General features: G+C 37.7%; 1 protein-coding gene across 5 annotated transcripts; it reads right to left on the bottom strand.

The window, feature by feature from the left end:
• Positions 1-45,511: 45,511 nt before the first annotated feature.
• Positions 45,512-70,539, bottom strand: ptp4a2.S (protein tyrosine phosphatase type IVA, member 2 S homeolog). 5 transcript variants are annotated; one of them, XM_018248041.2, is made up of 6 exons: positions 70,385-70,539; positions 53,316-53,960; positions 51,865-51,957; positions 51,406-51,536; positions 47,800-47,874; positions 45,512-47,440 (listed from the first exon to the last, which is right to left on the bottom strand). In XM_018248041.2, the coding sequence occupies exons 2-6, from the start codon at positions 53,409-53,411 to the stop codon at positions 47,332-47,334; spliced, it is 504 nt and encodes a 167-aa protein (XP_018103530.1). In that variant the 5' UTR covers positions 53,412-53,960; positions 70,385-70,539; the 3' UTR covers positions 45,512-47,331.
• Positions 70,540-72,089: the final 1,550 nt, after the last annotated feature.

Below are 72,089 nucleotides of genomic sequence, written 5' to 3'. Positions count from 1 at the left end.
CACCTCTTAGTTGCAAAAGTGAAAAATGTAATCTATTAGGTCAGACAGCCTACTTGCTGGCAGTTAGGTAACCCTATAGGTGGCCATACACTGGAAGATTAAAGCTTTATTAGATTCATTCAGAACGCTTGCTTTGCTCCTCTCAGTTTAAGACCTGGTGGCATCTGAGTAGCTGAGGCCAAAGGCGGCTGCTACAGGCGGAAGATGGAGCCGTGACCGGGATATTAGCACTTGTTTTGAATTTGGGGAGCCGTAGGTGACAGAAACTACAGGATTGTATACACAGAGTGGTTGTCTATGGTATATTCTCTACATAGAGTAGGGTTCTTAGTGGGGTCCCAACAAGGGTCTGTATTGGGGGTCATTTTTATTTAGCGTGTTCATTAATGATTGGGGGTGTTTAAGTAATGTAATCAGTGTTTGCAGATGGCACAAAACTATGCATTCATTCCATCTAGAATGCAGCATCCTTGCAGCAGGATCTTTAGAAACTGGCAATCTGAGTGGCTAAGTGGCAGATGGGATTCAATGTTGATAAATGTGAGTTCATGCACCTGGGATGTAAAAATATGCAATCCACATATACCCTTAAAGGGGACCTGTCACCCTAAGAAATAATTCAAAATTCTTTTCTGTTGTGCTAGTGAAGCAAAATAAACTTATACGCTATATAAATTATAGTTTTTTTCAGTATTTGGTTTTAGAATCACAACAAGCAGGCAGGCACATTTTGTGTACATTGTTATTAAGACAAGCTAGCATCATCCCAAAATATTGTTTATGCACCAGAATGGGGCACCTGATGCTCACACCCAAGCACAGGCTACACAAAGAGGAAGGGGAAGCTTAAGTTGGCACAGACATCTAAGTAGTGCAGAATGGGAAGTGAATGATTGCATGCCCCACCTCTATGGGTAGGCACAGAGGTGGGGCAGGCAATATATGATTGACAGCTTACATTTTTAAATACTTTCATAGCAGGTTTGGGTTTTCATTAAAAAAAAGATTTTGGGTTTCACACTTAATTTCAAAACGACTTTTATTAAGCAGCTTCTTATGTCTGGGAGACAGGTCCCCTTTAATGGGACTGTACTAGGCAAATAATAATGAAGGACCTTGGCAGGGGCGATCCTGGCCCCTCCGCCGCCTGAGGCAGCAGCAGTTGTTGCCGCCCCCTCCTCACCCGTGCGCTTACCTTTTTGATCCAGAAGAGATCCAGGGGGGTCCTCAAGGGCGGCAGAGAGGGCCAGGACGCTAACGCCGAGAGCCTAACTGCACTCTCTGCGCTAGAAGAGCCGAATTTACGGTTTTGAAAACTCGCCCCTGGTACCTAGTGGGGCGCTGCAGCCTGAGGCGAGAGCCTCAACTCGCCTCATTGGCAAAGCGCCCCTGGACCTTGGAGTCGTATATAAACTTGGCTGTAGCAAGCAATGCCAGCCAGTAACTGCAAGGGCAAACAAGGTTGTAAGCTATTGTATTAAAAGGAGAATAAGTTTAAGGGAAGAGAGGGTCATTCCACTTTTTAAGGACCCATTCTAGGATATGCCTAGGAGTTTTGGTCTCCAGTTCTCAAACAGGATATTATTAAATTAGAGAAAGTTCAAAGGAGGGGGTATGATAACTATGTGTATATATGTAAACTCTCTAATACTTAATTTACCTGCAGGTCCTTTCAGCAGACATGAGAACATTTATTCCAGCTGTTAGTACAAAACTGATCTAGCAACTATTTCAGTTGCCATCTTGGAGTCAGGAAGGAACTCCCCTCCCTCCATGAAGGGGGAAGCTTCAGTGGGGGTTTGTTTTTTTTTTGCCTTCCTCGGGATAAACTAGATGTTAGGCAGGTTTTATATAGACAAAAAAAGCTTGAACTTGATGGGCTTGTGTCTTTTTTCAACCTAAGTTGAAGCTATTTTACTTTCTAATTTAAGAGATTGGAAGATGATGATAGCAAAGTCCATCGGACAAAGGGACTGGTGAGCTCACAAGAGGTAAAATGAATGCAAAGATTTGGGTTAGTTTTATCTGCAGTTCTATTGATCATTGATCAGTGCTGAAAAGTAACCCATAGAACTGCAATGCTGAATTTTGGGGCTGCAGTTTTACAATATTTGAGGTTCTGAATATTCTCTTTTCCTGGCATATTTTTCCTGGTTACCAAAGAAGGCTTAAGATTCTCATCTGTGGCACATAGAACAATCCACAGATGAAATATGCTTTCAAAAATAGTCCCTCTTCCCTTTTGATTTCTATTTCTGTCCATTAACATACTGGTTACCTAGTACTACAAAAGATCCTGATGATGAATGGGAGAAATTTGCACATAGACAGGACTGGACATGCCTTTAATAATGCACATGTAAAACAGGGGCACCTGGGAATGTTGCTGAGTGGTATTGACATTATGCCATTCTAAATACAGAGCAAAGCTGAGAATGAAAGGAGGTGTGGGGTTGAATGCAGGCAGAACAAGTCAGACTTAGTCAAATAGTCAATCGATTATCGGGTTCTGTTTTTCTATGTTTTATATTTCAAAAGTTCAGAGCTCTGTGTATCTCCTTTTTTCTGACTCTTTAAAGTAAGATGTTGTGCATACCATTGCTATTCCCTTTAAATTGTATTCCTAAAGATCTAAGCTGACTTTGGCTTTGCAAAATCCTTTGAGAGAACATAAGTCCCGCTTCCCTGCCCCTCCTGTATACATGAATTAGTACTGCACAAATCAGAGGCTGCTCCTTCTCCGGGGATATCACAGCAATAACCAAATGCCTTCTCTACTATTCACACTTCTTACACTGCTCCCATCTTCCAGAGACAGATATTTCCACTCTTATATATCCACGGATGCAATGATTTAAATATTTATGGAAACTCCTCCCTGGAGTGGGCAAGACTGTGAAGTAAAAATTTAGCTGCCTAACCTCATGCTGCCTATCACTGTGATTTTTCAGGACACCAATATAAAATAATCTACGTATAGCCTAAATATGTAAGATCACTGTAGACGATAGGTTGCATGTCAATATGTTAACTAGACATTTTGTTTATACTGTCCTTTCTTAGACAAAAATGTCTTCTTCAATTGCAATTCACTGCTAAATCCAACTGAAGAGGAATTGAAAAGATTATCTGCTCAAACTGACCCAGGAGAAGGTTATCATAGAATCCACTTTCCCATCTAGCTTTGCACTTAAAGTACTGCAATAGAGCATTCTCATGGAAAAATGTAATCTAACAGTTCAGGCATCTTCAGGTTACAGTTTAACCAATATAGTTCCTTCACTATCTTTTAAACAACCATGTAAGTCAGCTGTTCGTCATATGATTGTAAATACTTACCATACTATTAATCCTATTGTTTTAACTGTTTATTCTCTAGCCCTTATATTTTGTTGTTATACTCCCATATTCTATACTTTTTTGTAAGCACTGTAAAATTTGCTGATGCTATATCAATAGATAATGATGATGATGATGATGACAGGCTACTGTAAAAAGTGGCAATGCCAGGTCTCCTGCACATGACCAGAAACAGTTTAGAAATGTGCAAAAGAGAAGGAGATGGAGCGGACATAAGAGGTGTGTTGGAAAAAAAGATACGCAAGAAGCTTAAAGGGCTGTTTTAAATTAACAGGACTTGTTCTGAACACACTCTTTGCCTGTTGGTTTAATCATAAATCATAGTTTTTGTTGTTTATTAGTTAAACTGGGAAAATAGAGAAACTGGAGTAACCTCAATGTTTGGTCCTTGTAGATAGATAATTAGATTACTAGTATACAATCCCAACACTTTACTCTTTGTTGTGACTGCTTTGTTAGCTAAAGTCCCTTATTCAGAGGGGGGATTTCTGAGCCCTGGTAATCTAATTAACTTCTTAGCAAGGACCAAACATGGAGTAACTTCAGTTTCCCTGTTTGCCTTTTTTAACTGCGGCAAAATCTACTGAGGGGCAGTTTCTTGTTAGATTGTAAATCATACAGCAACATTTTGCCAGCTGTGACTCTGAAGAACAGTCGCCTAGTGACCAACATATTTCACACTAAGGGGCAACCTGCATTTTACTAATTAATGTGCAGGAATATATTGAATATACTGATGGCTGATGGAGATTTCTCAGGCACTTTATACAGTATCTAGCAAACAAAAATCTCTACTTTGATATAGCCTAACTTGACCGGATAGAGGTAGTTAAAAGAGGGTATTTACTAGGAATGCACTGAATCCCACATTTGGTTCCGATTCAGCCAAATCCAAGCTATTCTTAGCAAGATCTGGATTTGGTTTTTCTCCCTGCATCTCTGCATTTCTGGCGCTGTGTAATAGTGATGTACAGCTGGCCCGATACCAGACCCATACATCACTACTGCGTAAGGGTTTAGATTTGGTATGGTATTGGCAAATGCACAAACTTTAATTCTGGGATTCATCCAAAGAATAAAATACAGCATTTGATACATGTCTAAATACTTGCACTGAGAGCCTTGCAGTTTTTTTTATGTAGCATAAAACAAAGGGCATGATATTGTATAATATTTTCACTGTATTCCACTGGGCAAGGACTCCCTCTTCTCTTAGCCCCGTCTACTGATATTTGCAGGCATGTCATTCTTAATGGCAACTATGAAATAGTTATTTCTGTATGAAACTCGCTACAACACATGTTCTCTGTGCAGCTGAGAGGTAATGCTGTCTAAAGTCTGTGGCAGGTATACTTCATTTTTCTTTCACTCGTATAAGGTTAACTAGGTTTAGTTTAAAAAAAAAAACAATATGGACGAAAATGTAGGGGAAATTATTTTTATTGCTTTTTTTAAATATTTTAATATTTTTTGTCTCTAACCTCTAACTCAGTTTTTCTGCATTCTTCCTAAAGCTTTCTTCATTTACCTGTTCCCTACTCCTATACTCATATGTTATACAATTTCATGTAACCTTTTGTTGCTTCCTCCCCTTCCCTTGCACTGAAAAGTTATTTTGATATTGCGGTCAGTAACCTGAACACTGGCCAAAAAGAAAGTGCAGCAAAGAGTGCCCCTACTAAGACAACAACTGAAATACACACATTTTATATGGAAACATGCTGCCCTCAGCTGGCCACCAACCAAAATGTTATTTCCTTTGTACCTTCATAATCATTTAAGCCATGGCTTTTTCATTTAATTTGCAATTTACTCTTCTATAGAGCAATAGTATATATATATACATATATATATACATATATATATATATATATATATATATATATATATATATATATATATATATATATATATATATATATATGTATATATGTATATATATATATGTATATATGTGTATATATATATATATAATATATATATATATATATATATATATATATATATATATATATATATATATATATATATATATATATATATATATATATATATATATATATATATATATATATATACTTTGAGAAAGGCCTTGGATAGGGCCGAAACGTCAGATTGAAGTTCTGTTAATAAATGATTATTTTATCTTATAAGTCCTGAGAGTGCGTAAAGTATGACATATATATATAGTCAAGGCTTAAATGATTATGAAGATACAAAGGAAATACAATCTACCTATATGACCAAACACTGTGTTCAAATTGTACACTGGTCCCTTTCCTTTAAACTTTTATCTTCTTGAAATATCAAACTCATTGTGCCAGGGGAACCTCTTCACACCCAGTCTCACTATATTTACCTACTTCTATTGTGCTTCTTATTCTCATACTGCTGTATGTTTTTATGGAAAATGTGGTTGGTTGATCAATCAGTCTGCACTGCACTGCATTAAATAACTGAATCGAATGCCCTGTGTGGTGCCAGAGAATTTATTATCCACTAAGATGGAGACATGCAGGGCCATACTGTGGGGCAGGTTGTGAAACCATACTTGCCCACCATATGTCCTTGTAAAGGGAACAAAACAAACAAACGTTCTTAGAATCTATGTGGGATCAGATTCTGATCAGACCTTAGGAAATTTGTTATGACATCAGGTCATTTAAAGTATCCACAATAGTGTCCAAGCTGGTCACAGATTCACTTTGTGGAAGGATTCAGTAGAAAGGACACAAGTCTGTGACACAATTATACCACCAAAATGACTGAATGAATGCATAAATTATTTTTAGAAGTATGCACATGGGTTATACATAAATGGGAGTGGGAAAACTATAAAAATGCAATGGTATGCAACATTACTGATATTGATTTGCATTCAGATCAGTTATATACTCTGCTAGGTATTCATTCATTTTGTGACAAACTTAACTATATGCTTTAAAGCCTCTAGAGATGCCTGCAAGCTTTGTGCTGCCCTACATCCAATTATCAGCACCTCCAGGTTAAATGTATAGACTTTTCTGTACTATATATATGCTGTGAGCCTGGTATTGTCATTGCTCAGAAACAAAAGATATGCTCTGTGTACAAAAATATTATATGTTAATAAATAGTTATGGGAGAATAAATTCGCCAGGAGTGAATTTGCATTGAATTTCTGCCTTTCGCGAAACTGCAGCGAAAATTCGCAAATTCAAAAAAATTTGGGTGTGCAACAGAATAGTCGCCCATATATACATTGACGCGCATCAAAATTATTCGGACACCCATTGACTTTAACACATTGGCTCAAAATAGACGCTTGTATAACAATTGTATCGGGCCTCGAAACTGACGCATGTCAAAATAATTTTGACGCCCCTTGACTTCAATTTTTTTGCCATTTCGCAAATTTCCCAGGAAATTCGTAAATTTCCCAGGAAATTCGTAAATTTCCCAGGAAATTCGCAAATTTTCTAACGAAGCAAAATGGGACAAAATCGTCCATGACTATTAATAAACAAACAAATTTGCCAAGCCAGCCCAATGCAGTTATACTAAAAAATTGGACTGGCATAAGTATAAAGTTAAAAAAAGTTAAAAGTATACAGTTAGTTAAAAAAAGCACAGTATTAGGCTGAGCATTTTGTCACTACCCCCTTAGATCATATCAAGGTTGCATCCTTAGGAAAAACATTACTGCATCAGCAATAGCCTTCAGATTGTTTAGGGCACAATATGCCAAAGGAATTTACCTTCAGAGTGGACTTTGAAGACTATGTAGGAAAACAAATAGGCACTCTTTCGAAATATCAATCTAACTGACCTTCAGGTTGGGCCTTCCCAGGCCAGCTTCTGTAGCCTCCAAAGGCAACAGCCCAGTTGGTATAATATTTGAAGATCCAGAGGCAGAACTACCATAAAAAGAGTGGGTGCGACTGCACCAGGATCTTTCGGCGGTTTGCGTGCTTGCGAATACGCCACAATGTCTGCTTCCTCCAAATACTTTGGTTACTGTGAAGATCTGAATATTTTGCATGTTGTTGATTCTAAATTTGTATCTTCAGGAATAAAGCAAAGTCTTTAGGAATGAAGCAGTCTTCTCATAAAAAGAGTTTCTTCAGTGGCTTCGCCAATCATATTTCATTTTCCTATTAGGCATATTTGCTACAAGTTGTATAGGTGTCATTCATTCTTCTGCTTTGATCTTTTGTTGAAATTCCTGCTTGTTTAACTTGGAAAACAATAAAAACATTTTCAATCTAAAAAGAGTTTCTATGTATTTTTCTATGCAGCATTATTGGGGTATCTTCATCAAAGGGTTTCCAGCAGCTGTTGTTTTCACCTCCTATGTTGCTTGCCCCCATCGTGTTAGGAGGTTCCTAAACTCAGGGTCTGACCCATCAGGTACTCAAAGTAGTCTGATCAGAGGGATGAAGCCTAAGAGTGAGATTTTCATGCTGATTTACTGTTTTGGATGTCACTTAACTGTTGGTTGACTACTATAGGAATGTTTAAAACTTGGTATGATCTACTGTAAGCACAGAGGGCTTGTACATAAACAGTGACTGCTTCAAACTGTAAACAGGAGGTTCTTTTTATCTCTAGTATCCATAGAGCACATTTGGTAACATGGGCCAAAACTCAACTGCTATGGTGTACCACTGGACTATTCAACACGGTACATGTCTTATTGCTGGTTGATTGGTATGGGTTAACCAACTTGTGATATGTAGCGCCTATATTAATAAATGAACCCTCATATGTCTATATGACAGTGGTTAGTATTATTTCCTCATACCACTTGTTGATTAAGATATGACTGCAGTCAATATGATGTGAACTTGTGGGCTCTGCACGTTTGTTATAGATTGTTCCAATAAGCCAAGAAAATACTGATACTTTAACTGGCTTCTGATTCACTTGACTTCACTTAAGTAGGAAGTTAGAATACATGTTTTTGAGTCATAGGCTGATCTGAATAGTGAACCAGAGCCAACCTCTTAAAGTGCTGTGTAATATGTCTATACAACTTTGTACAACTTTCCATTTGCAGCTGTGATATATCTTCCACAAAGTAGTATCAAGCAGCAGATGGCCAGAGTAAAGGGGAATAAATAATGGAAATGAGCACTTACAATAACTGGGAGTGGCTATTTTCATTACCAGATAACGTATTGCATAAGGGCTCTTAAACATGGGTGTTTTTTTATGCGTTTGGTATGCATTTAATACATATTTGAGACTTGAGGTTTGAGCTCACGTAAATGTATTTGCTAACTGATTCCAGTATATTCTGCCTGGCTATACGTTCGTAGATGTGTTTTCTTCAATTTGTGTTTGATTCGACACAGCACGCTGCATTTTCTTGTACTTGACGCACGTTCAGAGGCCAGTAGAATAGAGAGTTGCATTTGGAACTTACAAAAACGCACTAACTGTATAATATAAAGCACAGGGATGGTGGCACAGCTAAAATGCATGTAACTGCGACCAGGAGTTTAAAGAAAAGGCCATTATATTGGTATTGAAAAACGGCTGACATTCTTTAATTGAGATAAATAATAGTCATATAGTGATAAAATAAAGATCATTCATGTGCATTCCCTTTCTTTAAGAGCCACTTAATGAGGTTAAATGTTGTCCCATTAGTAGCAACATAATTCTGTCTTTTTAATGTTACCTCCTCCACCCCCCATTAAAAATAAGCTCCAAAGCCACAAGTACTTTAAATATTACAGTTGCTATAGGCAGTGTGAACGTGAGAGATCGAAATGACTTGTCTTGTTTTCCTCCTCAAACATTTTCAGCAATGCGCCGGCAACCCAAGGGATTATGTGAAGGGCTGTTTTACAATGCTAGCTGCCTGCCTATTCCGCTTGCATCAGATAATTAAAGAGAATTATTTATTAAAATTTCAAGGCTAAAAAACAGATAAATATCTGAGAACAAAATCAGCATGGATGTTATTTGCGATAATGTTTTTTTTAGTCTTCTCTATCCATGCAGAATTAGCAAGTATGGTCTTGGGTTTGTTAGCAAGTCTGCACAGGTAGCTGAAAATGATTTTCTAAGGAATAGAACACAATGATCTAACTCTAACATTGTATTCCTGTGTGATGGTTTTACTAGCTACAGACACATTGATGGGGAAAGGATTGCTTGTTTGAATCTGCAAATGGGAAATATATTGCTTTGTATTTTCCATTTAAATTGAGATGCAATTTACAGTGATATCGAACAGAACATTTTATAACCGTGCTGTAGTACAGGTTTAGCTCTGCACAAAATACCAACTCTGTTCTACAGGGATTGAATTCGGAATATGAAAGTCCTAAAATATAGGAATGTTCAACCCTGAGGCGAGAGGAGATGGGGAAAACAATAAATGAGAAGTTATGCAAAATACAGAAGTGTTTTTCAGGGAAAATAATGTGCTTCATTAGATTCCTACAGTGTAGCTGGCGAATGATGAAAAGAATCAGCACATGCTCTAAAACTTGACTTTACATGTGTATGTAATGATTGTGAATAAAGACGAAGGCAGCAAAGAATAAAATGACAGCATAAGATGTGCAGAAATTTCTTAGCTTGTCTCAATCAAAACTCCTTTCCTCCGTTACTAGCCTTTCTGGAGAACATGACATGAAATCATGTAACAAACTCCCCTGACCTATACTTTCACAGAATGCATGACCTTTATAAAATATTTTGCTCACCTCTAATTTTAGGTATATACCCAAAGGGGCACTAACCCTGTCCCTTTGGTCCTATTCTAGTGGAGTACCCATCAGCAAAGTATCATAATGCCTCTTAACAGATAGTGGAGCTCAAGCTCCTCATATAGCTGAACTTTCCATGACACTCTATGATCCACAGTATCCACACTAGCTGGCCTGGCTATTAAGGATGTTGAATTGGCTCTCAACTGGGAACTTTATCTGAGGTATACTGCCTCAAGACCTTGGCCTCATAAAGTTTCTCCAGGGTCTCCTCCTTTCATTATAATTCTATAGGACAGTTCCCAATTCTTACTATCCTCTAAGTACCTGACATAGAAATTACAATAGAATAAACATAACCTTAAAGAGGAGTAAAGCTTAACCAAGTGGTAGGCTAGAAATGCTTCACATAATGTTTTGTGGTTCTGTAGAAGCAAACTTCAAAACACTGCGGGAATGAGGGTAGGTTGGCTTTAACAGTGTGTGGCCCCATGCAAACCAGTTCAGGTGCTTAGCAAAACTATAATAAAGCGACTCTTAAAACTTCACCTTTAATAGTAACTTAAAAAAACAATAGTTAATTGGGCAATGCCCACACAGCGAAATAATTACAAACCCACTGCCATTTACAAATATGTGCAGTGCAGGACTTTTAGCCTTAAAAAACAAAGATTTAAAAAGCACATTTAGATGGTAAGTGGGGCTGTTGCGAAACCGCTGAGTGCTTGCGGCTTAACAGAAACAAGTTAAAGATTGTAAGCGTAAAAAGTATTCCGCTCCCCCTCCTTTTCTATTGCCCCGTTCCCCGGGGGTCAGTTCTGCCTACCTACGTTGGGAACTGGTGTGAGATAAGTCCCCCACTGTCCACATATGCTGCCCTATGCGTTTCGCCAACTAAGTGGCTTCTTCAGGGGCATAGGTGCGATGCATAAGTGCTATGCACAAAAGAACGTTTTTTTTCAAGAAGGTGAATTTTTTCTCTACAATAGGATAAAGTTTCACCATTTATCCAACAATTATAATGCAGTAACACTTACCAGCTGTTTTATAAACAGCTTTCTAAAGCCTTCAAAAGAGAAGATCAAGTAGTGATATCTTACCTGTGTTTCAGCATAAAAAAAAGTTACTGGAAAAAGTTTGTATATAAACAGATATTAAACAAAACTCTGTGCAAGGGTAAAGAAATCAATTTGTCTGTGACCCGGTGTCAAACAGCAGAAGCATTAATTCAGAGAAGGGGGAGAGAGAAGCTGCCACTGAGTGAGCATCAGATCATACAAAGGCTGGTTCAGTGAGGACAGGGATAAAACCAGCTTCTATTTACAGAACAGGAGGTCAGCGGAGAGCCTACAATCTCCTAGATATTACTAACCATTCTCCACTACCTGATGCCACTTATAGTTTCCTTCCCCACTGGTTTTGGCTGCTTTCTTGAACCATATTATTTTTCTTTCCTTATACAAACATCAGGGGTCCCTCGAGTTTCACCTTCCCTCCTCCCATTTCTGCGACTGCAGACATTTTAGCTGTGTGGCATAAGGTGTAAGGCTATTTCTCAGAAACTATAACAACAAACAAGTAGATTAAAACCATCTCTTAATGGCAGTGATTCCTACCCCTAGCATTCGAAAGCAAACCCGATTCTCAAACACAATTACAGATGCAAGAGGATGTTCTAGGAAGAACAGTCCCCAACAGTATTATTTCATTATCAGACACAAAAGGATCATCATGCAATGTTTGATTATATTTGAATTAAATATAAGAATGTGGACATGGTGCATTTAATATGTTTAAAGCTATAGGGAATATCCCTTTAGAAATGTGTGAATCAGGGGTAGACAGAAGAGGTACAAGCCTAGGGCGCAATGGGGGGGGGGCTGGCATTTACTTTTTCTTTTGCCTACCCCATCTCTGAGACCTTGTTCCCTCACTGCCTGCATATAATATATTATTGTCCCCCAGCATGCTGTTACCATATATGTGTTTCCCGCTGTACCCCCCGAAGGGGGATGAGAAAGCTGGCCAGGTTGCCCAGGGTTCCTAGCCAGATAGGCCCAGAACTGGTATGAATCATGATTAGTAGGTATACAAGCATTCGGGATTGTTTTTGGAGGAGACTCTTGCATTGAGTAGGCCACTTGACCTGAGAAACTGGGGTAAAGTTCCTATACTTTTTAAATATTTCTAGACTACCTCTACCTTTTTGAGAACATTTTAATGCTCTGAGTGGCTACATGGTTTATCTAGCCCCCATCCATTTTAAATGGGCTGTTCACCTTCCAAATACTTTTTTTCAGTGGAGTTGTTTATTGCTTATTTTCCAAAAGGAAATTTAAAAAATAAAAAGTTTAATGTTCCTGTCTCTTTTGTTTCAGTCTGGCAGTTTAGTAATACAGGTGCACATTCTGAACTGTTACAATTTGCTACATTAGTTGATACATTTCTTAGCAGCATCTGTGGAATATTAGCAACTATTGTATCAATTCTAACATCTGCCTTTAATGAAACCTAGGGATTCTGCTCAGCAGCGCCACATTTCCATAGCCAACTGTCCAATATAAAGGTAAATATTCAAACTCTTCTCTTTAATCCCATTCACTGCCCTGTCCCTACTTACTTCCCATTTGTCCTCTGGCCCCTTTTATACCTCTACTTACTGTCCAGTAGGAAGCAGGGCCAGATGGAATACGCCCGCAGGTACTAAGACCATCTATTTCTGATTTTCTTAGACTCACTTTAATTTGGTATTGTACCTTTGGATTAGCAGAGAGCTGATGTAATTACTATATTTAAAAAGGGATTACGATCTCAGCCTGGCAGTTATAGGCCAGTAAATTTCACATCAATGGAGGGCAAATTATTTAAGAGTTTGCATTCAAAATTTTGTCCTGGTGAATAGTAAATGCTGGACAGGGGGGGAGGCAGTAGATGTGAGGAAATACAACTTATTTATATAGGCTTATAGATCATATTACAAGCTGATCCAGAGACTGGTCCGATTGCCATCTTGGAGTCAGGAAGGATGTTTTTGCCATCAACTAGCAGTTAGGCAGAGTTTTAAATACTTTAGACTTAAATGAACAGTAACACCAAAAAATTTAAGTATTTTAAAGGATTGACAATATCATGTACGTTTGCCCTGCACTGATACAATAGTTGTGTTTGCTTCAGAAACACAACTATAGTTTATATAAACAAGCTGCTGTGTAGCCATGGGGGCAGCCATTCAAGCACAGGATACACAGCAGATAACAGATACATTCCGAAGAATCCCATTTTATAGTACAGAGCTTATCTGTTATCTGCTGTGTATCCTGTACCTTATCTCCTTTTTTAGCTTTGAATGATGGTTGCCTCGTGGCTACACGGCAGCTATTTATATAAACTATAGTAGAGGTTCTGAAGCAAATGTACCAGTTGTACCAGTACAGGGCAACAGTACATTATATTTTCATTATTTTAAAATACTTTCATTTTTTGATGTCACTGTTCCTTTAAAAGGTTGAACATGATGGACGTGTTTCTTTTTTCAACCAGATATGTTAAGTGAATCAAGCAAGATTTACCAGACACCTGTGTTGTTTAATGCAATACAAATTTTTTTGCTGCAATTACACAATATAACCCTGGGCATACATGCAGCACTCTGGGTAAAAAAAAACAAAATGACCAGTGCCAATATAGTAAATAAACACATTTAATATAAATCCATGTTGATGGCAAATATGCCTAGTGAATTTTATGTTGAATTTGCTATCCTTATGTCATGCTGCTCCGAATTAAATAAAATTACTTATTAGGAAACCCCAATAATTCTCAATAATAGACACCATTACCTGTATTTGCAGATAAATAATTTAGGGAAATGTCTAAGACAAGAATCTATGATAAAATGATTACTGTCTAACCACAGTGAGTTAAAGAGAAAAAAACTGATGCAATCGTCAAAGACATAGATAAGTAATGGGAAATGTGTCATATGATCAGAGAGATCTTCCATTCTATCAGAGAGATAAGAATGTCTCTTGTGAGTCTTGGCCATTAAAGGAGAGTTAAACCCTAAACATAATTATGGACAGAAATGCTGTTTCCCCCGTATTTGGCCAATTAAAGTGGTCCTTTGTTTCACCCAGGCAGCTATGTCCCTTTTCCTGGGTCCATTGTAGTTCAATGTATGCCCAGTAGGTGGCACAGGTTTAAACATTTAAAAGGAAGAGCACACATGCTCAGGGCTCTCTCTTCCTGGCGTTGAGGTGGGTACAGGAGTGGGTCTGAGTGGTGACAGACCCTGGCTACGGATAGTTTATTTAGCAGCAGAAGTTTATGTAATATAAGATAAGGGAGAATCTGCGCTCAGCCCAACAGCAGTTTAGAAGTGAATGCTTCAATCCTCTTGCATAGATGTACCGTTCATCCAGAAGCATCAATCTTTTAGAGAGTAAGAGGAGAGCACTCAAAACGCAGAATTAACTGCTTATAATTATTTATTTCAAACTGTCTCACAGTTTGAAATAAATAATTATAAGCAGTTAATTCTGCGTTTTGAGATTCTCCCTTATAAAAGTTTGAAGTTTATGAAATAGTCGCTCTAGGAGTGAAAGTTAGAGGCAGGGTAATTTAGTGGGCAGCTTTCTGGCTTCAGCAAGGAGAGTAGTTGGGGTTAACACCCTTGCGGTGACCAAGTCACCAGACAGGGACACAAGTGGGTGAGCTCAGGAGCAGGAAAAGTGCCAAGAAGCAATATACCCCATAGGATCTCTAGTGCTGGGGAAAATCACCAAGACAGGCTGCGCTACACCCCTGAGAGGGATCTACTCGCAATATCTTAAAAAGTGTGAAGGTTTTCCACTGTGTGCTGTGAGTGTACTTGAAGATTTATATTGCCTGATTGCTGTGAACAGATCCACTGCTATTTGTTCAGTAAACAAGTTATTTGTTTGAAGCAACCCACTGGATAAGCTTTTACTTCCATCCTGGGTGGTTTGTGCACGAGGAGACACACATGATTCACCTGAGGATAAGGTGCTTAAAAGAGCACATAAGGTACAGGGAGTTGCTGGGAGTAGCCTGGATACACACAGGGCTGGATTTACATAGTGGGCACACCGCTGCCATTCATCACCCCTGTCCCTTCCCCTTCATTTGTGCGCATACGCAAATTTTCATCATCAGGTCGGAGCACTGGGGATTGCCACACAGAATATTTCAAAAACTATTGTATCTCATGAGCAGCACTAGAGCTTCCAAACCAATGTGGGTGTGGTTGGACAGCATGCCACCCCTTTCCACAAATCTGGTGTGTAGCCCACTCTTGAGTGTGCTTTAGAAGTGTGGATCATAGTGTGTAGACAGGACTATGTTGCTTTTGTTAGGCCACTACTGGGTACTACTGCATTGTGTTTTTGTGAAATACAGTATTTATTGGCCCAAAGGAGGCAGTTGCCTAAGGCTGTTACATCCAAGGTAGAGTGTGTCAGTCTTAATTTGTATGTGAAGATATAATTTGGGAGGAATTCTCAAATGTATCTATAACAGTATATTTTAGTTTCCACTAAAAATATTTGTTAACAGAGTTCCACGTGTGACCATTTTATTACGCTGTAAATTTGTATTTATTTTGTAATGCTACTTAAGTAAATCTATTGGAAGCTCTCATTTACTTATGCACCATGAATAATTGATACATGCAGAATAAATATTGTATGCATAGTGCTTATAAGCCAAGCAAAACAAATCACTTAGTTCTCTAATGATTCAATTATTTTATTAAAGAGGAACTTAATCCTGAATATTAGAGGAATGATGTTTTAAATGGCATCTAAGCCAGGCAAAGTATTCTTATGGATGTACTTGAGCTTATTATACCAGCACATAGGCACTGAGCCCTCAGCTCTAAAGATTCCTCTATAGCTTCAAAATCCATTTTCTGGGGCAAAATATATCCCAATCAATTTATAAATATCATTACACAAAGCAAGTCACATCAAATGTATAATTCATACCTAGTGGTTACCACTTACCATTGATTGTGTGATATTTTGGCCCAGTTTCGTTTCTACTATGTACTTTATTTACTGTATATGGCTGAAATGACAATAAAATCCACTTGACTTGACTTAACGTGACTTGGTGTCCTGCAATATGGCGACTTTTCAGGGGCCTGATTATATAAGCAGCAGATAAGGTATGTGTACCTATTATGTTGTGCAATGTGTTTAGCTCTATCTTATTTCTCACCTCACCTGAAATCAGTCACCCTAATGGAGATATGCTATCCTGCAGTATATGGAGTCCTACAGTATACAAAGTTCTGCTATTTGAATGTGTAGCCCTGCAGTGTGCTGAGGCCTGACTATTTGCTCTCCTGAAATGGCTGGGCTTGCAGGCAATTTGTGTCTATGCTGACCTGCAGTATAACAAGTTCTACCTATTTGAATGTGTTACGAATACATGCCTAAGTCAGATGATGTGTTACGTGAAGCAACAGACTCCTCACATGCAAATGGAAAACAACAGATATTTGTAAATTGGAACAAAAATAATGTTCTCTGGTCCAAAGTCAGTTTCTTGTACATAGCACATAGGCCTGGCAAGTCATAAAATGAGTCATTATAGAAGGAAAAAAATCTGAGAACATTCAGCTAACAGATGTATATTATTTTGCTGCAAAATCTGTTTCATTCCTAGGTATTAACACATGCCATTGGCTTTTTAAGGATACAGCTGTAATCACAGTGTCGCAGGTGGCTGGCAAACAGGCTGAACTGAATAAAGTGATAATGAAATAACACTGACTTGGGTGCTGTTTCTACATAAGGGTAGGACTCCACAAACGATTTTGTCGCAATCCGACGCGCTGCGACTAAGCGCATGCACGCTGCGTCTGCATCCGAAGGTCATCTCGCGTCAGATCATCACTGCGACACCATGCGACAATTCTATCTCTTACCTTATTTTTGTCGCATGCGACTAGAGTCACAGCGCGTCGGATCGCAACAAAATCGTTTGTGGAGTCCTTACATAAGCCTATGGACTACTAATCTTGAAAGTTACGGTTTTCAAAGCAAATGTCAGACAATAAAAGGATGTACAGAAGGTGTACAAGGGTATTAACCTAGTTTGAGTTAGCTCTTTCCTTAAGGGAAAGCTCTAAGGTTCATAGGTTCACACTTAACTTCAAGGGATTGTACATATGCCAAATGTTTTCTTTTCTCACTGCAGTTTCTGCATAGCACAATTCCCATTCCAATAAGATAAGCTGGCTTGCTGTGTAGATAAATGAATATGGTGTAGACTGAAATATTTAAGATAAGAGATAAGTGGAAAGATTTCTGATGGGAGAGAAAAGAAATACTGCTGGAAGGAATGTTATAGCCCTTTTAAATATAGGCCAGAATTTAGGTTAATCTGTAATAAGTATGTAACGCCCACTTGGCCAACCCCCCTGGTGCCAAGGTCGTACCTGCTTAACAACTCGAGTCCTGCGTCCCCTTTGCAAAGTGAAAGGGCACTGGGAATGCTTCTTTGGCAGTGCTTCCGCCTAATGGGATCAGGGAATACACCTGTGGTGGTCCCATTAGGACAACAAATCAATTACACACTTTATTATATAACAAATATAAGTGTTATACAAATTTAAAGGGGAAGTAAAACTTTACATTCTCATTTATAAAAATGCCCACTACCCTAGGAACCTGGTAATTCCCTGCCAGGAAAAGCCCCGCACTACTCCATTTTGGCAGCCCAAGAGTCTCAATTCCTTGTCCGCAAAAGAGTACCAGTCCTAGGTAGCGCTACCTGCCCACATACTTTCCCGATGGAAAGTATTTGCTCCCTTAGGTTCAGCCAGCAATCCAGTAATGATGCAAGATCAAGATCCAAATCAAGATGGATGTGTGAGCACATGGCATTCTCCTTTTATATTGGTGCACAGCGACACCTTATGGCTTCCTTTGGGATCAGCCATGCTGCAAGAGCTCTGCCCATGGAAACTCTAAGAAACCCCACTCTCAAGCCAAACAGGGGAATTCCCAGAACATTGCGCTCTTAGACCATAGGATTAACACTACGGGTCCCTACATTTACAACAATGAAAGAAGTGTAGAAGTCTCTGGTGTCTAGAAGGAACACTTATAAAGAAACTATGATAAATATACTGTAGGGGCATATATATTATGCTGTGTAAAAAAAAACAAGCAATGTAAAATAACTGTGTCAAATCTGTCATTCGCATGGAGTAAAATTACACACACCATGCGATATTTTATGATAATCTCAATATGTTAAAAATAACATATCGTTATACATAGATAACAAGAAGACTGACAACTGAAGGTCTCAGTACACGTATGTTGCATCTTTGAGTTTGCAAGAGCTAATGTCTATGACAAACAGCATTTTGGGGAAGATACATTTTTCCTTTAAAATGATAGATTTCAAAGCAATCTATAAAGTATTTGCCAAATCCTGGAGCATATTAGAAAACCAAGACCAAATCAGGCCTACAACCTCAATTTTGACTTTTTTTCAAAACAGATGGTTCTATTGTTGATGAACCCCTTAAATTAGTAAGGTGAAGCATTCTTGAAAGACTGAGTCATCAGTTATCGTTGTCTTTATACTTTGCATTGGATGGAATGACAAGGAAAAGGGTTTTGTGCCACTTTGTGCCATTAACTTTGTCTCGATTTGTCCTGCCATGGCTGCTGAATGTACAGACAAACACCATTGCAACTACATGCTGTATAAAATCATTAAACAAAATCTCACTACTGTGTATATCTGTGTATGTCTTACTTCTTCCTACTGAGAGCAGGTAAACGATACCCACTGTAACCCATGAACTGTTATATGGAAAGCTAGATTGGTGGTTAAAGGCCAGATGATTCTTTGATTGGACAAATGCAACTGATGTCACTGCAGGTATGGGACCTGTTATCCTGAATGTTCGGGACCTGAGTTTTCAGGATAACAGATCTTTCTGTAATTTGGATCTCCATGCCTTAAATCTACTAGATGATCATGTAAACATTAAATAAACACAATAAGCTGATTTTGCTTCCAATAAGGATTAATTATATCTTAGTTTGGATAGTATAAGATACTGTTTTATTATTGCAGATAAAAAGGAAATCATTTTTTAAAATTTGGGTTATTTGGATTAAATGGAGTCTATGGTAGACGGCCCTTTTGTAATTCTAAACTTTCTGGATAACGGATCCCATACCTGTACTAATATTTTTCTAGAACTTTTTCAGCATTTTTTATTAATTTTTCCTTATTAGTAGAGTTGTAGGCAGACTTTTTAGAACATGAAAGGATTGCAGGATGGTTGTGGTTATAAACCTCTGAGGTGTATGCATGCCCAGATGGTCAGTCATGTTCTAAATTGGCGAATTTCCCATTCATATTTATAGTCATGTATTGCAAAGGTAAACCAAGGTCAAGCACATTAGCAATGTACTGAGGCCAAAGCATTGGCCATCTCAACCAATACCTGGATCAGCAAAATATCTATTGGGGTAGTTTAAGAGCCCAGGAAAGGACTAGATGGGCCCACTGATGAAGAACTTTTCATATAGACCTGCATAAGCCATTATAACAATCCCACTATTAACAAACCTGATTGGTCCACTAACTGGGTGGGCAAAGATCCATTTATTTGGACAACAGAATGGGTTGCCAAGACAACACAGTCATGCTCTGTAAACTCTACACAATGTTGATTATGAAAGATTATAAAATGAACTTGATTAAAAAGGGGTGGTTCACTTTACCGTTATGGAATGGCTAATTCTAAGCAACTTTTCAATTGGCCTTCATTTATTACATATTATTGTTTTTTCATTATTTCCTTTTTTTCTTCTGACTCTTTCCAGATTTCAAATGGAGACCCCAACTTAAAACAAATGTTTGGTAAGGTTACAAATGTATTGTTATTGCTAGTTTTTATTACACATCTTTCTATTCATGCCATCTCCTATTCATAGTCCAGTCTCTTATTTAAATCAATGCATGGTTGCATGGGTAATTTGTAAATTTGGACCCTAAAAACCTTATTGCTGAAATTTCACTTGACATTTACCTGTGGCCACTGGAGAAGGGGCATGGTTTTTTTTTACTTTATGGGTCTTTCTAGTTTTTTTATGCTAAGAAATATATTATGAAATATTGAGAGACATGCTTAATATCCATCATTAGTTTAGAAAATGATTTTAAGTGCTTATTTAGCTTGCTTAGGTGATAGCTGTCAGCAATATAAAATAGTTTCCAGGTACACTTACACTAGACATTTGCATTACATTTTTTCTGAAAATACTTATAATGCACCATAACATACTGTACACTTTTAAACAGATATTAGCCTACAAATATACAAAAACAATACAGGGTTGACCAATTGCCAGTAAAAAGTATTAAAAGTAAAAGCTATGTTGTACAGTACACCATAGTTTAACATCAGCTAACCTTAAAAAATGCAGGACTGCCCATTTTAGTAGCAATCCTAATGTTCTGCAATGTAGGCATCAAAATATTTGGTCATGTTATATAGACAGCTCGTTCGATTCATGCTTTTGTCTGGTCTGCTTTTTAAAAATACATAGAACTTTAGCAGAAATCACAGTGTCAATAAACACCCAAAGACTAACTGCCTCAGTTATATGTATGCAGGAGTATCTGAGAAAGGTGCGTTTACTGAACTTCTTAACTTTGACTATGGCTTCCTATAATTAAATCCAGAACAGAGGCAGTTAGACTGCCCCGAAAGCCACAGGCCGACTTCCTCAGTACGTCCTCGGGTGGGTTTGGGCTGAACTTTAGCCTCCATTCTCCCCGCCCACAGCCTTCTTCTATCCTACTTCCAACTCTGTTTGCGCGTTGCGCCTTTTTATATACTAGCTCAGGCCCCGCCCTGCCCCTTTTGTGGCATCATATTGGACGGGCCAGGTTAGGGTCGTGTGCGGGTCAAGTTTTTCTCAACCGCACATCACTAACTTGCACCATTAAAATATATCTTTGGGTGTTTACGGACACCTTTGTGATTTCTACTGAGATTTGAATTCCTCAAACAAGAAGACAGTTGCATAGTGCCTAATCTACAATGCTCATTTATCAATGCTGGGCAAATCTGAACCCAGGCAATTAGCATGGCAACCAATCACTGTTTTGCTTTTTAATGATCTTCCTGCAGAACGCTGAAAACAGATAATCAGTGATTGGTTGCTATGGCTTACTGCCTAAATGCAACCTTGCCCAATGTTGTTAAATGACCCCCACTGTGTTTTTAACTTACAGGTATGGGACCTATTATTCAGAATGCTTGGGACCTTGGGTTTTCCAGGTAAAGGGATCTTTCCATAATTTGAATCTCCATAATTTGTCAAAACATCATTTAAACATTAATTAAACCCAATAGGATTAGTTTGCTTTAAATATGGAGTAAATATATCTTAGTTTGGATCAAGAACAAGGTACTTATTTATTAAGGAAATCATTTTTAAATATTTAAATAATTTTATTAAAATGCAGTATATGGGAGATGGCCTTTCCATGATTTGGAGATTTCTGGATTACGGAATTCCAGATAATGGATTCCATACCTGTATTTACAAGCCCAGAGCAACCATAGGTCTTCAGCAGTTGTTGCACCATTGAAAGTGTCATTGGGAGAGTGAGAGGTTTTCAAACATTTTGTTTTCATGGCTATGACAGATCTTTGTCTTTTAATAAATTAGAACATCTTACATCCTGTTATTCCTGTTTTTCTATCTGACATGAGGTGCAGAGGTAGAAAAACCCTTGCCTCTATACAGGGTCGGACTGGGGGGCCCGGGGCCCACCGGGACTGCTGTCCAGGGGCCCCCTGCACCCCTACTAAAATGCGTCGGGCCAGCAACACCGCCGCTTGGCGCGCATGCGCAAGAGCGCCGTTCGGCGCGCATGCGCAACAGCGCCGTTTGGCGCGCATGCGCAACCGCGCCGTTCGCCGTGAATGCGCTGGCGGCGCTGCGCATCGCCAGAAAAAAAATTTTTTCCCATGATTCGAAATATATAGAGAAGGGTTCTGGCCCGGCGGGGGCCCACGAGGGTCGGGGCCCACCGGGTTTTTTCCCGGTTTCCCGCCGGGCCAGTCCGACACTGCCTCTATAGTTCTAATGAATCCCATCCTGACGCAGGGAGACATCAGAACAGTTGTTGGGAGTGAGGTGGCGGCAGGTGGGGAGTAGGTGGCTTGTGGACAGGGAGTAGGTTGACAGTGGGGAGTAGGGAGGCGGGTAGGGATTGCCGTGCTCTGGGCCCCCCTCCAAAGATTTTTTTTGCAGGAGGCCTGGGAGCACATTAGTTACACCATAGATAGGCACACTATAGATAGGCACACTGAACCTTGCAACATATGCCCCTGAGTATGACCAAACATTTCTAAAAAAAAAAAAAAAAAAAAAAGCAATTGAAAAGAAATCTAATTTAAATTTACATGCATCTACAAACTGTGCATAACTACATCTAATGAAGAACTAAGGCAGCCAGCACAACCGATGTTACTCACCCGATTGACTAGTCATCACTTGTACATGGTCTATTGCCCTCTCTTTGAAACTTCTACAGTGATCACTTGGTATAGAGGAGGAATCTTTATAGAAGACAAAAATAAATTTTAAACAATTGTATATTGACATGTGTTCTTTGTTTGTTCTTGATTATTGCAAACTCAATCATTAATATCCTTAAATAAAAAAATCATATATAATAATACAATACAATCATATAACAATTAATAGATCTCTATATGCCAGTGACTGTTTCAGAAATTGATGCTGACAGGGCCATACACAAGTAATGTTGACCAAACAGCCAGAGTTTAGGGACCAATATGCTTTCATATTTGCTAAATTGCAGTTACCAGCAAGAACAAAACAATTCAATACATGAATGCAAAATCTGGTTGCAGATACCACTGGGGCATTGGCAGCTACACAAAAATACAAGAGGATTTTGGGAATGAACTAGGGTTAACCAAAATATCATAAAATGAAACTGATATGTTCTATAATTAACCAAGCCAAAAATACCCCTAATCCATAATTTGCATATTCACATTACAGTAACATCTAAAAACATTGGGAGCCAGCCTTTCTTAAATTAGTATAGAGAATATGGTTGTAGTATATGAAATTATTCAACTGGAGGAGAATGTAATGCCCCACCAAAATAGTACCATATCCTCCACACCCCTTACACAAGAAGCATCATTATAAACACCGTAAAATAGGATTTCTTTTTGGATTATAAAAAGATCCGTGCCCTTTAAAAGCAAGAAAAATTGCAAAATATGATAAAATCATAAAAGAAAGAAATTGCTGTACTTGTTAAAGAGATTTGTGCCATTACAGTTATCAGATAAGACACGACACCTGACAAGCACTAATTAGAGAAAATTGAACATACTTGCGAATAAATGTGCAATTCTATCAAGTGGGAGGCCGTGTCCCATTAATATATCGTTTTCTGTGCAATTATATACATTTAACGTGTAAAGAGTGAGTGATTAATATACCAGAGAATTGTATTACATGCAAAATAAAACAGCTGAATGCCAGAGAAAGATCAGAGCTGGCTCGCAGCCAGGGCAGGATTTACATAGTGGGCACCCCTAGGCCTGCTGACGTTTGTTGTCCCTGTCCCCTTCCTTTTTATTGGCGCAAATTTTCATCGTCTGGACTAGAGCAATAGGGGTTGGCGCACAGGAAATTTAAAAAAAAATATTTTATCTCCTGGGCATCCACAGTGTTTCTGAACCAATTTGGGTGTGGTTAGGCAGCATGCCGCCCACTAAAATTATTCCACCGTAGGCCCGGGCCTTGGTGGCCTTTCCCCAAATCCGGGCCTGCTTGCAGCCATCCATTGCTTTTGCCGTTTTTTAAATGAAAAATCTGTATAGGAAGTTCCTATAAAACTGGTCCAGAAAATATACACATTGCTGTCCTCAAGGGAGTGTCCCTTTTCTTTTAGCTTATCCTGAAGAGGGAACCCTTCTGTGTTGGGCCATTCTCTAACTGAGAGGTTTTTTAGTCTCCTGAATATATAAATGTGTGCACTCTTCACTACACTGGACAGCATAAACAGACAACCTCATGGCACAGTAATGATTTTGTCTATAAAAAAACATACTTATGCTTGAAGTAAGTGGTATTAAGAAATAGGTCCAGCAAGGAACAATCTTGTTCTGCGTTCAGTCCTGTTCTGGTGCAGAGGGTCTTGTTTTAGCCATTTTCTCACTGTTTTGATTGTCTCTGTGGGTATGTGAATAGCTACATCATAGGACACCTTAGTCCCCAGAGGGGCTCCTTCCTTGTGTATTTTAGGGAGGCTGTAAATGCATTGAATGGCTTCCCCTGGGTAGAAGCAAAGATATGGCTTAGCCATGTTAGCAATAAAGTCACATTGTCATTTGATTCAGATATGTGCATAGACTATATAATCATATACAACTGAACTATGACAGCTCATGCAAAATGCAGTATTCTGGATCTGAGTCTCGGCTGAATCACCATTTTGTAATGTTCCAAGCACCCACGTTCCATTTACATTTGACCTAAGGTTCTTCTTGAGAAAACGTAACGGGGGTATGTATGTCTTCCTACGTGGAGGAGGGCCAATAATGGAAACCAGTGTTGACACCCTCCTTTTTAAAACCACACCCATGGTAACAACAAAAATATTAAGGCCATTCCCACGTTAATGGTGGCAGCACACTAAAAAAAGCTCACTGCAGGGATATCACTCATATATGAAAAAAGTTCATGTCATATAAAGACACCCTTAAAGGGGTTGTTCACCTTTACGTTAACTATTAGTATGTTGTAGAGAGTGATATTCTGAGACAATTTCAATTGGTTTTCATTTTTTATTATTTGTGTGTTTTGAGTTATTTACCTTTTTATTCAGCAGCTCCTGGTTTGCAATTTCAGCCATCTGGTTGCTAGGGTCCCAATTCCCCTAGCAACCCTGCATTGATTTGAAGAAGAGACTGGAATATGAATAGTAGAGCTCCAAATGATTCAACCGCTAAGTATATTGAAATGTTAACAACATGGCACACACAGGCAGAGTAGGGAAGGCAGACTATTGAACACACAGGCAGAATATTGCTCACACAGGTGGAGTAGGAAAGGCCGAATTGGAAAGGAGTATGGCACACACAGGTAGAGTAGGGTTAAAGACAGGGAAACCTATCATAACCACTCTTAGATGAACAGTATGTACTGTACTATGTACAGTGACACAGTGCCAGAGCTGCTCCTACAATCTGCCTGAGGTGTGAACAGGAACAGAACAACATGGGCATCTGAGATGTGAATGAGTGAACAATACAGGTCCTTACAGGTATGAACAATACAAACATGAACAATGCAGAGCAATTACTGTCTGAATCTGATCTGTGAACAATGCTTGGGTCAGTTAATCTCAGTTCTGATACCTTTTGAATCTTACACAAAGAGTGGCTACGAGGGAGCTCTTGCTATCAACTAGGAAAGGAAGGGGGATTGCTTGTCAAAAGAATGCAAGTTATATATCTGTAAAGGGAATAATTGCACCAATAGTGGCTGAACACTATTGACGATCAGGCCCTATACATAGTTACATAGTTAAATCGGGTTGAAAAAAGACAAAGTCCATCAAGTTCAACCCCTCCAAATGAAAACCCAGCATCCATACACACACCCCTCCCTACTTTCACATAATATACATGCAGACTGCCAGAAAGAGTCACTATTCAGGGAGGTGCCAGCCTTTTAAAAATATGACGAGAGGTAAATAGTTAGGACCACCATATGGGGTTTACCTTGACATGGCATGGTGGCTTATCAATTTTATGATCATAACTTTGTAACTAAAACCCCCTTTTCTGGTAAATACATGTACTTGCATAGATACTAAATTATTTGTGAAACAGAGAAAGAGCAGGGAATGTACAATACACAAGCAGATTCTGGCACCTATGTCTAAGGTTGCCTCCTGTCCACTTTTCACCCAGCTTTTGGAAGGACTGCCAGGGTGAAAACTGCCTGTCTGGATTTCCAAATTAGGAAAATCGAATGTCACATGACTCAAATATTAACAAAATGGCGCAACTATTACCCAATGACCATTTGGCACACCGCAGTCCTGCCCCAAAATATTGCAAACCAGCTAACTAAAAGAGATTTAACAGAGGAGAACAGAAAGGGATAAACAACACATACATTTATAAATAACTTCAATTAATGTTAATGTATACTTTAATGTTGCTTAGAAATATTTTCTTTTATTATACAAAAATGTCAGATTGAAGTCAGATTTTAGATTTTTAAAAGCAAAATGCAGCTATTGTTAGCATTAACACTTGTAACCTCCACTAATACACATAAAACAACCAGAAATGCTCTTGTTACCTTACACTGGAGCAAAGATTAATGGGCAAAGGCAGGTGATGAATAAAATAAAGGGAAAAGGTTTTATTATAAGAAAAAGACAGATAATTACTTCCATTTTAATTTGTGGGGAGGGGATTGATGCTTTAATAACATTTAATTAAAAGTGAATGCTAAATTATGGTTCACTGATTCCCAGTTGCGGGTCAGCAAATTGTAAATCTTTGAGTCTCTTTGAGTCTATAATTGCAAATATTAACATAACCCTGACATTGTTCTTTGCAAGAAAAAAGCATGAACGGAATATATTATAAAAGACAGGAAAGTGGATAGAAATACATACATACGACACAATTTTCACACCGCTGGGATGGAAAGAGAAACTTTTGTCATCCTCCTGGGGCACAAACAGAAAAGGAATATTAAAGCATGACCATTTTTTCCTCTCAGCCATATCTTACCTAGGGGTTATAGCAAAATGCATTACAGTACAATAAAGGTATGGAAGCTTACTGATGAAAGAAAGAAAACACAAACAAAACAAAAACACATGGAGCTAGTTATAGGATAAGGCAGAAAGATGCTGTGCTTTGGGTGATTATAATCAGAGGACAGGGGGGAATAGATGAAAGTGTAAAGGACCTAGTACATTTGTATATCTGAAGCGTCAGATAAAAATAGAGAGTGTTAGCTGAGGAGTCACCATGTAGAGCTCTCACTTCCCACTAGAAAGCATCAGTTACACAAACCTCTGCCTTACAGAGTTAATGATCTGATCTGACTATTTTATACACAGAATACATTATCTCATAAATCTCTCTCTCCATTATATTGCTGAGCGATTCATACATCACTTTTTTTTCTCAAGCAAATTTTTCTATGAATAACCCCATCCCTAATGTGCTTCTATTATTCTCCCTAACATGCAATTATTTTTTTCACCTTTACCAAAATGGTTGCAACGTGAGGACAATGGGCTTAATCTGACAGATAGGAGAGCAGATCATTTTAAATGGCACTGGGTCCAGTGAGCAATGAATAAAAAAAAGGATGCTAAATAGGGATGATGAAATCTGTTATAGGAGAAAAATTATCATGCAATATCAATATTTTCTTTTCCAAGTGTTTTTGCTTTGAATTGAAGCACACAGGTTGTACCATGCAGAATTAGATAGTGCCAGTGGGAATAGATGGCAATTGGAGAAGGCTGGACAATGAAGCAAACATTATGGGGGGCTCTGAGGAATGTGATAAGTCCTTATATATATTAAATAAATGTAGCACAATATGAAAGGTAATTCTGCTTAGCAGTGGCAGACGTATAGTACAATAGACCTCATGACCATGGGAGGGCCCAGATGTTAGCAGGGTCTCCTGTTTCACCACCACCGGTTTCACCACTGCCCCTTGCTGTTCCTTACAGGCCAACGACATGTTGTCATAGGATGGAGTTATGACCAAACTGAGGTGGTGCATGATGCAACTGGGCTATGGTAGTAGCTCTCAAGGACAGAAAATTCATCTGGAGGTAAGCTTAAAGAGGTGATGGGCAGGATCATTGCAGAGTAGGGAGGCAGGATTTTGGAGTATCAGAGGTGGCCCTGAGGCAGAGTTAAGCTGGCCATAGATGCAAAGATCTGATCGTACGAATCGAGGATTCGTACGATTTTCGGACCGTGTGTGGAGAGTCCCGACATTTTTCGTCCGGCGGAGATCGGTCGTTTGGTCGATCGGACAGTTTAGAAAATTTCTGTCGGCTGCCGATAATATCTCTGCGTGTATTGCCGATCGTACGATTTTCAGTGGGAGACTGTCACTAGCTTTGGTTGGACATAGATATCGTACGATTGCTGTCAGGGGCAGAACATTGCTGATCTGTTCTTTAACTAATCTGACTGGTAAGACTTTGATCTGAATGGTTAGTGGCGGGTCGGGAGATGGGAAAGTCCGATCGTACGATCATTCGTACGATCGGATCTTTGCATCTATGGCCAGCTTAACAGTGTTACAGTACTGGCTATTTTATAGTTCTCTTGATATACTACTAACATATGCTCGTTTAATCATTCTTTGACTCAATGTATGAATATCTTTCTGCTAAAAAGTTTTACTGTGGTCAGTTGGTGCTCAGTCACAGGGTTAAAGAAGACATCCAGTGAAAAGATGAAGCATTTAATATTGCATTATACCTCTCTAAAGGGAAATATGCCTTTAAAAAGAATTCTGTGTTCCATATATATACTATGTTTCCATAAAAGAAAAAATGAAATAATACTGAAATTGCAGTTGATAATTATTTCCATTTTTTTTAATCCATATTTGTTATTATAAAGATTTAATCGAGCATGTATTTTATCTACACGTAAGGGAACAGTAACACCAAAAAATGTAAGTGTTTTAAAGTAATGAATATATAATGCCCTGTAACACTGTATTGGTTTAATTGACGTGCATGCTTCCAAAACACTACTATTGCATATAATTAAGCTGCTGGGCAACTATGGGGGCAGCCATTCAAAGCTGAAAAAGGAGAAAAGGCACAGGATACACAGCATATAACAGATAAGCTCTAGAGTATACAATTGGATTCTACAAAACTTCTATACTAGTTATCCTTGAATGGCTGCCCTCGTGGCTACACAGCAGCTTGTTTATATAAACTATAGTTGTCATTCTAAAGCAAATACACCACTTATACCAGTGCAGGGCAACTGTACATTACATTGTCATTCCTTTAAAACACTTTCATTGTTAGTGTTACTGTTCCTTTAAAAGGAACATCAACCCAAAAGATACTTCTTGTCAAATAAAAGAAAACATAATTATAACAACCTTGCAATACGCATTCATTACACGTTTCCTATGGTTTTTACATTATTTGTGTATGTATTGCTATTAAAAGCAGAGTTTGTCTGTCCCTTTCTATTCTCTGTACTGGTGCCTCAGACTGTTGATACAATGTAAGACAAGGCAGCTGATTTACAGACCTGTGTTTGCTGGGGAACTGAGACTTTTGCAAGCTTGTTTTAAAAGTAAAAGTAACAAGCGGGGTGTTAAGCAAATGCTGCCACTGAAAATTTGTGATAAATGTATAATGGAAAGTTGCGTAGAACTGTATTTTCTTTTATTAAGCAATTTTTTATTTAGGGCTTGACTTGCCCTTTAATACTTCTCCTGCAATTAGCGATCTCATTAACTAGAGATAATGATCTCTGTATAAACAACCCCCCTTCCTTCCCCTCTTTGTTGAAACTGTTTTACAGATCATCAGTAGTTCATTATTTGTGTACTGATAATCTAATCAACTACCTTGCAAGAACTAAGAAGTTATAAACATGGAGCAGCTTTTATTTCGGTTTGCCTTGTTTGGTTCTAGATTTTACTGAAACTGTAGATGATTTTTTAAATTGAACAGTAGGCAAAACATATGTTCTGCACAAGGCTTATATACAGAACTCATGCTGAACAAGTGGGCATGCTGCTCTGCCATACTGCTCAGATCTCAGCACTTTGCACTGTAGGATGCCTGACATTCTGCAGCTGGTCTGCACTGCAGTTTATCTTTCCCCGTTTTAATTGGCTAGCTACATCCTACTTTGCCAATGCTCCAGCCTTCATTTGTCACACAGACAGGAACTAGAAAAGATATATGGAGAGCTACAGTAAGGTGGCAAAGGGAACACTTTTTTTTAGCCCAAATTGAAATCAGGCGCCATATAGTATTTATATTTATCAATGACTACACGATGAGGGTGCTTGAGGGTCTACTTTAATATGCCCAACATTATCTCTGATGTTTGGCACCAGTGGGAAAATAGGTGTAACATTAACTATTAGGTGCTTTCTCACCATCTGACCTACATGGCAAAATCAACATAAATGTAACCAGTATATTGTAGGTAATAATGAAGTGTGTGTTGAATTTGAATGGCTTTACCAGTGACACATTTTTGGTTTACAATGATACTACATAGGTGTTTGATTGCCCTTGATAGCATCATGTTTTTAGGTTGACTTATTATATTATTCATGTGTATAAAAAATCTGTTCTGTGATTATAGCACCACTCATAACTGGCTGCTTTTCCTTATCAATCAATAATCAGTCAAATGTGGCACTGCCCATTTAGATGCTGTTCCGTGCCCCAGACAACCACTACTGCACTGAATCTGCAGCTGTGAAGTTGGTACTGCTGTATCTATTGCATGATCTCAAGAGTAATGGAAATGTCACGTTAACAATATAGTAAAATTGTATTAAAGTATTCCATATTCTACTGACTTTCACTTACAAGAATAAAAGGGGAGAGTGTGTCGGCATTCATTACCCAGCACAGTATATTTCCTTGATCAGCTCCTTTCATTGGCATTTCCCATGACAAGCTGTTTTCCTTTGGCTCATCACTCTTGTTGTTGGCTGGAGATTCCCCATGAGGACCAACTTCTACATGGAGGGAAGAATCACTGGCGCACTCATCAGATGTCATCAGATGTTTCTATCTGGAATTTTTCAAATAATCCCATGGGTTTTTTTCTTCCAGACTCAGATGGGTAGACAGTCTTGGGGGTCTGAATAATTTCCTTCATGTTTTTCTCAACCTGCAAAACATTGTGAAAATGAATCAACAGTTCAAATAGAAAATACAGAACTTGTTAGTGGTCTGCACCCTTGCTAGAACCAAATGACAAATGAAAGTTAATGGGGAGCTATACCTCTCATGCCCACCCCTCATAAATATAGTGATGCTGAAAGCAGGCATCATGCAGGCCACTGTGTTTTATTTTGGAGTGCAGAAACATGCAGCAATTCAGAAAAGTTCAGGGCACAAGTTGCACCTACCCTGCAATTTGTAAATTACCCCTAATGAATACATTTATGATGTGATTATTGCACTAAGGCACTGGGGTAAACTATCATTTATGAATAAAATTGTCCTTGTGTTTGCCATTTAAGGAACTATATTGAATGTTTATGTAGTTACATAAACTCTATGGTTTAGTGCAAATATCAGATTTCACTTTATATACAGATTTCCAGTAAAGGGTTTACAGGTAACCACATCTATCCAATAATTCAAGTATTGTTTTTAAGTGGCCTTTAGAGCTGCAGGCAAAAGATCAAACCAAATTTCATGTGATTTGTTGATATTAAAATCTGTCACAAGATGTCGCTGGATAAGTGATTCCGAACAGTACATTTATAATAATAATAATAATCCCAGAGAACCAAACACTATCAATCAGGACCTTCACCACCTAGAGTAGTTCCTAAACTCTTTATTGATGCCAAGAACAGACCCTGTCACTATCTTTATGTAGTGCAACCAAATGCCGCTAATGGCACCCATACATAACGCATTGTACTAAGGCAACAGCTACCTTCCATCCATCCAAAGTTTTGTCTAAAGTTATAAGTACTTCTTGGTAATCTTGGTTCTGTCTACATAGAAGTTTCAGAACTTTAAAGCATTTGCATGTTTCTAGCTATACTTCACTTTCTGTTTATTGTGTAGTAGAATCATTTTCATTACAGGTATGGAACCTGTTATCCAGAATGCTCGGGACCTGGGGTTTTCCGGATAGGGATCTTTCTGTAATTTGGATATTCATAACTTAAAACTACTAGAAAATCATGTAACCATTAAATAACCCCAATAGACTGGTTTTGCTTCCAATAAGAATTCATTATATCTTAGTTTGGATCAGCACAAGGTACTGTTTTATTACTATAGGGAAAAAGGAAATTATTTTATTTGGATAAAATTTGGATAAAATTGAGTCTATGGCTTTTCCATAATTCGGATCTTTCTGGATAACAGTTTTACCTTAGGAGCTTCTTAAGATGCTTATTAAATTATGGATGTTAATACAGTATGTATATGCGTTTGTACACAAAATTTGTACTTGGTTGAGTTAATTTTTTAGCAGGACCTGGTCTCTTTATAGTAAACTTTCTAAAGCCATCTGTAAGCAGTTACTTTAATGTGAAGTCCAAACCTTGCTGGTATCCATTACAATATATGATCTAGTGGGGTCCTAAAGGTTTGTAGTTTTAATGTATGTTGGGGGAGGGTTTTAAGGGTGAGGGTAACCCAATGATACTAATATTGTGCCAAATAATGTACAGTCACTCCACTCAGCAAGATAAAATTCCTTCAGTATTAGATTCCACATGATGGTACTGATCAAACACATTTCATCTACCACTTGTAGAAGTGCACTTCAAATCTACAGGCAATTATGTAGAAAAATGTACTGAACCCCACTGTCCACGTCAAAAAGTTTAGGGAAGATGAAATGCTATTCATAGAACAGTAGGGTAAGAGCATGTGTATATTAAATATAATTAGTTGTATTAGTTCTCACTGGGGCTGTAAGTCCTATTTGTATATCAGAGTGATAAGACTATGCCATAATAGCTACATTTGCCGTTGTGCTTGTCATATTACATAACAGAAATATAGTGGTGGTCCTGATAGCTGAGCTAAGCTTTTGTTCTGTTTTGAAATGATACACAGAGCAGAATTTGCACAGCTGCATCCACATCAGCACCATCCAAAATCCATTACACAGAGCTACAATAGAAACTGACTTTTTACAGCACTTAAAAAATGAAATAAAATCCTACTTATTTCTACAATTAAAGCAGCATCTGCTCGAGCCCCATTGTAGAGGATTTTAACGAGACTTGAATTAATTAGCCCGGGAACTTCAGCAGGATGTCCTTGTTCCCTCTGCATGTCCTTGTCCTTGATAAGGTTTAGAAATGAGAAAAATCCTCACGATATCTCTTGGGAGCGCAGCTTTGAAAGGTAAATCCTACAGAGCCGAGCATGCAAATCTCCAGTCACTTTGAAAATGATTTCATTCTAACATACACAAAGGAGAAAAAAACACTTAAAAGCTTCTCTCACTCCAACCTCAATGACTCGCATCATCTGACATATATTTAGGCTTTAAAAATGAAGCAAAAAAAAAAAAAGGGAGTATGGTGGATCTCTCAGAATAAAGTAACAATGTCTCCTTGGTGATCACCAAGTGCCACACTCATTTGGCAATTGTCTTGTTGGAGAAATGTAACTGTTGTGGTTAACTGAAAAATTAAACCACAACAGTTGGAATAAAAGTGAAATAAATGAGGAGATGGGAAGATAAACAGAACTACAGGTTGATTGAAAGATCTAAGATCATCATCATCATTAGTGATGAGTGAATTTATTCGCCAGCCATGGATTTGTGGCGAAATTCCCAATTTCTCCATGTGCAAATTTTTTCACATAACTGTCGAGAAAATTAGTCGAGAAAAAACACCTATGAGAAAAAACGCCCATTAACTTTAATGCATTTGGAGAAAAAAAGTCACCCTAAGAAAAAACACATATTGACTTTAATGCATTAGGAGAAAAAAGTCGCCATAAGATAAAACACCCATTGACTTTAATGCAGTAGGATAAAAAAGTTTGCAAAAGAAAAAACGCCTATTGAATGTAATACAGTATGACAAAAAAAGTCACCATAAGAAAAAATGTCCATTGACTTTAATGCATTTCGAGCGAGAAAAATTGTCGCGCGCATAAATATTTGTCACGTGTAAAAACAGCCATTGACTTCAATGCGTTTTGCATAATTTCACCAGTTCACACATTTTCGCAAATTTTTCGGTAAAGAGAAACAGGACAGAGTCACTCATCTCTAATCATCATCATTTATTTATACAGTGCCAACAAGTTACACAGTGCTTAAAATTAGTTTATAATGGACAGGTAACAAATGGTGAATAATAAACAAGGGTTTACACAGTACAGTAGGAATAGAAGGGCCTACTCGCAAGTGTTTACAAACTAAAGGTTAGGGTACAGGATTTCAGGATTAAGAAACAAATTTGTGATTTATGACACAGCTATGACAGATTAGTTAAGGTACATTGAGTAAGCATCCCTAAATAGGTGGGTATTTAGGGAGCGTTTGAATGTTTGGAAAGAAGGAGAAAAATTTTGTAACTTTCCCTGCTCCCTTTCCACAGAGTGGGCCTTTAGTATGGTGCATTTATCTTTATTTTTTTTAACGACCAAAGGTTCTCCTGAATATGTGCATCTTTACTCTTGGTGACCAAGAGGGCCACAGATAATCTTAACTTTTCTTTTCAATGGCTGCGTATGCAATACTCACAATCAGCAGTTCACCAATGACATCATCAGTCTATCTATCATCCGTCCGTCCGTCTATCTATCTATCATCTATCTATGTATCTATCTATCTACCTATCTATCATCTATCGATCTATCAATCATCTATCTATCTGTCTGTCTGTCTATCATCTATCTATCTATCATCTATATATCTATATCTATCTATCTACCTATCTATCATCTATCGATCTATCAATCATCTATCATCTATTATCTATCTGTCTGTCTATCATCTATCTATCTATCTATCTATCTATCATCTATATATCTATATCTATCTATCTATCATCTATCTATCTATCTATCTATCTATCATCTATCGATCTATCAATCATCTATCATCTATTATCTATCTATCTGTCTGTCTGTCTATCATCTATCTATCTACAGTATCTATATCTATCTATCTATCTATCTATCTATCAATCATCTATCATCTTATTAGGTTGCACTCCGTTCAGTGTCAGACTGAGATGCAAGGGGCCCTCCAGAAAACTATTCTTCCTCCTCTTCTCACTCAGCCTCTTTAGTCTACTAGTATTCTCTACTTACTATATTCTTCCTTTTTAAGTCTCTTTTATCCCATAAAGAAATAGGGAATGACCCTGAAATAGGCCAAATGGTTAGAAGCAAGAGGCCCACTGACACCTGGGCCCCCCGGGAGTTTTCCTGGTATCCCAGTAGGCCAGTCCAACACTGACTTTGATTACAAACCGCATGCCAGGGTGCAAAAGTCCAAGTTTATAATTATATTTATTATAAACACAATACTTTATGAATGTTTGTATCTAATGTTTTTTTTGGATTTGTTAAGCATATTTAATATACATGATACTGCACAGCATTTTGTAAGGGAAGGCACATACACCTCTCCATTACTAGACAACCTACATTATTCAGCCTGCCTTCAGCAGATTGTCTTAACCATGTAAATCCCTGTAAGTTTAGGAGAAAGAAAAAAAGGATTATACTTGTGTCACTCAGCACTTACATACAGTTTCTTTCGCCAGGTGAAATGGAGGTACCCCACAATTAACATTGCATCACATAAATACACACAGGCATTTAACTGGAAATGTATTTTATTAAAATACATTTAATTAGATGTGACAAAAATATATTTAGATGCAATCAGCACGATACATCCCCTTTGAATCAAGAAGGCTCTGAGATTAGAAGCTAATTTCTCTGTTGATTTGTTAGTCCTAAATATCTTTAAAATTCTCATGAGAATTCTCTGTTATAAATATTTGATTCACACTTTAGTTAAGTGCATGCGGGAACATTTTCAAAACATATTTTTATCACCATCATTTAAAGGGACTGTTTACCTTTCCATTAACTTTTAGTATGATATAGAGAGTGATATTCTGAGTCAATTTGCAATTGGTTTTCATTTTTCTATTATCTGTTTTTGAGTTATTTAGCATTTTATTCAGCAGTTCTCCGGTTTGCAGTTTCAGCCATTGGTTTGCTAGGATTCAAATTAACCTAGCAACCATGCACAGATTTGAATACAACACTGGGATATGTATAGGAGAGGTATGCATAGAAAGATGAGTAATAAAAAGTAGCAATAACAATACATTTGTAGCCTTACAAAGCATTTTTTAGATTGGTCAGTGACCTCCATTTGAAAGATAGAAAGAGTCAGGAGATGGCAGCAAATAATAAATATATAAAATAATGAAGACCAATTGAAAAGTTGCTTAAAATTGGTCATGCATACTAAAAATTACCTAAAAGGGGACTTGTCTCCTTAAGAAATAAGTTCATATCCTGTTTATGATGTTATTCAAGCAAAACAAACTTCACTTACACTATAAAAATGATTTACACTTTTTAGTCTTGGAATTCACAATCACAGCAAGCAGACAGGCTCCATTTTGTGGACATTGTTATTAAGGCAAGCTTTGCATCATGACATAATCTTAATATGCCAGAATAGAGAACCTGATGCCCATGCACTGGCTGCATAATTAGATGGTGAGGAGGTAGGGGGAATGTGGGGAGTGCAGTGACACCTTGCAAATGCAGATGGAAAGTGAATGTAATTGCCTGTCCCACCTTTATTCTAAAGCTGGCCATAGACGCAAAGATCTGATCGTACGAATCGAGGATTCGTACGATTTTCGAACCGTGTGTGGAGAGTCCCGACATTTTTCGTCCGGCGGAGATAGAGCTACAGTTAGGCCCATAAATGTTTGGACAGAGACAACTTTTTTCTAATTTTGGTTCTGCACATTTCCACAATGAAGTTTAAATGAAACAACTCGGATGCAGTTGAACTGCAGACTTTCAGCTGTATTTCAGTGGGTTGTACAAAAAGATTGCAGACAAATGTGAGGAACTAAAGCCTTTATTTTAACACAATCACTTCATTTCAGGGACTCAAAGTAATTGGGCAAATTAAAAAACTGAATATAAAATGTACATTTCTAATACTTGGTGGGAAACCCTTTGCTGGCAATGACAGCCTGAAGTCTTGAACTAATGGACATCACCATATTATCTGTTATCTACTATGTATCTGTGCTTGTGCTATGCTTGTGCTGCCCTGTGACTACACATCCGCTTGTTTATATACTGTGAACTGTAGTTGTGTTTCTAAAGCAAACATACCCGTTTTACTAATGCAGGGCAACACTACATTACATTTGGCATTCCTTTAAAACAATTTGATTGTTTGGTGTTCCTGTTCTTTTAAGCACAATGTAGGAGGTACACAATTCTGCTGCTTATACACACCAAGCTGGCATCATGAAGAGAGGGAGTATATATATATATATATATATATATATATATATATATATATATATATATATATATATATATATATATATATATATATATATATATATATATAGATAGATATACAGTAGATATACTGTAACTGGTATCAATAAGAAGTATAGTAGTCCCAAAAATCTCAAGACAGAACTTCCACTTCTGATTCATCTAATCAGGTCCACACACAGGCATCACAATTTGTTCTCATGTACTCCTGCAATCTCTTTTGTCCATGCATCTCTGCTTTCTCTATTGTGGCTGCTGTCTGTCTTGCAATCCACTCTTTGTTTCTAGCACATGCTCAACCTGTAGCGGCTTTGTTCTGTGACAGGGATAATTCAGAAGCTGTTGTTACACGGTGTCACCCAGCATGTCCTCCAGAAGATCTGCCTCAGGCTCTGATCATGCCTTCTCTGAATGCTTATACAATAACCAGACAACTGCATAGAACCTAAGAAAATGTGCCTTTTGTCATTGCAGTTTTGAAAGGGCTAGGATATCAGCTACAAGATCAAGCTGTCTTTCCATGAGTATCACACACTAAAGAAAATGTTTGCTGAAGAAAGATTGAGACCTTTAAGGTTTAAAAACTGATAGCCTAAACGTCACATAAAAAAATTACAAAATCACATTAAGACGTTGACCACAGAAATTGCATTTGACCCTCATTATTCAGTATGATTCACATAACAAACATATTCAAATGAGTTTATTCTTTGAAATCTCCATTGTTATCTGGTTGGTAGGGTTTAATTTCCATAGCAACCAGGAAGCAGTTTGTAAAGTCAGTAGAAATTAAAAGTTAAAGAGAGGACCAGAAAGATAAGCAGTTAAAATAAAAACAATAGCACTGGATCCCGGCAGCTGATTTGTTTTTGAGTTGGCAGGGTCAGAGACCCAAATAAACACACAGTACAGGTATAGGATCCGTTATCCGGAAGCCCACTATCGAGAAAGCTCTAAATTACAGAAAGGCCGTCTCCCATAGACTCCATTATAATCAAATAATCCAAACTTTTAAAAATGATTTCCTTTTTCTCTGTAATAATAAAACAGTACCTTGTTCTTGATCTCACCTAAGATATAATTAATCCTTATTGGAAGCAAAACCAGCCTATTGGGTTTATTTAATATTTACATAACTTTCTAGTAGACTTAAGGTATGATCAATTATCCGGAAAACCCCAGGTCCTGAGCATTCTGGATAACAGGTCCCATGCATGTTGTTTCAAATAGAAACCCTAACAATTCATAAAACAAACAATAAATCAAAATGATCAATTAAAATTTTTCTTAGAATAAGTTCATTCATTAGTTATGCCACCGTCTATATCAATTGCTGAATGAGGTTTCCTGTTCAGACTCCATGCAGCCATACTATTTTATATCAGCCCAAGATCTACCGACATAGATCTACTACTTTATAAAGAAACTTTTTGTTGTTAACCAATAAACGTCAGTTTAAAGGCACTATGGGGAAGGATTAGGTGAATTGTTCTTGATATGCTGTCCGCAGCTGGGTGTCGAAAGATTTTGTTGTATTAACCTTTATCCCTACTGCTGGGAGACTATTTTATAAACAATCAACTCTTCTAATACTCAGTAAGCAATAGAGAAAAATGTCTCCCAATATCAAGAGTAGATAGCAGCAGGACATGCACTTCCATCACAATAACCTAGTATTAATAGTGCAATCAGAAAGCAGAGTCTTGCTGTGAATAACCTTTCTGACAGCATTGTGTGTAGCTAAAACAGAGATAAAACACACATACAACCTCAGTCCCAGCTGTTAGAAATGGGGATGCACCAAATACATACATTTTGGATTCGGCCAAAAACGGAGCTGTAGCTGAACTCTAATTTGCATAATTACATTTTACATCTGTGAACTAAATGTGGCTGAATTTACTTGTTTGCAACTTTAGGGCTATCTATAGCTCCAAAATAGCAGAATTTTAAAAAAAAACCTGAATGAATTGAACAGTGAGGCTATCATAAATAGAACAGAGTTTCAAGTAGCTCAAAAAAGTCTATAAAATATATTGGGGACGCATGATTCTAAATGTACAGGTCCCTCCCTCCAAAGGACCCCAATTATTTGCTTTCTGGTCATCTGAGTGGGCCCTAGGACCCAATGGGAAAAAAATGCCACTTCACATGCATGGCCACTCCCCTGATCCACCCCAGTTATGCATATACACTTCCCATGAGTCACTTAAAGGGAATTGTTCAGTGTAAAAATAAAAACTGGTTAAATACATAGGCTGAGCAAAATAAAAGATGTTCCTAATATAGTTAATTAGTAAAAAATTAAATCTATAAAGGCTGAAGTGACTGGATGTCTAACATAATAGCCAGAACATTACTTCCTGCTTTGCAGCTCTCTTGGTTTCCACTGATTGGTTACAAGTCAATAACCAGAGACTTGAGGGGGGGCACATGGGCCATAACTGTTGCTTTTGAATCTGAGCTGAATGCTGAAGATCAATTGCAAACTCACTGAACAGTTATGTCCAATGTTGCCCCCTTCAAGTCTCTGACTAATTCAGAGTTAGAGAGCTGCAAAGCAGGAAGTAGCGTTCTGTTCTGTTCGACATCCAGTCACTCCATCCTTTATACATTACATGTATGGCTACCTAACTATATTAGAAACATTTTTTATTTTGAACAGCCTATTTACCCAGTTTTTATTTTTACACTGAACAATTCATTTAAACACCACCCTTTACACTGCAATCTCCCAACCCTTTTGGGATCTACTAATGAAATGTTTCCATCTCCAGGCCTTGGGCTGCAGTAACCTCTGAGTCAGCATGTGGCTGAATATTGCTACAGTGGGATATACTGTATGACCTCTGCTTTGGAATACTATGGCTAAGATCCGATCGTCATCATGAGACAATGATTATCTCACAATGATTGCACGAATTGTCCATCAACTAAAAAGACCAATTTGCCAGGAAAACAAAGGGGAGCTGCCTGCTTGGCCCTGCAAACATAGATAGATTGTACTGGGACTGATAAAGATTTTTTAACCTGGCCGATCAATTTCCTGACAGATGGCCGAAAAATCGTAAGATGTTCGATTGTTCGAATCTCACTAACCGCATGATAATTTCGAAGGATTGGTCGGACTTCGCTAAAAAACGGTCGTTCGGCAAGCAAAATCTTTGCGTCTATGGGGAGCTTTAGTCCATCAGTGAGTGTGCTGCTGCTTACCAACACTCACATCTAAATGGTTACAACTAAACGGTTGTCTACTCACCAGGAAGTTCAAAATATTCTGCAAGCACATATGAAAAACCTTAATTTTGTATTCACTGTGTTTCCCACCACCAGATGGGGGTTTATCAGCTACAATGAAGGATTTATGAGCACACATTGTAATCCAACCCAGTTGTTATTGTTGCCTCTTTTTAAGCCACAACTCTTTACTGTCAGCTTTATGAGCTTCATTATATTTGTCATAGTATCCCATAAACATAATACTTTTCAAGGACACCAGCATCAACTAATGAAAACACTTATTATGCATACCTTGCTGTATTCAGTCTCACTATATACCCAACAGTTATGCATAAACATTTAAAGTGGCAATACAGCCAAAACCTTTTTTGTTGTTGGTGTTATTAGAGATTGTTTTAAACATACATTTAAAAGGAAATGGTTCTATTGTTAAACATTTGTAAAATTGTTAATATAAATGTAATTGCAATTATATTTACTATTTTGTATTTTTCCCCCTTTTTGTTCTCTTTGTCCCACTCTTCTTACAGCAGAAGCCACTTCTCCTCTAGGAGAACATTGTATGAAAAGTCAGGACAAGAATATAAACAGTCAGGTATAGCTTTAAAAATGATTCATTGTTTAAACATTAAAGGGGTTGTTCAGCTTCCAAACACGTTTTTCAGTTGAGTTGTTTTCAGATTGTTCAATGAAAAAGACTTTTTTCAATTGCTTTCCATCTTTTATTTGTACCGTTTTCCCAAAATGTAAGTTTAAAGTTTATTGTTCCGGTCTCTGGTGTTTCAGTCTGACAGCTCGGTGATCTAGGAGCATCCGAACGGTTATAATTTGCTACATTTAGTAGATATAATTAGTTGATACATTTCTCAGCAGTATCTGTGGAATACAGTATTCGCAACTATTATATCAATTCTAACAGCTGCCTTTAATAAAACTCAGGGATCCTGCTCAGCACGAATAAAGATAAAAAATGTATCAATTTAGAATAGTTTAAATAGAATAGAAAATAGAAAGTAATTGGAAAAAGTCTTTATTTTTGGTGAACTATCTGAAACCAACTGAACTGGAAAAAGTGTTTGCAATACTAAAGAACTACCAAACGTTTAAAGGGTTGTTCACCTTCACTCACTTTCATTTGGAAAACATTGTAGAGCCCCTTCTGATGAACATGAAGAAGTGACATGCAAGGTCTGCCTCCATGTGTGTCAAGCAGAGACTTTTTTGATTCAGCACCAAATTATTATGACTGTTGCCAGATAACTCCTGTAAAATATCTTTGTGGGATTCAGTGTTAGTTTCAGGGCATCCATGTCATTTAGTTTCCCCTCTGTAATTAATAACTATATACAGACTTTAAAATGTAAAGGGGCTTGATTATAAGCTTATAGGTAGGATATGATTACAGGTTGCCTGGCATTTTAGCTGTTGGGACTAGTGATGGGCGAATTTGTTCCGTTTCCCAAATTTCAAAATTAGCAAAACGTGTATTTTGACGCCGGCGTCAATTTTTTTTTTTTGGACAAAGCGAATTTCCGCAGCAGTTTTTCGAAAATTATTAGTCGGCGGTGAAATGCAGAAATTCTCGCCTGGCTAATAAATTCGCCCATCACTAGTTGGGACAATTAAATGTAAAGAATATTGCATAGTTATATAGTATACAAAAAGGAAGCAAAGTGTTTCATCATACGGTATTTAAATAAATTGAATATTGCATGAAGTATTGTTAATTACTTGTTTATTAAAAACCATATTGAATTTGCTGACAGCATATACAGTGCTGGGGGTGTCTCATTGCTATTGCATAATTGGATTACCATATCTATTTAGAACAAAGTGCAAAAGAACCATGCTTCTGTATAATTGTCTCTAGTACACTCCACGCATTCATGTCCAGGGGAAGGGCATTCATACTGCCTGTGTAATGCTGGGGAGCACTGTATAGGAAAACGGCTCATAATAAGGAAATCATTATATCAAAATAGAATTGTCAATTACTATAGAGCTCAAGTGTAATCTTTGTAAAGCACAAGCACACTTTCTGAACAAAAAGCTTAAAACTTGCTTTACTGAATTTTTTTTAAACTATATAAATTTTGACCCTGCAGATTATATATAAAAAAAATTCTACTTGTAATGAGTTAAATAAATATTATATAATTCGTTTTCTTACAAAGTTCACGTTTATTTGGGAGTCCTTCATAGTGTTCAATATCAGATAGGGAACAAAAATGCAGCAACACCAAGGGGGTTATTTATTAAATTCAAAACACTCGAAATATTCAAGTTTTTTTTTTTTTTTACTATAAAATCCATATTGTTAGTGGGGAAAAAGAAACTCAAATCCGAAAATCCAGCATCTCAGACCATATATATATATATATATATATATATATATATATATATATATATATATATATATATATATATATATATATATATATATATATATATATATATATATATATATATATATATATATATATATATATATAAAGTCCTTGAGTTTTCTCCGCACTCCAAATAGAGGTAAATGACCCAGGTGCTACCCATAAATGAAGTAGAATAAAAATATTTGTAAATGGGTGCACACCAGGAACGTTTAACACCAAGTTACTTAAAACATACTTTATTGTAGAAAATTATAAAAACAGGCCAACGTTTCGGTCTCCTTCTCAGACCATTATCAAGACCCGAAATCCCTTGGGAAAACAGCTTAATATAGATAAAAAGTATAGACACTCACCATATCACGTGTGTGGAGACAGGTCATGTGACAAAGCCCAATCACCTGAATAGGCCAAACATGTGAATTAAGAAAAAAGAGAGCACCTGGACCAAAGACAGAGGAAAAAAGATTTGACATAGTAAATAAAAACAATGTTTCAAAAAACAATGTTACAGCAAACCACTGATAAGCAGAGACATTAGAGCAGCAAAATACACTGTTTGGTTAAATTGTCCTTGAAGACATATCCAGAGGCATTATTAGCAACATCAGACTCTACTGACTGTTTAAACAGTCTAATAGCAGGATTCACAGTGGGTGGAGTAAAGGTGCTTTTCAGTTTCAAGTGACTAACTGATGTTTCAGCTTGTGTAGAGTTCTTAAAGAAATCCTTTAAGTTAAGCAAACGGCCAAATTTGAAACAATCCACCTCCCAGTCCAAGGAATTAAAGGGGCCTGTCGGTACAAACGATAACCCTTTACGAAGTACACTTGTCTCGGCTGGAGATAAGGTGTGCCGGGAAAGATTGAAGATGGGGGCTACTACAGTCTGCGGCCTCTTCCCCTTCTTCTTGCCCCTCCGCGTGGGGTATTTTTTGCCATGCCCCGACCCGAAGGTGGTCGGTCGGTCACTAAGGGGGTATCCTCTAAAAAAGGTTGGGATCCAGACTGTACCTGGTCTGCTATTAAACCGGATGCCTGTGTAGCACCTGTCAGGTTATCATCCCCCTCTGATTCCCCTGAACTAGTCAACGGTATTAAGGGGCTTGGGTAACTTACGTCTCGGGGCGCGTCGAAAGCGTGTGTTCTGGTGACCAAATTGTCGCTCACCATTCAGCCACCGATAAACCCGAAATTGTGCATAGTCCTCGTTTACACGTCTCAGTTTCTCCCGCTTGAAGCGGAGCAGGTCCTGCTTGTATGCCTCGATCTGTGTATCAGTACGGGACAACACCTCCGGCATCGGACTTCCTTTAAACAATGTCACGTGTTCGACCTTCTCCTCCAGCGAGAAGTTTTTTGGATTAAAAAATTAAATACAATGGCCCCTGCAGGGTTAAATGAACATTGTTCTTTCATGTGCTTTCTGAATCAAAGGTGATATATTACTATGTGCAATCTATTTTGGTTGGGGCAATATCTTTTCTGTATATATTTATGCTGCTTCTTTTGGATTTTGTATACATTTGTGTCTATGTAATGTATTTTGCTGCTCTAATGTCTCTGCTTATCAGTGGTTTGCTGTAACATTGTTTTTTGAAACATTGTTTTTATTTACTATGTCAAATATCTTTTTTCCTCTGTCTTTGGTCCAGGTGCTCTCTTTTTTCTTAATTCACATGTTTGGCCTATTCAGGTGATTGGGCTTTGTCACATGACCTGTCTCCACACACGTGATAGGGTGAGTGTCTATACTTTTTATCTATATTAAGCTGTTTTCCCAAGGGATTTCGGGTCTTGATAATGGTCTGAGAAGGAGACCGAAACGTTGGCCTGTTTTTATAATTTTCTACAATAAAGTATGTTTTAAGTAACTTGGTGTTAAACGTTCCTGGTGTGCACCCATTTACAAATATTTATATATATATATATATATATATATATATATATATATATATATATATATATATATATATATATATATATATATATATATATATATATATATATATATATATATATATATCAATGGGAGAGGTCGCTATCCTATTTGGAAATTTCTGTGGTTTGTGCTGGAATTAGCCAAAAATTCCGAATATTTCCGACAGAAATTGGAAAAATCATGATTCGGGAAAAAGCATTCGTTTTGGATTTTTAGTGTAAAAAAAAAAATCACAGTTCTCTTTGGAACTGTAGATCCACTGGACATTTTGAATGATTCCATTGTGGTGTGAGAGAAGGTGGTGCTCAGGAAGATATTTAGCAACACAGTGGCCTTGTTGTGGGTAATGTGGCTACTTTGACATTATTTTAAGTTGTTTACAGGGTTTCAGGTAAATAAGCACGAATACAGCACCATAGTAATACCTACACACAGAAGCACCAATCTTTCCTTCCTTAAGTACAACAATACATCAAATAGTATTTTGTAAAATATTTTATTGAATACGTTTCATGAGATTTTTTTCTGTTGTATTGATGAACATAACTGTGTACATCTGCACAGCTCAGCATGTCCTCCAAGAAAACAAAATTATATTTATTTAAATGCTTGAAAATTAAATTAATAAGTTATAGTCTGTGAGCGTCGTTCATCCCCCTGAACATAATTTTACTGCAAAAGGGAGGAAAGACCATATAGGCACGAGTTTCCACCAGCTCTTTAAAAACTGAAAGAACAGCAACCAGACCTTGTATAAAAAGAGGCTGAGTTTAGCACCCACATGCCAAAAGGCTAGGACATCATGATTTTGTATTTTTTGGCATTGCAGATTTCATATGGAAAGTTCCTTATCTGTCCTAGATGCACAGCTCTTAGTGGGCACTATTAGGCTAAATGCTTGAGATTTGGCTGTTCAGTTTATTTCCTATGGATATCAAAACTTTGCATTGCCTGCACAACCTTTACCTGTCAGATGCAGGTGTTTAGGAGAACATTACAATTTACTTTTTAATTCATAATGTGGCAAGTAAAACGTTCTTAAAGGCCGATTGTAAACAGCAAAATAAGACTCTGGGGGTCAAGAAATTCCAATGGAAGTGGAACTCAGCTGAAATTGGAGTTGCTAATGTATTCCATCCTGCAGCTAGAACATTACAAGAGCCCCACAAAGCAAATAAATATTAACAAGTGTATTTGTCTTTCCCTAAAATACAGCTCTCACCAGTACAATTGATGTGTTCTCTAACAAATAAATGCCTAACATCCTCCTCTATTTGGCCAGAGGATATGCACACAGCAGCTCTGTTTATGTACAAGCAAGAATTTATTATTCTTACAATAAACCTGTGGCAGTCGAGATATTTGTTCCCCTGACTCCATTAAGATTATATTGGGGTGGGGGCAATGCTTAGATATGCTTAATTAATACAGTATTTTGTCAAACACAGTTCATTTTCCAGCTGGAACAATTAATATCTAAACTAATGTAGATCTATTTTCATGCACACATATGGCATTGCTGTTACCAAGCCTATGGGAAAAAAGGTATCAATAACAGATTCTATTTTATTTATATCCAAAACTAGATCATTTTGTGGCCACTGAATGACAGATTTGGCTTAAGGTGGAACAGCAATAGCTTTATTCCAGAATAAAAAATAGGCATTTATGGTCCTGAGATAGGTTGAGTTTTCTTTATGCATCCTGTCTTTTACTGTAGATTTCATTTTATGTTGGGAGGCTTTAGGGGGAAGAAATATAGAAATCAGTAATCATTCCATATTCGCTAATCTTATATTTATCTGTGCATAAACCATAAGGAGGATGTGGGCTTGTTGCTTTAGCTCACAAGTCTGGCTTACAATAGGCTACTGTGCATTCTCTAGATAAACATTATTCAGTTACACTTTAGGCCAGTTTATTTGCTTATCATGCCCTTGCCTGTATTGCTCCACGTTTGGCAATCTGGAAGTGCTAGGATTCATACCTGGGCTATGTTATTCAGCCCTGCTCATTTCTTTCTTAAGTTTTCTAACATTTCACAGAAAAAAAATAAAATTATCCTTGCACTTATACAAAGAAAAAAAAAGTGGGAGAGAAGTTAAACAAAAAAAAAGTCCTTCACTGAAATGTGTTTCAATTCGACTATGTTTTGCTTTCTGTTGCACTTTTTTGCAGGTTTCATTTTCCAATGGGACGGAGGCAAGAAAAAGCGATCTTGCTTTCAGATTCAAGATTTCCACCATATCCATTTTTACTGGTGACAAGGATCTGATAAAGCCAGTGATTTGCACGCAGCATTACTGCATACAGCAGTGATTATTGCCATCCTTGAACCGAAGGCGCATCTTAGGCCGGTACTTTTCCAGGTACAGCAATTGCTTGGAATTAAATGCCCCTCTTCGTTTCCTGAAAAGACCAAGTTACACAATCAGCAGGGGAAAAAAGTGTTGGAAGGTAAACAACCTCTTTAAAACAGAAAACCTTGTGGCTAATAATCCTTTCAGCACATGTATAGGGAATATGGTCCAACCATAAATAGGACAGGAACAGAAAATGGAAGTTTTGCAGAAATGTATATGGATAGAACATATTTTTATCAAGAGCCAATCTATGCCCAAGATTCTTCATGCCTTGATTTAAAAAGACAAGCAGAAGAGACAGTGTTACTTGCTTCTTGTTTAATGCATTGTTTACGAGGCACGGAGGTCCCTGGAGGAAATACAGGAAGGCGAGAAAGAAAGTAAAACATTAACAAGCTTGCTTACTGCCTGATAAACTGAACCGCATCTTCATATTTCATGCCACATTCAATCAGTGCCAGAGCAACTAGCACAGGAGCTCTGAAAAAAAAATTGTGCAGAAATGAGTTAAATGTTTATTCGACAGTCTCCTACAGACATCATCAAATACCTTAACTGGATTAATAATAGCAATGCACCAAATTGCTGTGTGGCAAATAATCCCAATTACTCCCTATATTTACTGAAGAATACTAATACACCAAAAATGATTATGTGATCCCAAAGCAAGTTTCCTCTGTGTTTGTATAATAATTTTAAACCTATCAAAAATCCAGAGTTCTGTCTCTCCAGATTTCAGAACCTCCCTGAATTCCATAGATCATATACAGAATACCCTACCCAAACGGAAACCAAAAAGAACAAGAGCAACAGAAAATAGGGTGGCAGAACATAAAGCAGATCAAATGGAGAGAACAAGAAAAAAAACAGAAATTGCTTGTTTAAAGGAGAACTAAACCCCCCACTGTGATAAGTCCACACTGGGCCCCCTCCCTGCCTCCCCTTGTAAAGTGTTCCCCCAGAATTGTGTCCCCTGTAGGATTACTGAGTGTACATGCAGAGTGAGCGCAATCCTCAAAGTGATCGGCATATCTGCGCATGTGCAGTTGGAGCAGTTTTCCAGATCATTACAACTGCACATGCGCCGGAAGTGATGGAAGGAAGAAGACCCTTAGATTACCGAAGCGCCGGAAGAAGGCGCCCGTGAGCTCCGCTGCACTCACTCTGCATGTAAGGACAGTTATCCTACAGGGGACACAATTCTGGGGTAACACTTGGCAGGGAGGGGCCAGTGGGGACTATCACAGTGGGAGAGTTTAGTTCTACTTTAAGGCAGTATGAGAGAAAAGTAAAAATGTTAAAATAAAACTGAAAAGAAACAGGAAAACAGATACAAGATGACAGTTTGCAGCAAAGGCATAAAAATACAGTACTTCTAAATGATCCTGTGTTTTAGTTTTATGAAAATAACCCTAATTTCTTTGTGAATCACCAGCAGTGAAAAAGTTTCCTTTTGCTTTGATTTGAAAGTCTACTAATCTAAGTGTAAATAACCCTACATCGAAGCAGCACTCTCATTTGCACTGAATTCTGGCAGAAAAGATTCACTTGGCATACTCCCTTAATCATCACTGCCAGGGTCATTATCCTGCTAAGCTTCCAGCTCATAAGATGCACCATTCTGGTCAGCAAAACAAAACAGCCCCTAACGCCTGCAAGAAGTGCCAGCCAAATAGAATAGGATAAGCTTTGTATGCTGATTAAAATTATCAATGGCATAAAAATAATCAAACCCAAAGACACCAGATGTCACTTCATTTAATTTTGTATCATGGTCTTATACAGTATATCTTTAAAACTCTGCATCAAGTTCTACAAGAAAATCTTTTCATTAATCACAACCATATACAAAGTTTTAAGCAAAGCTTTATTTTTCTAAGGATAATCAGTAAAACAAAATGGGCCTGATTACTCAAAACAGAGCCACTCGATCAACATATATGGACTTATTTCAGAGTAATTTGCTTATTGTACTATTGCAAAATTGAAGTGGCCAAGTTACATTACATTAAGGGGCAGATTTATCAAAATATGAGATTAGAACTCACCACAATAAAACTGACTCACTTTCTATTCATTGCTATAGGATTTTTAGAATCGTATTTATCAGTCTTTACTTGATAGAGGTCCACCCATATAAAAGTAGATCCAAAGCATTTTACCAAGGTTTTGCTGTAGAGCAGTGATCTCCAACATGTTGCTCCCCAAACCCTTGGATGTTGCTCTCAGTGGCCTCAAAGCAGGTGCTTATTTTTCAATTCCTGCCTTGGAGTCAAGATTTGGTTGCATAAAAACCAGATGTACTGCCAAACAGAATCTCCTGTAGGCTGCCAAACCACATAGGGGCTACCAATAGCCAATCACAGCCCTTATTTGGTGCCACCCAGGAACAATTTGTCATGCTTGCGTTGCTCCCCAACTCTTTTTACATCTGAATGTTGCTTACGGGTGAAAAAGGTTGGGGACACCTGCTGTAGAGTATGCTACAGGCATGTTGTATATGCTCCAAGGCAGCTGTCCTATCACACATTTCTGGCCTCCAACCCAGCCCACAGTTCCTCAACTCTGTATATAACCCCCTGCAAAGTCACCACCTACTGGACCGTCTTAAGAGTGCCTGCCAGAGGAACACATAGACAGTGCATATATTTCTTAAAAAGCTGTTGTAACTGCAGTCTTGTACTGCAACCCGATGACCACAAAATACTATAACACAACAATTATTCAAAATATATTTCATGCATTGATAGGGGTCTACAACTTCATTTATTTTCTCTTGTTCTGTAAAAAGATAAGTATTCTGTGCAACACTATTCAGCTTCATAGAATGCCTGAAACTTTGTATGGCAGCAGACTTATTACCCTGTGAGGGACTGTAGTAAAGAAAGAAAAAATTAAAGCAAACGATCAGGTGCAATTTTAAAAATAGACAGCAAAAATTCCTTCAGGAAGGTATCCCCTGTTCTTATGTCGCACATGAGCCAGGAGACTGGCTCATTAAGCATGGTTTCTGACGAAACATGGCTGCATGCACTGGTATGTTGGCTCTCTCCTGATGCAGCGTAGGTGCTACATATCTAAATTACACCACCAGCATGCTATAACACTTGACAAACCTTGTTGTCTTTCAGCAATTCTACTGTATAAGGTTCATTTTAACAGCAAAATAATTAGGATGTGGATGCTTACTTGGAGAATGTTGTATGAATTAGTGTGTAGTAGAAGCAGACATTACTGGACAGGCCAAGCTTACATGAAGATTTACTTTACTACATAAAAAACGTACTACATTTAAAATTACATAAGGCACAAAATACTTTGCTGTAAGACTATTTGTTTGAGCTTTTACAGCTCATCTATATGCACTGTGATTGAGCTTATTAAAGGATAACTATACCCCCAAAATGAATACTTAAGCAACAGATAGTTTATATCAAATTGAATGACATATTAAAGAATCTTACCAAACTGGAATATATATTTACATAAATATTGCCCTTTTACATCTCTTGCCTTGAACCACCATTTCGTGACTGTATCTGTGCTGCCTCAGAGATCGCCTGACCAGAAATACTACAACACTAACTGTAACAGGAAGAAGTGAGGAAGCAAAAGGCAGAACTCTGTCTGTTAATTGGCTCACGTGACCTTACATGTGGTTTGTATGTGTGCACAGTGAATCTTACGATCTCAGGGGGCGACCCTTATTTTTTAAAATGGCAATTTTCTATTTATGATTACCCAATGGCACATACTACTAGAAAAGTATATTATTATGATAATGGTTCATTTACATGAAGCGGGGTTTTACACGTGAGCTGTTTTACTCAGTATCTTTTAATTGAGACCTACTTTGTTTGGGGGGTATAGTTTTCCTTTAATAAAACCACTTCTGTTCTTCAAGACTTCACACATACAACAAGGCTGTGGGTATTTCAAATAGATGTCTGTTCAGGACTAGGTTATAATTATTGCTCTAATATAAGATTGGGGGGGGGCTGAAATACATACCTCCCAAGTCCAGCTACACAGTGAACAGCAATGCAGCATCCAGCCTCCTCACGGAATTTGGTTTTCAAAAGGTTTAGCCAATCATCGACTATCTGTGTGGGAGGTGGTGCTCCATCATCAAAGGGCCAATCCTGAAAAAAAGCCAGAAGAGAGAAAATAGCAAAAAAAAAAACATTTATTGGATTCATTTAACAACAATTTTGCACCCAGGCAATAAGCATACAAAAAATTCATCAGCTGCAACTAGTCATTGTCCATTAAAAGACAAGTTTCTAAAGGATATCAAAATGGCATTGAAATATGCAGGATATAAGCACTAGTGGCAAAGTATGCCAGGTAGAATTACCATATTAATGCGTAATAAAGCTTGCCCTTCTTAAATTAAAGAAATCAATACCAGAGTGCATATTCTTTGTGATACAATGCTGTTTTAGGTCAGTAGGCCAGTAGTATACTTACTAAAACCTGTATCCCTTCTTTTTCTACTGGAGCTTTATCATATGTTGCATCGCATACTCTCACTAGGGTGGTAACTCCATATTTCTTCAGCTCCTACAATATAAAAAACAAGATGGTGATAGCATGTGAGTAAATAAAATCAAAGGTATAAAACATTATATAAGAAAACACAAAAGTTCAATGTGCTATAAAAGTAATAACGGACTTACTATTCTGTAAGCAAAAATGTGATTACAATTACAAAGAAAAATTAACTCAAGTAAAAAAAAAAAAAAAATGATGGTAGATGGTAGACCCATTTGAATTTATAGTGATTAAAACTTAAACTGCAAAACCCTGGATCTGGGTTTTTCCATAAATTGGCTCACCATATTTTTAATCCCCCTATTCAAATGTAAATTAGAATGTGAGATTTATCACACCTTGACCATGGAAACAGTCCTAATTTGAATATCTACCATCTAAAACCAATGGCAGAGGTCCATTGAGCCATTTGAAGAAGTTAATAGCCCTCTTGACATTCGAGTTTTATTCTCAGAGAAAAACTGGATTAGTACGAATCAAATACAATCCGAATTTTCGGGTCGAAACCATTTGATCAAATATTAGCCATTCAAATTTTTACTTAAATAACCTCCCAGTCAAATTAGTATATCCGAATTAAAAAAATTCACATGAATTCTAAATTTGACCTTTGATAAATGGGCCTTCCCGAGTACTAAAAACATTTTTACAAATAAACCCAAAATGATTGTTTTGCCACCAATATAGACCAGGAGCTGAACATTTTGTTTGGCCATGCTTTTCAATGGATCCACTAAACTAGGGTGCAAATCATTTTAAATATCTAACTGGGGAATATACAACTATCCCCATCATATAAATAAATGATGATGATGATGATGATGATGATCCCCAACAGTTCAATATTTCTCCATTTACTAACAAATTCTTCAAATATCAATTTGTAAAAAGCATGTATAGTTTGTAAGATAACCTATATGCTGCCAATAATCATAAGCACGGCTGCAAAACTGTCACCAATATGTGCTCTGTGACAGCCTAGGAGGGCTGTTTTCGAAGTTGAACATTTTGTAGATTTTCCCTTGCTAGAGGATACAGAAAATTCATTCACACTTCAGTGTGTTTTTTTCACACAATTACTGGGTCATCATATTTTTAAGTATTACAGTAGTGGTTAGCATTAACCCCAAACTCCTGTAAATCAATATAGATCTTTCTACCAATAAAGGGTGAAATCAGAAAGAAATCCCTATCATCTAGTCATGGCTTAAACGTGACAATTTAAAGTCGAATTAAACCTCAGGTAAAGTGGTTAAATACCTCACTGAATAACAATAAAAAGAAAAAAATTCTGTGGTGTGCACTACCCGTGCTTGCATTCATTGGTATACTCAATTGTTTATATGCTACTGTAAGTAGTTTCTTACCTCAGTGAACTTGTTGAGTGTGGCATTGGTTGGATTATGTGTAATTAGAAAACGCATGCACTCATGAGAGATTTCTACTGGAGCCGGACGGTTCATTTTGATCAGATTAAAAAAAATAAGGATATTGGGAAAATTATCCTGAAAAAATTCACAGCAAAAAAATATTAAAAATTTCTATAAAGAAAAAAAAATGTTTTTTTTTGCAGGAAGGAAAAGTCCCAGCAATATTTTTTATGCAATCAAGCACTTTGTGAGGGATGCAGTAGAGCATCCAATGGGATTTTCTTACATAACGTATGGAAGGGAAAAAAGGGGTATTTTAAAAAACTACCTATGGTCTGTATGACAAGGAGGCACTCATTTGGGGGAGAAAAATTAAATGCAGAGTTGGCCTCCGCACTTAGTCCCCAATTTGCAAAATTGAATTTGCAAAAGCAAGGTGGTTGCAAGGTAAGAAAAGATTTAGTAACTCCCATATGCTTTACTGCAGCTGGCAAAAGGCTGATGATTGGAGGGTGGGCTCAAAGAGGCACAGACAGAATTCTCAGCTCACTTGTCTGTGCCAATGCTGTGCTGAGCCTGGCAGTATTCTGTTCTTATGCGCCGAATCGCCATAAATATGCAATGTTCACTCCAAGAGGAAACCTGTAAGACAGAGAAAGACAGCAAATTAATAAGAGTAAGTTTGTTAAGAAAGCTTACCTTGCAAGTTCAATTTCAATTACGTTTTTCATACATCAATTTTAATTGGAAAATTAGCAAACAGAAGCTATTTTCCTGTGAACCCATTCTGATCAAAAAGTCTATATAAAGAGGTCATCCAAAATTGTGGGATAAGAAAAACTAAAAATTAATTAAAATTAATCAGATTTTGACCCGTGATGTTCAACACTGGGACTGGAGATGTTGCTGGACTACAGCTTACAAAATTCACCAATATACAGTTAGGTCCATAAATCTTTGGACAGAGATAACTTTTATTTAAATAGCCTTTGAGTCAATTGTCCAATTGCTTTTGAGCCCCTGAAATAAAGTCATTGTGTTAAAAAAGGCTTTAGTTCCTCACATTTTTATGCAATCTTTTTGTTCAACCCACTGAATTAAAGCTGAAAGTCTGCAGTTCAACTGCATCTGAGTTGTTGCATTTAAAATTCATTATGGTAATGTACAGAACCAAAATTAGAAAAAAGTTGGATCTAAGTGTATAAAGATAAATGCATGGTGGGCGTTACAGTATTGCAGCAGGAGTCTCAAGGCTGGACAACAGTGCTCTAGATACTGGTGTCTTTGATTACAGCTTCAGTATTCTAAAAGTTAATTCTCATGTAACCAAATTAGCTACCTATTATATGCCATCTGAATCAGTGTTTTGCTTGTAGCCCGAACAAGGTTTTGTACTTTCGTATAGGAGAAAAGAAGAAAAGTATCCCCGTCTTCTTAATCAGAAAAAATTCAAAGGAATATATATTATCACTGTGTGATTTGTTTTCAGTTAAACCATTAGGTCACATGATCCAGTATCTATGAGTTCCCCCCTTATAAATAATTTATCCCACAAAGTCCTAGTGCTTAACCTCAATAAGTCAACATTAAATAGGGTAAAACTAAGACACAATTAATTTTCCTTTTAAATATTGTGTGTATTTGGTGATTTCTAACTCATAAACAATTCATTTACATTGATTAATAAATTACTAACAACCAGCTAAAACACCAATAAGGATGGTAAAGTGCCACCAATTGTGATCGATTCACATATAAATTACAAATATCTCTGATTCCAAGAAAAGGTAGGAAAAGGAAATTGGTAGGAGGGTGGAGAAGTCCCGTATTGTCTAGCTGATTGTTTTACTAACTGCGGGACCCCACAAAGGAGGAGAAGTCAGTGCTTCTGGAACTGTGGTCTCAATTCTATTTTAACTAGCTAGATTGAGAAGCTATCTTTTCTAAAAAACACACAAATTCCAGAGCACTTATAGTAAAAACAGTAAAAGAATACAGATGAGGAATCTCCTATAATCTTAGCAGAGAGAAGCGCCCAGATCACTATAAAAAAGTTTTTTGTAAAAAGAAACTTTTTTATAGTGATCTGGGCGCTTCTCTCTGCTCAGATTATAGGAGATTCCTCATCCGTATTCTTGTTTTACTGTTTTCACTATAAGTGCTCTGGAATTTGTGTGTTTTTTTAGAAAAGATAGCTTCTCAATCTAGCTAGTTAAAATACAATTGAGACCACAGTTCCAGAAGCACTGACTTCTCCTCCTTTGTGGGGTCCCGCAGTTAGTAAAACAATCAGCTAGGCAATACGGGACTTCTCCACCCTCCTACCAATTTCCTTTTCCTACCTTTCTTGGAATCAGAGATATTTATAACTGCACTTTTAAGTAATTTAAATGTGAATCGATCACAATTGGTGGCACTTACCATCCTTATTGGTGTTTTAGATGGTTGTCAGTAATTCATTAATTAATGTTAAATTAATTGTTTATGAGTTAGAAATTACCAAATACACACAATATTTAAAATTAATTGTGTCTTAGTTTTACCCTATTTAATGTAAATTTATTGAGGTTAAGCACTAGCACTTTGTGGGATAAATTATTAAAGGGGGGAACTCAGATACTGGATCACGTGACCTAATGGTTTAACTGAAAACAAATCACACAGTGATAATATATATTCCTTTGTATTTTTTCTGATTAAGAAGACGGCGATACTTTTCTTCTTTTCTCCTATACAAAGTTAAATACTGACGGAAGTCAGATCCCCTCTTTTTAATCAATTTTATATATCTGAAGTTAGATCATTCCTTTTTTATTGAAGGTTTTGTACTTTGGAAATGGACAGATCAGACTGTTTAGCCCTCAGGTCTACAGATGGATCATGCAGGATAGAATGATGTATTAGCTGATCATATTCTCTATGGTGGATTTCACCTGGAAATGCAGTTGTTTTAACACAACACACTGAAACCCCCTTGTTTGAGGTCATAAAGCAAAATTTGGAGGGGACAATGCCCAAGGCTTTACCAGGACCCTATAACGTTATAAAAGCTGCATGTCAGCACTGTTTTCTGTTAAATTAGGATCATCCTTTTCCATTAAACTATGCAAATAGACCATGCCCCCATGTTATAAAACTGACAAAGTCTGCTCAAGAACAGTAACCCATAGCAACCAAGAAGAAGTTTGCAGGTGACCAAAAAACACTACCTGTTGATTAGGTTGTTCATAGCAAGTAAATATTCAGCCTGTGTCTTGAAGCCACACAGACAATTGGTCACTTTGGTTGCTAATGAACAAAATGTCCACTGTATGTATTCTTTCTCCACTTTACAGAGACATGTACTGTGTCAAAACACAGAAAAAAGAGAGGAAGTGGAATTTGTATTGGCTTTCTGCTTTTGTAAAACACCTAGGAATTATAGAGCCACGTGAAGCATAGTGCAGTGGTGTCTATTCCTCACAACCAAGGCAATCTCACATCTATTGAAGACTTAATACAATGCTGGCGTTTTGCCTTTATGACTGCCAAGTGAAGCTCCAAATGACACGGAGGGCTAAACTTAGCGGGCAAAACTCAGCCACAGCTACCCATGGGGCCACATAAAGAAATACTACAACACATGATGGAGTTAAACATTATTAATCTTTTCTTGAGTTCGGTATTGATACCTGTAGAAAAAAAATCTAGAACAACATTTGAATAAAAGTATAACAAGGGTTGGGGGGGGGCAGTGAAGTAGAAAAAAATTAATAAATAAAAAAAAGTGGGCAGCATACAGCCCTTAAAACACCAACATGTCTGCTCTTTAACATTCCCTGTGTAACAAAGACTTTCATTGCGCACTACTTCAGCACCGATCCAAAGCAATTCCAAGACAGACACACACACACGCTTTAGTGCAATGGTCCAGAATATAAACCATAAAATCACTACTCACACTAGATTAAAGACCAGTTACCTAGTACCAATGGCTATGGTCTAGAAATGCAGGTAGCATTATACCAGGCTAGGTTTAAGGTTTCTGAGTAGTACACAAAAAAAAAAAAAAAAAAGACATCCAGCATAACTTTATAGTATAGCTTAGTGTGGTCTCTTGCAGTAGGGCTGGGCAATGTTTTTAAATGTAATTATGCTCATCTGAGCTGACGAACTTGTTGGTGTATAGGGTTAATAAATGGTTTGAGTGAATTCACTATGTAACTAGCACCTGATGAAGGACATGTCTGTCCGAAACATGTGTTTAAATAAAATACACTGAATCAAATGTGGTTCTCCAGAGTGAACTTTACTTTTACCTTAAAAGCTTTGTGAACCCGTTGGAATTTCCAATATTTCTGCACACATTTCACCTAAATTATTATTTTTTAACAAAAAGTCGTAAAACTAGACAAGAACCCAATGAAAGTGGCAGTTCACCTTTAAGTTAACTTTTAGTATATTCCAGAATGGCTATTCAACTTTTAAACAGGCCTTAATTTTCTTTTCTTTTTTTAGTTTTTGAATTATTTGCCGCCTTCTTCTGATTCCAGCATTCATATGGGCGTCACGAAAGCTACAAATTTATGGTTATTGACACTTTTTATTACTCCTCTTTCTTTCAGGTCCTCTCCTATTCATATTCCAGCCTGTTATACAAATCAGTGCAGTTGCCAGGGTAATCAGGACCCTAGCAACCAAACTCCTGAAATTACAAACTGGAGACTAATTAATCAAAAGAGAATTAACTCAAAAACACAAATAAAAAATGAAAACTAATTGCAAATTGTCTCTGAATCAATCAGTGCATCTTATTAAAAGTTAATTTAGAAGTGAAAAGCCCCTTCAAACTATTTGGTCCAAAACTTTACACTTGTTCATTGATTTATTGAAAAAAAATGACCTAAAGCTACATATTTGTGCATAGTAAAAGTAAGTGAGCCACTTACTAACCTGTATTGTTCACAGACACGGCTTGAAGGGGAGCTATAAGTATTGGCATACTTGCAGGATGTGGCAATGTTTGGATAGACTGGAGAACAAATGTAAACCTGCCCCAGCCTATTAGAACATTGCTTTGCCCCCAAGACCGCCATCACTCACAAAGTTTCTCTAATTCAAGCTCTGTTGGACAGCGAAATAGGCTAGTAAGCGGTGAACTGGGGGAAGGCATGGAGCACCTCTCGAAGCACAGTGACACATTCCTGTTAAAAATCTTTAACGCTTCACCATGCCTATAAAAAACAGAAATCTTGCAAGGGGAAAATGCAGCTGTTCTGGAGCAGTTCATGGTCAGGTGCAGGGAGTTGCAAGGGAATAAATGCAGCTGTTCTGGAATTGTATAAGATATAATAGCAGATGCAGGGAGTTACAAAGGAAAACCGAAAAGATGTTGATTGCTTTTTGTAAACAACAGTGTAGAAAATTACTATGGTATTTACGCTAACTGCTGATACACAGCCATGCGTCCTGGGTCCTCATTCCTCCCTCCTCAGCCATCCGTCCTGGGTGGTCTTTTTGGTTGTTTTTTTTTTATGTGATGTCATTTAGCGGAGGGCGAAATGAGGAGGGCTGAAGAGGGAAAGCGGAAGGCTGAGGAAAGAGGGTGGATGGCTGAGCAGGGAGGGCGGAGGGCTGTGGGCAGAAGGTGGAGGGAGTTCATATGGCCGACGGCTGAGAAGGGAGGGTAGAGGACGGAGGTTTGACTGCAGCATTTGAGGGTGAGTGACCGTAAAACACCCAATGCTGCATTCCTAAGCCAAAGGAGATCGCATTGGAAGGACAGGGATTTCCCCGGAGGATGTCCCCGTTCCGTACAAACACGCCTACTCCTACCTCAGTGGCTGCTGCTCTGTAACTTAGGCAGAAGGCACATTGATGCATTGTGAAAATGTATGCTATATGTCCCCTTTAAACTTTAAGTTTATGAAATGGTTGTAGTTTATTTAATAAATAAAAAACCACAATGACATAGGCTTAGTTTTAGATTTAGACCCAAACTTGCCCCGTAGCCTCATTCATGTAGGCAGTGACATGCTTAGATGGGCAATAGGGTAGTATGTCAGCTTCCTAGCCAGTCGTTCTCTGGTTTGTTCCCAAAAGCTGACACCATCTTCATATAGCTTTAAAACTGCTGAGCTTTGGCAGTGAGGAAATGCCTTTCATGTTCTTTCAATCAACATGGAAAATGCATTAGTATATTTAAACATAGAAGTAATTTTGAGTCAGAGTTGGATTCAGAGGTATCATAAGCGGAGTCATTGAAGCATTTATTTACCGACTCCACAGCCCTGAGGCAGACTGTGTACAAATGGAGGCAATTCAACACTATAGTTAACCACCTCAGAAATGAAATGTTGTGAAAGGATGTCAAGATGGCAGTTCATTTAAGGAAGCCCTCCAACATCCCCCAAGTTGAAGCTGTTTTATAAGGAGGAATTGATTAAAATTCTTTTGAACCAATGTGCAGGAATAATCAGCAGTTAAGCTGCAGTTATCGCTGCCTAAGGCACGCACACCAGTTACTGAAAGCAAAGGTTCACATTCTCGCACACTCAAATATGTAAAATATGTAATGTAGGTTTTTTTATTAATTTCTTTAAAGAAAAAGTAACACCAAACAATCAATCAATAAATATATATACACACACACACAGCAGTACTGTACTGGGCAACACTACAAAAAAAAAAAAAAAAAGCCATTTAGAACTATTTTACTTTCCTCCATTGCCTCACAACATCTTGTTTATACACCGTTACATAGTTAAATCAGGTTTAAAAAAGAGAAAGTCCATCAAGTTCAACCCCTCCAAATGAAAACCCAACATCCATACACACACCCCTCGCTACTTTCACATAAATTCTATATACCCATACCTATACTAATTATAAGGTTTAGTATCACAATAGCCTTTGATATTATGTCTGTCCAAGAAATCATCCAAGCCATTCTTAAAGGCATTAACTGAATCAGCCATCCACAACCTCACTGTCCTGACTGTGAAGAACCCCCTATGTTGCTTCAAATGAAAGTTCTTTTCTTCTAGTCTAAAGAGGTGGCCTCTGGTACAGTGATCCTCTTTATGGGTAAAAAGGTCCCCTGCTATTTGTCTATAATGTCCTCTAATGTAAAGGGTAATCGTGTCATGATGTGTAACCATGAGAAAACAACCCCAACCTTGACAGTCTACCCTCATAATTTAAGTCTTCCATCCCTCTAACCAGTTTATTTCCAGCTCATTTATATACACACAATAGTTGCGTTTCAGAAGCAAACAGACTAGTTTTACCAGCACATTATATTTTAATTAAGGTTAAAACCTGTTAATTTATTGGTTTTATGGATACTTTAATTGAGTTTTCATTATCTAGTTTTAGGACCAGTGTGAAAAAACAGATTTTTGGTCATATTTATGCAGAAATATTAAAAATTGAGAAGAGTTCACAAATTTTAAGCATCACTTTTTGGCATTTTTAGAAAAATCAAGTAAAGCATGGAAAGTTGTTTTGCCTGGTCCTACACAAAGAAGGCCCACACAAGGCCATCTGTGTATCATATAGATAAGCCATAAATAGCATTCAGTGCTTTTGCAAAACATTATGATGTGCCGATTGACATGCACAGCAACCTGCTCCAAGAATAGCATAGGATTGAAACCAAATCTTTGTACAAGCCTGATTATATATTAAGTGCCTTGTCTCCCTGCCGGAGGTACACTTTGCAACAACAAGACATGGATTAATGACTTATGTCAAGCTATGTCCTAGAGTCAAAACACTTGTTTAAAATCACTCAACAGGCAAAACTGTAGTAGTCGGCTTTGAACTTATTTACTGGAAAAGTGTACAAATTGCAAAAATGAAGCAGTTCTTTGTTTATCAGGAAAAAGTTGGATAAGCTATAAAGGCATATTTCTATCAGTGGAGAAGTGCTGAACACGACTGCACAGTCTGGCATTTACCTGAGTGGAATCAGTCTAAAACTTGTAGATTTTGGCAAGAAAATGTACGTTTCAGTGTTTTCATTCAAGTTATAAAAGTTTGCAAAGAATATGCCCTGCGTGCCTGTGTGACTACAACACACATTTTAATCACAACTAAAGGGATGTGCAATTTTTTTTGCCCCAGAATTGCCATCCAGACTTGTATGGCGCTGTGCTGGTGGCAAATTTTTGGCGAAACGAAACGGGTCAAATTCACCCATCCCTACACAACTACAGATATGTTAAAATTGTCTACTACATGTTGCATCTAATACATTTGACACCAAACTGAAGCAATCACCATGCACCTAGCTGCACTGTGTCAGGTAACCATGTTTTTGGGCGATAATAATTATCCAAAACTATGGTTACCTGCTGCAATCCAGCCAGCAGTAATAGCAGTGCACATGGCCAACTAATCAGGCAGTGTACAGATACCTTAAAGGGGTTGTCCACCTTTGAATGCATTTTTATTATGATGTAGAGAAAGACAAGGAATAATAACAATACATTTGTAGCCTTACAGAGCACTTGTTTTTAGATAGGGACCCTGACCCCTATTTGAAAGCTGGCAAGGGCCAGAAGAAGGCAAATAACTGAAAAACTATAAAATAAATAATGAAGACCAATTGAAAAGTTGCTTAGAATTAGCCATTCTATAACATACTAAACTTAAAGGAACTTAAAGGAAAACTGTAACCCCCCCCCCCCCAAATAAATACTCGAGCAACAGATAGTTAATATCAAATTAAGTGGCATAAAGAATCTTACCAAACTGGAATATATATTTAAGTAAATATTGCCCTTTTATTGTACATCTCTTGCCTTGAACCACCATTTCATGATGGTCTCTGTGCTGCCTCAGAGATCACCTGACCAGAAATACTACAGCTATAACTGTAACAGGAAGAAATGTGAAAGCAAAATACATAACTCTGTTAATTGGCTCATGTGACCTTATATGTATAGTTTGTTTGGTAAGTTTGTGTGAACTGTGAATCATACAATCCCAGGGGGCTGTCCTTATTTTTTAAAATGGCAATATTCTATTTAGTACTACCCAATGTAACATACTACTAAAATAGTAGTAAAATAAGTATATTATTATGAAAATGGCTTATTTACCTGAAGCAGGGTTTTACAAATGAGATGTTTTAGGCAATTTATAGAGACCTACATTGTTTGAGGGGTATAGTTTTCCTTTAAAGGTGAACCACCTCTTTAACTGGCTAATTAAATTCAGATCACAACAAGGTTTTCATGGTCTGTAGTGAGCATCGGTCAGACACAAATCACTATAGGTCACTGGATCGCCAACAAGTCTAGTATAGTATAGTCATAGTATATTAAATGAACAGCCAATAAAGAGGATATTTAAAAAACCTTAACATAAAGGGTTTATCCTTATTTAACAGTGAAAACTTTCACACAAATGCTTTAAAAAGTGGAGCCAGGGGTTAAATCAGGATATATCAAGTATATTACTGGGAAAGATTTATAGCAGCAAATTCCTGCTAATCTTCCTGACAAGCTTTATCTGGATGTATTACCTTCACAGTTGTACATGCAGTGCCCAGTTTGGCAGCCACAAGTCTTCCAATAAAACAAACTTCAAATCATGCTGAACTGAAGAAAAAGGACAGTCGCCTCATTCTTTGGCAAAGGCAGCCTGTACCTGAATAATCAGGTTTCCGCGTGTTTAATTCCAACGCCGACACGTGAGTGAAGCTGGGCTAGGAATTCCTGGCAGAGAAATGAATATGCAGGATTGCTCCGGCCCCCGCCCACATCTTCCTCCCCTTACCTCAGACCTCTCCAAAAACATGCAGTTGGACAAGGGCCATTTGCTGCACTGGCTTTACTTGTACAGGCAGGGCCAGTGAAGGGGGTTACAAAAATGCAGAAGTATGGAAAAGGTTAGGGCATTCACCCAGTCAGATCCCAGCATGAAGAAAACCTTTCACAGCCATTCCTCACGTAAAACATTTAAGCTAAGAAAGGTCGATAGATTTTCTTTTTAGTCCACTATAGAAATGAAATATGCAAACTAGTCGTCCATAATGAAATATAAGACCGCTCTTATTTTGCACCTGTTCCAATTCCACATCAAAAGTCCTTGTCAGAGAACTATCCGGTAAACAGGGGTGGACAAGTTCTGAAAGCTGTCAAGAAATATTTGGTGTCACAAATGTCAAGCAACACTTCTAAGAAACTTCCCCCCACAGGGAACCACCCATAAGCAAGATCTTGTTTCCTGCTTTCAGAGAGACGTTATCTGCCATTACTCATGACAATAACCCAGCAATAAAACAACTAAAAACATTTAGCTTCAACCTAAATTATTTCTCTACTTAAAAATAACTGCAAACCTCTAAGAGATACTGACATGATAGATAATAAAAAAGTTTATTTTCTGATAACATTGTCTTTGAATGCTATTTATCATTTTGGCATAAAAGTATTAACCTTGTGTTCCTCTATGAGGGGGCTGCCATATTTTTGCAGCAGTAGTCCATTAGCAATAGAAACAGTCGGGGTTGACAGTCGGGGTTGACAGTCGGGGTTGACAGTCGGGGTTGACAAAACAGTCAGGTTTTAGAACTAACACCACTATGCATTATGTAAAGAGTTGGAATGGTGCTGGCTTTATGCCAAAAAAGACAAAGCAAAGTGCCTGAACAGATAATACGGATTGTAATATATTGTTTTGGAGGAATAACTGTTAGAAGATTTTTTTTCTTTTACACTTTAGTCAAGGGGCATTGGAAAGCTGCCTGAAACATAGGTCTGATAGGGCATTGTTTTTGAACATTCTCTGAACACTCTACTTTGGCTAAATGGAAGCAAACACAAAGCTCCAGCATCTAACCACAAATGTTCAGACCCAGATTGTGGACTAGTTTTTAGCTTTTATCTCCTCCAGGATGAATCAACACCATATCAAGCTCAACCTGGCTAAAACCAAGCTCATGATCTTCCTGCCTAAATCCAGTCCCTCTCTCCCTTTCATCATAACAGTTGATGGCATGACCATTAACCCTGTTAATACAGCACACCTTTTCTAATCAAATTAATACTACTGCCAAAACCTGCTGCTTTTTCTACAGCAATATAGCCAATATACGCCCCTTTCCATCACAAATAAGAGTCACGATCTATGCCCTTATCCTATCTCCTTGGTTGGCTGCCTGTTGAGCAAAATATAGAATATCATTCTGCCAACATTCAAAGCCCTTCACTCTACATTTATTCACTTGTCTCATGGTATGTTCTCAGCCATCACCTCTGCTCCTCAGCCAACATATTTTCCCATCCTCCACTGCCAACTCTTGTCTTAAAGCTTTCTATCTTGCTGCTCCTTACCTGGAATTTCATCTCTGAATTCCTCCATAAGGAGCATACTCACAATCTCTTTAAGAAAAAACAAGATACTACCGTTTGGAGCACTAGAACATTGACTATTCCTAGTAGAATTATGTCATAGTCAATTGGACATTTAACGTTTTTTGTTTGTTTTGTTTTTTTAAAACATTCCACCACTCATCCAAGGGGCTTCTTCAGTCACAGACATCCAAACATAATGGTTCCATTGAACTTCAGTAAGGTGTTGTCTGAAACTCATAAATGTGTGATAGTGTGATCCAGTCACAATAGTACCATGATTTTGGAAGACGCCAGGGTAAGGATTATTTGCATTCTTCTTCTTTTAAACTTTCAAATTAGGGTCACTGACCCCATTTAAAAAATGCTCTGTTAAAACTACACATCTATTGTTATTGCTATTCGCCCTATTCATATTCCAGTTTCTTATTTAAATCAATGCATGGCTGCTAGGGTAATTTGAATCCTAGAAACCAGACTGCATAAATTGAAAACTGAAGAGCTTGCAAGCCCTACTAAATTTTCAAAAACTTTATAAAATCCAATGGGGAGGGTAAGATTCTGACACATAAGCATCCGCTGCACAGAAATATTACCTAACAAGCTGACTTTCCAAACAAGTTGCACATAAAGAAATTACATTGGATTGGATGTTTGAGGTAATTCAAAAGCACGCAAATGCTGAATATTTCTGCTGTAGCAGCAAAGGTAAATAGTTTATGCAAAGTTATGTTAAAATAGTCAAATTGTAAATCTATACATGAAAAAATAAAAAGGACCAACAACAATTTTCAGTACTTATTTTTAAACTCAAGTTTAAAAAGCATGATGGGAAATGTAGTCCAGATGCAAATGGCGACCTAAGGTTAAGAAACACTGGTTTAAAACCGAATCTTTACAGGAAAGCATGGTGCGTTCATTTCAAGAACATCTATATCACTTCTGCAAATTACCACACAGAAGTTATGGAGTTCTAAAACAAAAAATGCATTTCCTAAATGTGTTAAAATAACACTTGAATTTGCACAGATAAACTAAACTGCTTTCCTGTGCATTGTGAAAACCCCAGTGAGGCACAGTACAATCTACCAAGTTACATGTGATACGGCATGGGGTCAAGCAACGTTGAGTTCCAACAGTTAGGCACAAAGTCCAGAATTCTAAATGATCGGATCACTTGCATTTCCCTGAACACATTTAGAAATATAAAGAAATAATACTGCCATTGCCGAACACCAATAGAGTAAACAACACTATGAATGCTAAAAGAATCTATAATATAGTAACATTCTGAGACATTTAAGGCTTCATGGTATATGTCTCTGCATTGAAAGGAAGCTGCACCTGGTTTCCTGTCATTAGGCAACTGTAACAAGTATGGCAATACCCAGATCTGTAGTAAGTGCAAAACAGTACAATTTCTAAAGAGACATACTAACATTGTATAACAATGTAACAAAATAGAAATTTTAAATTAGAATTAAAGACAAAGTGTAGCTAAGATCACGCTGATTTTACATACCCACAGGCTTCACTAGAAGAATTACAGACAGCTGTGTACCAACACAAAACACATTTTATTTATAAGATTTAAATGTGTCATCACAGAGATTCCCCAGTAATCAGGTAGTAATCAAAGGCCATCATTTTAATATACACAGGAATATAGAATAGTAAATCATTTTACAAGGTACAGTTACGTATAAAGCCAAATTAGCATATCTTCTGCATACAGAATAAAAATGTCCATATCTCTTTCTTCCTTTGTTTAGATAGAGTGGGTGGATGAGTAATATATGATGATCAAAGTCATCTCTAGGCTATTGATTCAAAACTGAAAAGCAAGAAACTACCGATGGTGCTTTTGTCACTTCCAGTCGAGAAGGTCACAATGTTCCCAGGTACAATCTGATTCACTGAGAGTCAGGCAGATCAAGCCTCCAGGAGGATGGGAGGGGGCAATTGTACCCTAAGGGTGGAAGATCATAGAAGAACTGTTGTACTAACAGCAGTGCCAGTAGGCCCAGCCACAACTTAAGTATATAAGGCTACTACCTTGTAATGCACATACTGTAGCTAGTTATAATTAGCCAGAAAACACATGCTTTGCATCCAATTTAAACAGGAGAACATTTTGTACATCTGTACTATCAACATGCTGGTTCACGTGACAAGGCTACTATGTATTGAGAACAAATGGTCATTAACAATCCAGCTTCTAGGTTTGGTATCATTAAAAACTACATCTAAACTAGATACTAGCTACTGAAACTAGCAACTGCATCTTGTACTGAAAAAATACACCAAAAAATAATAATAAATGAGAAAAACACAGTCAGCTGGGAAGCTTAAGCACCAAGACTTCCCAACAAGCATTATTCACAGACAGCTGTTCCAATACAGGTATGTAATCCATTATCCGAAAACATGTTATCCAGAAAGCTCTGAATTATAAAGTCTGTCTCTCATATACTTGATTATAATCAAATAATCCAAATTTCTAAACATTTCCATTTCTCTAATAATAAAACAGTACATTGTACTTGATGCAAACTAAGTAATAATTAATCCTTATTGGATACAAAATCAGCCTATTTGGTATATATAATGTTTACATGATTTTCTAGTAGACAAAAGTATGAAGATCCAAAATACAGAAAGATTCGTTATCTAGAGAACCCCAGGTCCCGAGCATTCTAGGTAACATGCCCCATTCCTGTACTGGTGTTGACACCCCATAGCCCAATTCAAAAAGTGCATCATGAACACAGCAGATTCTGCTCCACATAGACCAACCCTCGCAAGTACTATACTGCAATACTTAAAGGAACAGTAACACCAAGAAAAGAAAGTGTTTTAAAGTAATACACATATAATGCAGTGTTACACTGAATTGTTAAAACTGGTGTGTCTTCTTCAGAAACACTTATATAGTTTATATAAACTGTGCTGTGTAGCCATGGGGCCAGCCATTCACGTTGCAAAAAGGAGAAAAGCGCAGGATACATAGCAGATAACAGATCAGCTCGGTAGTATGCAATAGCATTCTTCAGAACTTCCCTGGGATCTATTATGTATCTTCACAATAGATACACGATAGTTACACAGCAGCTGGTTTATATAAACGATAGTTGTGTTTCTAAAGCATACACAGCAGTATTACCAGTGAAGAGCAACAGTATATTATATTGCCATTCCTTTAAAACTTAATTTTTTGGTGCTACTGTACCTTTAATACAGATCATTAAATATCCAGATAGAAATCGGTACTAAAGGGCACATACCACATTCACCCACTGCTGGAATACCTATGCCTACTGATCTATTTTTATAGTAAAACTCACAAATGTACTGTGGGCTATAATTATCTGCATTCAACTAAATCAGTCATAGTATGCCACCCCAAAGATGCGGAACATATGCTTCAGGTTACCTTGGGACCAGGCTATTTTGGAATACACGGGTCTCCCTAAAAATCCCCATAAGCTCGGGTGGGTTAGGGTCGGGTGCAGAATGGGTTTTACCCCACCTGCATATCACTAGTCAGCATTTAACCTTGATCAAACAATATTATACTGGGATAAAATTTATCTGCTTGATAAAAACAGACACTGGGGCTCATTTATAAACACTGAGCAAATTTGCACCTGGGCAATCATCAATAGCAACCAATCAAAGAATAGATTTTATTTTTCAGCTGCAAGGGAAACAGTTAAAGCACATAACTGATTGCTTGCCATGAGTAACTGCCCAGGTGCTAATTTTGACAGTGTTTATAAATAACCCCACTATGTATTTTTATTTATGTCTCATACTGGTCATTTACTGGAAACACTGCTGAGGCTGGTTTAATGACATTAATGTAATGAAACATTAAATTGGTTGTTATAGAGAGAGAGAGAGAGAGAGAGAGAGAGAGAGAGAGAGAGAGAGAGAGAGAGAGAGAGAGAGAGACTAACTTTAAGTCTGACTTACTAATTATATTAAACGTTTTTAAAATAAGCAGATATAGGTTACTCCACATATTGTTTCTGAACACTCAGTCTTTGGGCTTCTGTCACTATTTTAAATATGTAGATAGCATTCTGATTTTATAGTTTGATGTTCTGAAATGTCCATGATGCACTGGCAACATTCATAATTTAACAAGTACCTTTTTCAGGCACAGGGAATAAAACCAGATTTTAGCTGCCTAAAGCTCATCATCATGCCGGACAGGTAGACTCCTAATATACCTGAGAAGCCAGGTGTATGCCAACAGCCAAATAAAGTAATTATTTGAAGTTGGTATTGTGGCAAGGCATATTCACACAAATCAGGCACACTAAACTGTAGAATGTAGATGGTGTCTAGGACAGTTAGTAGGGTGACGGCAGATATAACCTATTATACTTAAAGGGGGAAAGTTTTTCTAATACTGAAGTGTAAAGTTTAATTTTTCACCTACTAAAGTAGGTCTGGGAAAGGGGGGGTGGCAGACTATTTAAATGTTCTAAATTGATACATTTAGTGGATACATTTCTTTTTGTTGTGCCTGCACTTGGCAGACCGCACTCTTTTAAAGGGGTGTTTCACCTTTCAGATAACTTTTAGTATGATGTAGAGAGTGATATTCTGAGACCATTTGCAATTGGTTTTCATTTTTTATTATTTAAGGTTTTTGAGTTATTTGGCTTTTTATTTAGCAGCTCTCTAGTTTGCATTTTAAGAAATCTGGTAACTCGGGTCCAAATTCCCCTAGCAACCATGCACTGATTTGAATAAGAGACTGGAATATGTATAGGAGAGGCCTGAACAGAAAGAGGAGTAATACAAATTAGCAATAACAATACATTTGTAGCCTTACAGAGCATTTGCTTTTTAGAAGGGGTCAGCAACGCCCATTTGAAAGCTGCAAAGAGTCAGAAGAAAAAGGCAAATAACTATAAAAAAAAACATAATGAAAACCAATTGAAAAGTTGCTTAGAATTGTCCATTCTATAACATACTAAAAGTTACCTTAACGGTGAACCACCCCTTTAAATTTATGTTGTTAAAAACTATTTATTTAGGCAAAAACGCGTTTCGTGCCTTAGGGTCACTTAGTCATAGGCGATCAACTCATGTAGCCAGTAAATGTAGCAAATTGGAACAGTTCAGAATCTGCTCCTGGATTAATGAGCTGTTAAGACTGAGACAGGAACATTAAACTTTCAATTTTGGATAAGCTATGAAAAATGGAAAGCAATTGGAAAAAAAAAAGTCTTTATTTCTGGTGTAACAACTAAACTGGGGGGGGGGGGAAGTGTTTAAAAAAAGTGAACAAGCCCTTTCAGTGTCTCTATAGAGAACAGACTGTCACTTAAAAAGTGCTAACCACACATGCCTTGAACATACTTGAGATTAGGCCCAGCATTACACTGGCGGCTTCTCTCTGATTCAGCCCTCACTGTACATCTATACACGAGCCATCCAGTTAGTGACACAAGGAACACATTCTCACAATGGAAACATGAATTATCCCTCCTGGAAGCCTACCCCGTCGACTTTACCCGGATATAAACTTCTGCAACAAAACGAGTAGCACGGAAATCTGTAGAGGAAAGAACGTGCTTAGCTCCCGCCCTCATTCGGAAGTCAGCAGCTGACAGACAGCAGGTGACCCGGTATATCCACGTGCATGCAGCCCAACAACCCCGCCTCTCTTAACACAGCCCGCATTCCGGAAGCGTCACTTACACCTACCGAAAAGCTTTGGACCGCAGACTCCAAGCAGGTTCCTACTCTTTCAGAAAAATCCCAAAGCCACACGTCTCCTCGCGCGAGACTCTTACGTCACGACTACACGTAAGCGCAAGGACGCATGACGTAGCCGCCTTGTGGGCGTGACGTGCCAGCGTAACTCAATTGGAGGTTGCTGGTAATTCGTGGTAGTAAAGTTATGTACTCTGCAACCTCAGCTCCCAATATTTTCTTAGAAGCCATTTCTATTTTACTTTTCAGGCGTGTGCAGGGAAATAAAAAAAAAAAATAGCTTTTCCTTGTTGCCAACTTACATTAGTTTATAGCGAAACAAGGATTTACAGAGTATGATAGTAGAGCATACCTCCCAACATTTTGGAAACAGAAAGAGGGGGCAAAAATATTTGCGGCAATGTTTTGACCACGCCCATTTTGTGGCCACACCCCTTAATTACCAGGTTCATTTTACAAAATGTAGCAGGTTATGAATGTTTGAACACATCTATGTGTTTGTTATGTGTTATTACAGTTTTGCTAATGAAGGTGAATTGCACTTTAAGCTGCAAGTCAGTTTCCCCCGTAGGGTTGCCACCTTTTCCGGAAAAAAATAAATAAAATAATAATAACATTGGGATCAACCATAATTTTTACCGGCCAGGTGGCAACCTTACCCGAGAGACTTCTTTATCTTAAATTGTTACAATTGTTTCTTTGCTTATCCTAAATTGTAACAAATGTATCAAAGTGCCCCTGCCACGTATTCTGGGCTCTCTGCCAAAAGCTTGGGAAGTTTGTATCTTTTTCTGGCTGTTCAGTGCAGGAGTTCAAAGAAAGTCAGGACATTTCAGTAACAAGCCAGAACTGTCAAAGTCGGGACTGTATAGTGAAAAACGGGACAGTTGGGAGTAGGGTTGCCACCTTTTTAAAAATGTTTTACTGGCTGCTGGGGGCCGGGACACAAAGGGGCGGGCTGTGATGTCAAAAGGGGCGGGTGTGAAGTCAAAAGGGGCGGGCCACGCCACGGACGCTAGAAGAAGTAAAAGAAAAGGTAAATTCCAGGGGATTGGGGGCAGGCCGAGGACTCCTTTTAATCGTATTACAAATTTACCGGCAGCTACATTGCTGGTAAATTTGTAATACCGGCCCCGGCAGGTATTTTACTGGCTAGGCCGGTAAAATACCGCCCGGGTGGCAACCCTAGTTGGGAGGTATGTTAGAGGTCCTTAATGGGAAGAGCTTACAAACTAAAGGGTTACAGGGCCTCAACTAGGGTTAGGCAGAAGAGGCTCTTGCCTAGACCACAGTGGCTGGGGGGAGAAGCCAGGCGCTTACCTCTTCTGCTGCCTACCCCGTTCCTTGCCTTGTCCTCTCACTGTTCACCACTTATACAATGTCCATGCGCCTGCCTATGTCTGTCGGCAAAGAGCAGGTGGCCATATTGCCTAGGGCCCGCCTCTGAAGGGTTAGGGTACAATTGAGACATAAGGGTTAAATTTGTGATTTATAATACATTTATCTCTGATTAATTTAAGAGGTTGTTCACCTTTAAATTAACTTTTATTATGATATAGAGAGTGATATGCTGAGCAGAAGCATTTGGTATGGAGGAGCCATAAGATCTCCATTACGAAAAACTCTTGTGAGAAGAAAGCATGTAATAATGCAAAGTATAAAGTTATAGCAGATAATTTGTTCCCCAGCTTTGTTG

The sequence above is a fragment of the Xenopus laevis genome, chromosome 2S (genome assembly GCF_017654675.1).
Source record: "Xenopus laevis strain J_2021 chromosome 2S, Xenopus_laevis_v10.1, whole genome shotgun sequence".
Classification (NCBI taxonomy): Eukaryota; Metazoa; Chordata; class Amphibia; order Anura; family Pipidae; genus Xenopus; species Xenopus laevis.
The sequence above is the reverse complement of the archived record's forward strand: the minus strand, read 5'-3'. Positions and strand labels throughout refer to the sequence as shown.

Bases quoted from the DNA above. Each gene is read 5' to 3' on its own strand.
- ptp4a2.S (XM_018248041.2), bottom strand. From the start codon at position 53,411: ATGAACCGTCCGGCTCCAGTAGAAATCTCTCATGAGTGCATGCGTTTT. The intron at 51,537-51,864 runs GTAAGTATACTA...GCTTTTTTTCAG, and splicing joins AAGAAGGGATACAGGTTTTA to GATTGGCCCTTTGATGATGG. The intron at 47,875-51,405 runs GTATGTATTTCA...TTTTTTTTTCAG, and splicing joins TGTGTAGCTGGACTTGGGAG to AGCTCCTGTGCTAGTTGCTC.